Source organism: Pistacia vera, unplaced genomic scaffold (assembly GCF_008641045.1).
Source record: "Pistacia vera cultivar Batoury unplaced genomic scaffold, PisVer_v2 Contig913, whole genome shotgun sequence".
NCBI classification, from domain to species: domain Eukaryota; kingdom Viridiplantae; phylum Streptophyta; class Magnoliopsida; order Sapindales; family Anacardiaceae; genus Pistacia; species Pistacia vera.
This window is the reverse complement of record NW_022196794.1, coordinates 163,048-233,825: the sequence shown is the minus strand read 5'-3', so window position 1 is coordinate 233,825 and position 70,778 is coordinate 163,048. Positions and strand designations below refer to the sequence as shown.

The window sequence follows — 70,778 nt, the reverse complement described above, 5'->3', positions numbered from 1 at the left end:
GGTTCCTAATTTAAATGGTGATAACTACAATCCTGGAGAGAAGCTGCTCCTCCTCATTTAGGGTGCATAGATCTTGACTATGCTCTTCGTAAGGAAGAGCCACAACACCACAGATACTAGCTCTAAAGCTGAGATTGCTTTGTATGAATGGTGGGAGCGATCCAATCATTTAAGCATGATGTTTATCAAATCTCACATTAAACTAGTATCGTGGGTCGATACCGGAGTGTGAAAATGTCAAGGATCTGATGGATGCAATTCATGCACAGTTTGAAACATTAGATAAGGCATTAGGTAACATCTAATGAGTAGATTAACATCATGAAGTTGACGGTATTAAAGGAGGCCGTGAGCATATATGAAAATGAGGGACATAGCTGCTCAGTTGAAATCCCTTCAGATGGTGATTAATGATGACTCCTGGTGCATAGTTCCTGAACTCTCTCTATCTCATTATACTCCTTTCAAGATATCTTATAACACACAGAAGGATAAATGGTCAATCAATGAGCTTTTGACATGTGGTGTTCAGGAGGAGGAGAGACTGCTTCAGGAAGTGAATGACAATGCACATCTTGTGACAGGAATGTCAAGTACACTTCAACAAGAATAAGAAGTGGAAGGGAAAAGGCAAGCTGCATGAGGTTAGAGCAAAGGTAATAAGGACAATATCAAGTTTTTCTGTAAAAGACGGGACACATGAAGAAGGATGTCCTAAGGAAGGCCTAGCTTGACAAGAAAGGTAACCTCTCTCTCTTGTGTGTTATGAATCTAATTGATGTGTTCACATAATGATTGGTGGATTGATTTTGGTTCTACAATCCATGTTTCTAATACCATACAGGGTTTTTTAGATCAAAGGAAGCCATTAGAAGTGAATGCAGCATCTATTTAGGAAACAAGATGCCTTCACGTGTTGAAGCTGTTGGAACCTTTAGACTTATTTTAAGTACAACTATGTTTGGATTTGGAACGAACCTTTTATATTCCTAGTTTTTCTAGGAATTAATTCAGTTTCTAAACTTGTACCTTGTGGATACTCTTTCAACTTTTATGGTAGTTCTTTTAATTTAATTAAGAACTCATCTATGTTGGAAATGGTACTTTGGTTGATGGTTTTTTAAAATTCATTTAAGTGATACTGTTCCTTATGTCTTATGACTTCACATGCTAACACTGGTATGAAACGTACTATTATTATGAAAACTCTTCCTTTTTGTGGCATAGGAGATTAGGACACATCTCCATTGATAGGATTAAAAGGTTGGTAAATGCTGGAGTTCTTGAAACTTGACTTACTGACTTTGATACTTGTGTAGACTGCATTAAGGGAAAGCAGACTAACAAATCCAAGAAGGGTGCCAGGAAGAGTTCTGAACTTTAGAAATCTACACACAGATATTTGTTGCCCTGACATGAGCTCTAGTGGTCAGAAATATTTATCACCTTTATTGATGATTACTCACGATATTGTATCTCTATATGCTTTATCACAAGGATGAAGCGTTGGATGCTTTCAAATATATAAAGCAGAAGTAGAGAAACAATGTGGAAAACAAATTAAGATGTGAGATCTGAAGAGGTGGTGAATATTATGGTAGAACACTGGTATAGGACAAGCACTTGGTCTATTTGCTAAATTTTTCAAGAGCAAGGTATTGTGGCTCAGTACACCTGCCTAGCACACCATCTCAGAAGTGTGTAGCAGAAGGAGAAATAGAAAATTAATGGATATGGTACGGAGTATGCTAAGTAACTCCAAACTTCCTATTTCTTGTGGATTGAAGCTCTCAAAACTGCAGCGTATTATTAAACCGAGTTCCAACTAAGGCGGTTCCCAAAACGCATTCGAATTATGGAAAGTTGGAAACCAAGTTTAAGTCATTAGCACTCTGGGGTTGCCCAGTTGAGGTTAGAGTTTTATATCCACAAGAACGGAAGTTAGATCTAGGACTATTAGTGCATATTTATTGGATATGCAGAAAAATCCAAGGGATATAAGTTTTATGTCCAACCATCCAGTAGAATTGTTGAATCGAGAAATGCCAAATTTCTTGAAAATGATGTGGTCAGTGGGAGTGATCAATCAGAGACTCAGTCTCTGAGAAAATTGATGTTAGACAATGCTCCTACATCAAGTAAAAGATTGGTTGTTCATCAAACAGGGTGAATAATGAGGAACCATCAATCAAAAATCCACATTCTGATGCAATGTTTTAGAAGATCATTTGAACAACCTCCAATACAAGTGGAACAAAACAGTTATGCAAAAGTCTCAAGAGACTGCTGATACAACATTAAGGAGATCTACTAGAATAAAGAAATCAGCAATTCCTACTGATTATGAAGTGTATATGCAAGAGTCTGACTGTGACATAGGTATTGAGGATGATCCAGACACGTTTTGCAAGCTATGAACAGCAGTAATCTGAATTGTGGTATAATGCCATGATTGACGAGATGAATTCTATGGCGGATAATAAAGTTTGGGACCTTGTTGACTTGCCTACTGGAAAGAAACCTATTGGTTGTAAATGGGTATTTAAAACCAAAAAGGATTCATTAGGCAACATTGAGAGATACAAGGCTAGACTTGTTGCCAGAGGGTCACGCAAAAGGAAGGAATAGATTACAAAGAAACATTTTCTCCAGTTTCTAAAAAGGATTCCTTTCGATCATAATGGCATTAGTTGCCATTTCAATTTAGATTACATCAAATGGATGTTAAAACCGCTTTTCTCAATGGAGATTTGGAGGAAGAGGTTTATATGAAACAGCCTGATGGGTTCATTTCAAATGATGGTGAGCATTTGTTTTGCAAGCTTAAGTAGTCCATTATGGACTTAAAAAGCCTCCCGACAGTGGTATTTAAATTCCACACTGTTATCTCTTCATTTGGTTTTGTAGAGAATGTCAGGATCAGTATATACCACAAGGTCAGTGGGGTAAAATATCTTCTTGTGTTATATGTAGATGATATTCTCCTTGCAACCAATGATTGGGTTTGCTAATGAGGTGCAACAATTTCTCTCAACATTTTAGTATGAAGGATATGGGTGAGGCGTCTTATGTCATTGGCATTAAGATTCATAAGGATAGGTCTCGACAATGTTTTGGGACTATTCAGGAAGCCTAGATTAATAAAATTCTTGAGAGATTTAGGATGAAAGATTGTCACCAGTGTTGCACCATTGTAAGGGTGACAGGTTCAATCTGAACCAATGTCCTACACTTGAGATTGAAAAGGAACAATGAAAACTATTCCTTATGCTTCAGCTGTTGGAAGCCTAATGTAGCTCAAGTCTGTACTAGACCTGAATCGCTTTTGCAGTTGGCATGTTAGGAAGATATCAAAGTAATCCAGGTTGGATCATTGGGAGCTGCAAGAAGGTCATGAGGTATCTCAAGGAACTAAAGGTTTCATGCTTACTTATAGACGTTCCGACATTTTAGAAGCAGTGGATATCAGACTCAGACTTCGCTGGATGCGTTGATTCTAGAAAATCAACATCTGGATATGTTTTTATGCTCGCGGAGGTGCTATATCTTGGAGAAGTGCCAAACAATTTTTAGTTGCCACTTCTACCATGGAAGCTGAGTTTGTTTCTGTTTGAGGCAACTACACAGGGTATTTGGTTGAGAAGTTTCATTTCTGGCTTGGAGTTGTGAGTCTATCTCTAGGCCAAAAGTTATATTGTGACAATTCAGCTGCTGTTTCTTTGCTAAGAATAATAAGAGTGGAAGTCGAAGTAAAAACATCGACATTAAGTACTAGCAATAAGGGAGCACGTTAAAGCCAAGAAGTGCTCATTGAACACATACATACTGAGCAGATGATGCTGATCCTCTAACAAAGGCATGCCACCAAGATGTTCAAGGATCATGTTGTTCAAATGGGACTATGTCCCGCTTTGTCACTATGAGAGGTAATACTTTCATTGTCTAAAACTTTGTAATTAGTTGTTTTCTCTTTTAAGTTGTATACATTTGGTTGGAGCAAACAAAATTTAGAGGACTTGGCAAACATTTGAGGTTTGTTATAAAGTGATATTCCATATTTAAGCGTTTATTTGAAAGAGAAGAATTGCATTTAATACATGGAAGGTAATACTGTTTCAAAGGATACCGCTTGATTCATGTACTTTTTCTCTTTCTAATTGAACATACCGCATATACATCTCTTGCGTTTTGGATTATATTAGAGTTTGGACCAAGTGGGAGAATATTAGACTTTTACATTATGGTCCTACACTTTTAATATAATTTCATTAAGGGCCTACACTTTTATGCTGATGTGGACTGATGTGGATTTTAATGTAAAAGTGTAAAAGTGTGTCTCTTCTCTTGAGCAGTTGTCTTTGATGGAAAGACAACTACATATAAAGGAGACTTTACAGGTCCCCATTAGACGCAATTTTAATTTTTGATTCCCAAAAACCATCACCCAAAATTGCAGTCAGTGGAAGATCCTGTAATTTAAAAGGAGCAAGAAGATCAAAGAACAATTGCTAGGCTAGAGGTTTGTCATTACTTCTGCAATATTCCATGGAGATTTTTTATAGAAATTGATTGTATTATCAATAAATATTGGTATGAATGTGTTTTACAAGAACTACTTAGAATTCAACCAGTACCAGTAAATCTACAACCCAAACAGAGCTCCAAACTGATTCTCAAGACCACAAAGAAACACAACTTTATGGACAGATTAACTACAGATTTACACACACACACGGAAGCCCTATTCTTGAACCCTAAGAAGAAATTTGGGGAAGCTTCAATTGAGAGAAGAGACTACTTTTGAGAAAGAGAAAGACTGCATCTTTTATAGGTTTGACTAGTCTTCAGTTTTCAACCGTTAGATTACTTAAAAAACCAACGATCAAGATGTAGAATGAATTTAAGCCAATATGAGAGCGTATAAGGCTTCACATATAACAATCCCACCTTGAAGCCTTATCTTTCCTCGATAGCAACATCAGGTGCAGCAAGCTTTTCACATACTCCTTCTCAGCTCTATGAAATCAGTTGATGTGAAGGAGTTCAAGCAGTGCTTGAACTTTGCAGAAGTTACAACTTTTTTTCCCATATCAACTGGGTTCTCTTCAGTTGGTATTTCAATAGATTCAGATTTCCTTTTTGATTTGGTCTCGGACAAAGTGGTACTTCACATCCACATGTTTGTTCTTCATGATATACGGGGTTCTTGCTTAGATGAATGACACTTTGATGTCAGAATACAAGTCACAAAGTCATCCATCAAAATTGCCTCTTTCAAATCCCTTGTAGTCATACTGCCTCCTGAATGCATCATCACTGCCACATACTCAACTTCTGTTGTGGGCAGTGCAACCAATGGTGTGGAGTTGTGATTTCCAGTTGATGCAATTCCACCTAAGGTAAAGTAGTAGGTTGTGGGGATTCCTTGAATCTCGATCTCCTGCAAAATCAGAGTCCACATACCCAAGAGATCAAATGTAGAGTTTCTTTTGCAAAAATTAATCCAACATGCATTGTAGTGTTAGTATTGAGTAACCTTTTAATGCAAACTAGTGTTCTATTCCTAGATTTGACATAAACCACTCAATAATTATATTGCAAAAGAAAATCAGGCCTAGTGTGTTATCATGGAATACATGATAGATCCTATGGCACTAGAGTAGGGTATGTTTCCATTTTAATGCTATCAGCATCGGTTTTGGGGCACTTAACTTGCTCAAGTAAAGTTCTGCTAAGGGTAAGTTGTAGGTTTAGCATCAGTCATTCCAAACCTAGATGTAGTTTTTGCAGGTATGGTAATTGGTGAAGTTTCATCTATTTAATTTATTCCTATCAAATCATCACCCAAATCTTTTTTGCAGACCCTAGATCTTTCATATCAAATCAGCACTCAATTTGCTTTTAGTTACATATGTGACTTAGACTTGCTTATAACAACATGTCATCTACGTAAACAGTAAGTATATAGGCATGTTATTTATACAAGCAAAGTAAAAACAATCATATGCAATTCTATTAAACCCAACTCTACTATGAATGAGTCAAACCTTTTGTACCACTGCCTAGGGGATTGTTTAAGTCTATAAAGGGACTTATGCAGTAGGCAAGCATGTTCAGCAAGTTCCTATCTAAACCATGGTGTGACACATGTATATTTTTTCTTCTAATTCACCTGCAAAAGCAGTTTTAACATCCATTGTTCAATTCTAAGTCAAATGGGTCAAATAGCTAGCATTAGCCTAATTGTCTTAAACTAACTACAGGAGAGAAAATTTCTGTAAAGTCAATACCTGCCCTTGAGTAAACCTTTGCCACAGTTTGGCTTTGAATCTGGAGAACTGAGCTGTTATGCCTTCCTTTAATTTGTAGAGCCATTTGCAGTCTACAGTTCTAGTCAGCTAGTTTGTGGACGAGGGCCAGGTTCTGTACTATTTTAGGGACATCATTTCCTCCTTCATGGCTTCCGACCATTGTTTCTGTCTTTGGAGCTCATAGGTTCTTAGTAGGTTTTAGGTTCCGACCTTACTATCTCTACCCCAGTAACAAGGGCAGTCTAGATTAAGGCACATAGCTATACTTGTTAAGGGCCTTATCTCCTCCTAACTTTGTCTCTCAATTGGTATTCTGCTAGGTTATCATTTAGACTTCATTACTGTTTTTAGGTTGTCCTCTTTTCATCTTGGTCCCCATTGTTTGGCAGTGTGGGACTTGTGGTTCAGTGGCTTCAAGTTGTTCAAATGTTCTGTCAGGGTTGGTGGCTCCACCTCAAAATGAGATCTCTCTATTTGATCAAGCATTTTAGGATCTGTCCTTGGCTATTGCATTGTCATTAGAAACCTTGCAAGGAACATGGTCCATTAAAGACTACATCCCAACTGATTAAACCCTAATTCTGGTGCATCCCTCCCCACAACTTGTAGCCTTTACCTTCTTGATACCCTAAAAAGACAAATTAAGGGACTAGACTCTAACTTACCCTTTCTAGTGTGTGCATATGCTGCCACCCAAAGACCCTTAGGTGGTTAGGTTTGGTCTCCTTCTTGACATTCTCTTCAGACACTTAAAGCTTATTAACTTGATGAGCTCCTATTATCAGATGGCACAGTGGTTAGAGCTTCTCCCCAGAAAGTTTGGGCAAACCAACAGTAAAAGAAGGCACTAACCCTTTCTAGGAAAGCTCTGTTATCTCTCTACAACCCCATTTTGTTGTGGGTTACCCTGACAGTCATATGCCTTAGTACCCCTGATTGACACAGTAAGTATCAAATTCTAGGTTATAGAACTCCAACCATTATCTGTCCTAAGTGTTTGACTCTTCTATCTAATTGAGTTTCAACCAGATTTTTCCATCCTTTGAACTTAGTCAGGGCTTCGTCCTTAGTCTTGAAAAGGTATACCCATACCTTCTTACTGTAGTCGTCAACAATGGAGAGGAAGTACATGTTCCCCCATGTGACTTGACCTTTCTGTGCCCAAATATCAGCATGTAAAAGTCTAAGCAATTTTCAGCAAGGTGAGTTCTTGTGGAAACTCATCCTGTGTGTTTCCCAAGGATACATGTTTCACAGAAATTAAAGAGACACACAGATCATTACCAAAATAACCTGTTGTTTCCATGCATTCATGCCATTTTGGCCTATATGGCCCAATTCAAATGCCATTTCTCTGCAGCAGATACATTAGTAAAAGTAAAGTAGAATTAAGCACATCATGATAGTATTCCACATAGATAAAAGACCATTCTTTTAACACCCTAATCAGCACATTTCACATTTTTGTACACTTCAGGCAGCCATTTTGTGCTTTATAGGAACAACCAGATTCATCCAAGGTTCCAAGTGAAATTAGGTTACGTTTAAGTTTGGGTATATACCTAACCCTAGTGAGCAAAACTTACCATATTCAGCCTAATGGATATGTCACCTATTCCTTGAACCTCACAAGAGTGATTATTGCCATGAATAAGTGTTCTTGTTCCCTAGTTTTAAGTCTTTGAAAACAATTTCGTTTGGATCATGTGGAAGGTACAACCTGAGTCTAGCACTCACTCATTATTCTAGACACTATTGGAAATAGTAAGAGCTTCAGATATTTCTATGTTACTACTTGTGCTAGCTAGATTGGTTTCTTACTGGCCTGTTTGTTCTTTTTAATCATTCAAACAATTCTTCTAAGGACCCTGTTTTGTTACAAAAAAAACACTTCCTAGATTACCCTCAGGTTTCCCATTACCCTTACTAGTCTTTATGTTTTTTAGAGTACATGTCTCTGAGGGGTCTTTCAGTTCTTTACCAGATTGTCCAGTATAGATTTCCTTTTACAAACAGATTACTACCACTACATTTTTGAATCTTTAATTCTAATTCCCTGATTTTAGCCTAGAAACTATAAGGTCCACATGAGTACAGTTCACTATACTGAAGGGCATTCTTTACCACTAAGTATTCTCTGGTACGGAATTCAACAAGATCATGGACTAGGTGGAATCTCCTAGTTCTTGGTCAGTACCATTTAGGGGGGAGTCATTTTAGGAATTCATCCAAATTTTCATCTAAAGATTTTGCTTGGTCCTTATAAGAAAACAAAGCACCTTTTAGGAAAGCTAAATTAGGAGCAGATTTAAGAGATATAAAGATTCAAGTTTACCCAGAATGGAATCGGAGATTCCACGCCATCACCTTTCGAGAACACGGTGTCAGACAGGTTCATGATGATCAAGTATTACCTTCTTCGTCCACATTGCCTTCTTCTTCAGCTTTTCTTCCGCCATTAGTGACATTTTCTCTGTGCAATTCCCACCTTGTTGTGGATAAGAGGGTCTCATCTTCTTTTTCCAAGTGTTGAAACCAATCTTCCCATCATATTGGGAGATTTCAAGCGTGTGATGCTCAATTTGAATTCAAAGGAAAACCCTAAGAAATCAAGATTGTGTCCTATGGACTCGATTTACTGAGGTTTTAGGGGTTCTAGCTGTGTTGGAACTGGACTCTTGGACTAATTAATCAAAAAAGCCCCAAAAATATTCGAAACCCTAGAATTTTCAATTTGTTTTGAGGAACCCTAAAATCGGCTCTGACCATTTTGTAATTCCAGTCTCTAATCCTAATCAAATTCCAACCCAATCAATCAAAGAACGCAAAAGGAAACAGATAACACATAGTATTTACCGTGTTCACTTGTTCAAAGTTGAACAAGCTACGTCCACATTAGCTCCAGAATATGGATGCTCGCTGCACTAATATTAGTATACTAATTGATCTCCCCTTACAACATTCACTACAAGAACTACTCAGATTCAACCCAGTACCGTAAATTACAACCCAAAAGAGAACTCCAAACTGATCTCAAGAACAAAAAAAAACACAACTTAATGGACAGATAACTAAAGATTAACACACACATAGGACCTATTTTGAACCAACGAAGAAATTTGGGGAAGCTTTTGATTGAGAGAGAGATCTTCGAGAAAGAGAGAGACTGTAGCTTTTATAGGTTTGACCAGTCTTCAATTTTCACTTAGATACTTAAAAAACAACGGTCAAGATGCAGAGTGAATTTATGTCAATAAGACAGCGTATAAGGCTTCACATATAACATGGAGCAAGGTGAATGGTGTTATTCTCTTGCATGTTTCTTCATCAGTGTTGTCCATTTACTTTTCAATACTTTACCCTTCTACCCACGGTATCCAGCTCGAAGAGGAATTTGGATTTTGCAAGAACATAAACTGAGCTACCTAGTTAATCAATCTCGGAAAATTCTATTCATTTTTTATTGATTTTAAATGAATGTGGATGCAGTGAAGATAGGAATCTTAATGTACTGCGGTTAGGCGAGAGTATTTTATTGTTCATCAAGATCCTAAAAAAGACATTGTTTAATTGGTGCATCGTGCCCTTCGGATTCATGGGTTCGATGCTGTCTAAGTTCATCACAAATTGGACAAGCTACTTGATAAGGTGACAAATTTTTTAACCAAAACTTCTTAAACCTGTATTCATAAACTCATTCATACAAACAGATGTTTTTAATATTGTTATCAGTGTTTTCAATGATGATGCTACGGTAATCATTTGCCTGAATTTGTTACTCAGATTGATACCTAGAGTGGACATATGGCACATTTGGGGATTCATCAGTGGATTTTTTCTAGGATTTGTCTTCTAATCCGTTCGCAACATGGAATGTTGGCAGAAAATATGTTTACCAGGATATGAAACAACTCGCCAAATCCAAGTACCAGTCCATCAAAGCTCTGTGGATTACATCGTTTGTCATCTTAATGCTGGGTAATTCATAAAATTACTAATGAACATTTTCTCATTAACAACACAAGGAAAATTGCCCTATTTCAACTAAAAAGTGTGTGGAATAGGTTATAATGGCGGACAAAACACCTATTATGAGGTCAAAATGACAGTGTCAATCTATCTTTTGAGCCAGTCGTTGAGATATAGATATTTTGATACAAACCTTGCGTCGAAATAAGATTCATATACTTTTGTTGTCGGAAGTTTCTATCATGGCTATGGAAAAACAGAAAAGGCATATCTTAATGAGTTCTCTGTCGAAAAATACATTGTTATGAGGTTAAAATGACATTGTTATCTTCAAGCTATGTAGCTGTAAAACATCTATTATAGGTTAAAATGTTAATCTGTAGTTTTAAGCCTGTCATTGAATAAGTATTTTGATGCAAACCTGCGTCGAAATAAGATTCACATACTTCTGTTGTCAAAGTTTCATAATGCATATAATGATGAGTTTGCATCCAAAAAGCTTTCTTATGATTTTCTAAAGTTTTGTAATATTGTGTAACTAATTGGTAGGTACATGTTTTTCATATGCTATTTAGAGGCTTTCAAATAGACACGCTTATCCCATCCATACCTTGACAACCTAGAAAACACCATAGTGCCCAAAGCGTGAATACAATAGAACAAACTACGTAATTACAACCGGTATAAGCACTAAACTTGATATATATCCTAAATTGCTTGCATATTTTTTTAATGTATATGTATGTTCACTTTAAGAATGGATAAGAGATCTAAAATTGTCTTTGTTGATAACTAAAATCCGAACTCGAAAATTGACAAGAATCCTGCATAAAGGAGATAAGACACAAAAACCAAGAGTGAAATAAAAAATCTTTTATGGAGGCGAGGTTGGGCAATTTGTAGCAAATGGCGATTGATACCATGTGATTAAAGGAGAGTTTGATGATGATATATATAGTATTTGTTCATAAACATATTTATCCGTAAGCAAAGAAATCTCTCTGAGTTGATGACTTGAGATATAAATGTTGCTAGAAAAATGTGAGATATGATTATAATTTTAATCGTTGTTAGAGTGTAATTACCTTCTTGAAATTCAAGTAAAATTGATTCATATAGATGTATGCATTCTACTCTTTCATATCCAATACTTATAAGATTCTAGATATAATGTTTTGACAATATATATGTATTGTTATGCCTAAAAAGTTAGGGTGATGTGGACTCTCGCAGTAACAGCAATCAGGGCTTAGGAAGGTTTGTTTCACAGACGTTGCCATGTTGCACAATGAGGAAAGAGGTATGGTTCTGTCAGTGTAGAGGTGAACGCCAGGCTTGTGAGTGGCTAGGGATCATCCACCTACCAAGCCCTATGCAATTTGAGGATATTTCTCGTGCAAATAACCATGGGATGCGAGGAAGGAATTGCCCGATACCTACCACTTGTAGACTCGTAATTATTACCTTGAATTCTCCCACTATGTAAGAGTGCAGATGACGGCAAGGGAAAAGGAACTCCAATCTGCATCCCTGAGCAGGAATGGCGATCAGCAGGATCAAGCACAGCCTGGCCCAACTGAGGAAACAGGACCTCGCATCCAGGAATGCCCTTGTAGTGGGCCGGTTGAGGACCTATCTGAGGTATCGTTAATCAAAGCGAGCCAAGCGAGTATGAGAATCGAAACTAATCTCAACCCCCAGCTCGCCAAGGACCTGACTGCTTCCTTAGGGAAATGTCGATGTATTCGCAGGACTCATGTGACATGGTCGAGATCAGCCCGAACATTATTTGCCATGCCTTGAATATTGTAGGAGGTCGGGCTCGTTCACCAGAGAGAAAAGCAATGGATCCAAAGCAATATGTTGCCTTGAAAGTTGAGGTAGATAATCTCCTCCTAAAGGATCCATCTGAAGGCATTCTAACCCAAGCTGGGTTGCCAACCTGGTCTTGGTAAAGAAGCCTAACGACAATGGCGGACCTGCATTGACTTCACTGACCTTAACAAAGCCATTAGAAGGACAACTTTCCCTTGCAAGAATTGACAGCTCGTTGATGCCACCTCCGAGCACGAGCTGCTAAGTTTATGGACGCCTACTCGAGATACAATCAGACCCCATGTACCATCGGATGAGAGCATACCTCTTTGTCCAGATCGGGGGTTGTATTGCTATAAGGTTATGCCTTTGGCCAAAGAACGCTGGGACGATGTACTAGCGACCAGTTATCCAAATGTTTTCCGAGTAGATCAGAAAATCAATGGAAGTCTATGTTGATGACATGTTGGTAAAATCGCATGTGCTTCAAATCATATAGCACATCTCGTTGAGATGTTCAGCATACTCTGAAAGTAAGAATGAACTCAATCCTGAAGTGTTCGTGGGTATCCTTGGAAAAATTCTAGGGTACATGGTTAACCAGAGGAGAATAGAAATCACCTGAAAAGATCCAAGCTCTTTGATATGAGAAGCCCAAACCAACCGAAACGGTTCAGAGTCTCAAGGGCGAATAACGAATCTCAGTCGCTTCATATCAAGGGCTACAGATCACTATTTGCCTTTTTTAATATAATCAAGGCCAATAGGAAGTTCGAATGGACTCCCGAATGTGAACAGTTTTCTGAGCATTAAAGAGCACCTCAGAAAGCCACCTCTTTGTCCAAGCCTCTCTCCTCAGAAAGTCTTCTTCTGTATTGTCCATCTCCGCATGTAGTCAGTGCAGCTCTAATTCGGGAAGAAGGCAGGGTCTAATGGCTGGTATTTATGTGAGTAACGTTGTGGATGTTGAAATGCAATATCCAAAAAGGGAGCTATTAGCTATACCCTGCTGATCGCCTCCAAGAAGTTGCGACCTTATTTCCATGCCACACAATCATGTATTGAACAACAACCCTCAAGCAAGTCCTCTAGAAATCAGAGGCTTCGGCAAGCTGCTCAAGTGGGGGATGGAACTGAGTCAGTTCGATCTGCAGTATAGACCGAAAGCGGCCATTAAAGGGCAAGCTATTGCCGATTCATTTTGGAGTTCTATAACCAATGGTTAAGGATCCCAAGCAACGCCCAGCGAAGTCACCCAGGAAACCATTCAGAATCTATTGACCTGGAGCCTCTATGTCGACGGATACTTGAATAGGAAAATGGTCGGGGCAGGCCTTCTCCTCCTCAGTCCCAAGGGACTCGTATCATGGTATCCTTCGATTTGGGTTCAAGGCAACCAACAACGAAGTAGAGTATGAAAGCATTGCTCGCTAGTCTACGGTTGGCAAAAGAAAGTGGGTCAACCGCAATCAACATTCACAGCGACTCCATGCTAGTTGTTAAATAGATCTTGGGGGAAATCAAGAAGGAAGAAAAACATGATCAATTATCTGAAGAAGGCTAAGGCCGGCTCGAGCCATTAAGCACTTCGTGATCACGCAGATTCTAGAGACAGTAAGTTGTCGCAGATGCCTGGTAAAAATAGCTTGTCGCTGACTCAGACACACCAAAAAGTATCTGTCGGTCATAGAGATCCCTCTATCAGTTCGCCCAAATAGGCTGTGAATGCACACAAAATAGTTTCCTCAGATGACCCCAATTACTTAGTATCTCGAGATCAGACCTTGCCCAACGACAAGGTTGAGGCAAGAACCTTGCGGACTAGAGCTACTCGTTGTGGTGAGGCAAGAACCTTGCGACTAGAGCTGTCGTTACACACTCATAGGAGATCAGTTGTATAAGCAAGGGTTTAGCGCCCCTCTCCTCCGATGGTAACCATGAGAAAAAACATATCATGAGGGAGATACATTAAGGGATCTGCAGTAACCACACTACTGCGCGATCCTCACAAACAAAGTTGTTCGTCAAAGGTAACTGGCCCCTACTCCAAGAAGATACCTTCAACTTTGTAAAAAGTCTGACAAATGCCAGTGGTTCGCAAACATACAGCGAGCTCCTTCCACAACTGACAACCATAACACAGCCCCTGACCGTTTTATCAAGGGTAATTGAGATTATTAGACCCATGCCAGCTGGAAAGGGAGGGGTCAAGTATGCGGTGGTCTCAGTGGAGCTACTTCACGAGTGGGCCGAGGCCGAACCATTGGCCACATCACAACTAAAAAACTACAAGGACTTGTCTTCAAGAACATAGTGTGCAGCTACAAAATTCCCTACCCTCATCTGATAATGGGAAGCAGTGTCGATATACAGAATTCAAGCAGTTTTACGACGAGGTGGGGATCCATAAAAAGTTCGCCTTAGTCGCAGAACCGCAAGCAAATGGGTCGGTTGAACTGTCAACAAGACCATTAAGCATATTTTGAAAGCAAAGTTTGGCGTGCCAAGGGAATTGGGTCGTCAACGACCCTCCCAAAAACTCTATGGGCATACAGGATAACTCCGAGACCTTTATTTCAGAAACACCTTTCTTGCTAGAGTATGGCTGCGAGAGTAATGATCCCTATGAAATAGGGATTGCTCACTTCGGAGAGACATGTTCAATGAAACTAATAATGAAGGCTCATGCGCAAGTCTGGATTTAGTTGAAAAAATCGCGGCAAAGCTCAGCAACAATAGCAGCCTACCAGCAGCGCGAAAGATTCTTTGACTCTAAAGTCAGGAAAGAGACTTTCAAGTCAGTGACGGTTCTGAAGAAGTTCCCTCGGCATAAGGAATCAAGTGTGGAGAGTATTGGAACCAAAGTGGGAAGGCCCCTACCTCGTCGCTAAGGTGATACGCTTGGGGACTTTATCACCTCAAAAGGCTCAACGGTTAAGAGTACCCGCGAGCTTGGAATGCGAGAATCTTCGCCCTTATATCAATAATTCCGAACTCACTTTCCTGAAAAAGTTCTCTTGTAAAGCTTTGTAATTAAGATCCCTGTCAAATAAAATCATATTGTCAAATGTAATTTGTTACTCGCATCGGTCTTATATTTTTTGTTCGCATGTGTAATATTTGTGAAGTGTAGAAAATATAAGTACTCACAAATAATGTAATATCGCAAATAATTGGAGCGGGCCTCCTGTTCGCATGTGTATGTTTGTGGAGTACAAAAAATTACAAGTACTCACGAACAATTTTAAAAAGAGATCAAATCTTTCATAAATCATTAAGTACAGAGAACTATGAAAAACAGATAAGCAAAGTTATGGGAAATGTAGAGGCAGAAGCGATATTGGTCTTCACCCCTAGGCCCTTTCGGTACGACCTCGATATCCCATGGTGGTCGCCGACCTCCTGGTCAGCTGCTGGGTCCTCTAGGAGATGTCCTCCAAATGATCATTCTCTAGAGAAATTTCTGATCTGCCTCATCAATTTGCGCCATAGAGCAAGGATCCTCTGGTAATCTTTCGGGAGGTCGGTAAGGCCCATGGTTGGATTCTTTGGCCTCAGGGCATAAATTGAGGATCGAACAGTCAGTAGCCTTCCTCGATCTCTAACTTTGTCGCTTCATCCCTTTAGTTAAAGAAGCGACCCGCCCTGGGAATTTCAAGTCACTTCAAGGAGTTCTATGCTTCTCGGAGTCTCCCAACATCGAGCTCCTCTTCCTCCACCTGCAAGGCCGCTCAGAGCTTGCTCGCAGGCTCGTTCTCTTTTCACCAGCCTTAGTGAGCTGGCCACCTTCCTTGAAGCTGTTTGAGCTCTTTCCCTTCTCCGGTTTGATCTTTGGAATTCCACTGTATGAGGGTTAAAGTTCCTCTCCGACATGTATGATTTGTTTGGATGATGTTCAGGTTTAGACCTTCTTTGGCAGCTGCCAAATCTAACTTCAGCTGCGACATCTCTCCTTCAAATGGAGAGTCCCTCAGAGCTCCAGTAGATTCTTCTATTGGGGCAGGTGCAGGGCAAGCAAAGACTACACAAGTAATAAGCAAGTGTTAGGCAACTGCCTTGAAAAAGAGTAAGTATTGGAAAGTCCTCGACGAGGATAAACCGTTTTCTTGGCTTTGCAGTTGGACTGCCCTAATCATCAAGTTGCAGGATTGGAGGCCACGAGCTCATCAAAAAATTTGCAGCTAGCACTCCAAAAAGGTGAACAACCACAATTGAAGGTCTCGGAAGCTGACCAAGAGTGTAGTACCGGGGGTGTTAGCTCCTATAGCCAAAGGCACCTCGCTAGCCGAGCTCTTGCCTTCTCTCTCCCAAAGGTGTGGTCTGTCTTTACATGAATGTTGGGAGAATTGTAACCCTGGTGGCACCCCTCGAGTTCTTGGGCGCGAAGAGCTTCATAAGGTTGCAACCTTTCAGGGTGTCACCCAGGACCTCTGGCTTGGACTTGACTCTTCGGGGTAGGCACCCTTTTCTTGGCCTTCTGGCCCATGGTTTTCTCGCGTTGGGTGAGTAGCGCCTAGCTGAGCAGTTTTGAACGGTTGTTCGGGGGGTGGCTATGCCCCATACGTTCCCTTAGCGAGATGTCGTTGGGCCCGTCTTTGTTGGTCCTGAGGAGTTGACCCAAGGAAAGACGAACGCTCTCTCTCACAAGACTTCGACACTTGGGCGGACATGTCCGTTGCATACAAGTACTGGTTAGCTAAAGGTTTGCTACATGCAAAAAATAAATCTAAAGGGACCGCAGACACTTACGTAGTAGAGGTTCCAGGTCGCTTAGAGTTGAAGAAGTCGTACTTTCTCAAGTTCGCGGGGTATAAGAGTCACTTACGTCGTGACTGTAATGGCAGGTTATCGAATGAACTATTCGGGTGATGTCAGAAAGTTATGTCAGCCTGGTCGACTTGTTCCCTTCGAAGAGACAAGAGGGATATTAGAAACAACAAAGCCAAGAAGAAAGAAAAAATTCACCAAGTAATTAAGGGAAAACCTACTCGACTCCCTAAAACTGCAGATGTCGTCTAATGAAAAAGAAAAAACTTGGTCTCGTATGACCTCAACATTGCTGGGGTAATTATGAATGCCTCCTTCGCCACTGGGTCACCTCGAGAGGTAGTGGAATCCTTGTCCTTGCTCTTTTTAATGTATGCACAAGCGAGCTCCAACGCAGTTAGTTGGCTGAGGCCGTACTTGCCGCCACGATATACATCACACGGCTATGATATACGCGTTAGGTGTCAGTTGTAAAGGTGCGACCCCGAGTGATCAAGGATCGCGTGATATAAGGATGGAAGGGATCAGTGCTCCGTACTGATATAGCTTCGGAGATCGCAACCATTCCCTCTGGCGAATTCAAAGCTGTATGCTCGATAATGGTGACGTCCACACTAATTGTGTATTGGTACTGCCTCTGCACTTCGTCTCGGGTGGCTACCAATAAAATCTCTTACGCAGGACCCATGGGGCGTCTACCTCTGCAAGCTGTCCCCTCATCGATTTGGCCGGTGGGGTCTATATCATCTACGGTCTGAAAAAAGGGGGCAGTGGAGAGTACTCAGTCTTCGTACAATAATTTGTACGACGACGTGGAAGACCCAAAACCCTAAAACCCTTGGACCCCCAATGGCGGCTCATAAAAAACATTCCTCACAAAAACTCACCATATCGACTGGTTAACTATACTCGAAATAGAAAAAAGAAAAGCACTGGAAGGACCCCTTACCTTTCTCTTCGGCTATGGGGATCGAACTTCTCCCTGTAAGTAGAAGATGCGCACCAACTTATAAAATTGGAATTGTCTCGGTGAGAGCTCCTTGCTTTTCTCTGAAAATGTAATTGTTATGACATTACTTAAAGGGAGTCTGGGGTTTTTTAGTGGAGGGAATGGCGGATTAGAATTTCCTAAGCCAAGTGACATTTGGAACAAAATGCTTTCTAGCGTTGATCGCGACAACGTGTCATGAATCAACGAAAAGAGTAACCGCAGCTTCAGCAATCTCATCATGTCTTTCAATGAAATAATCAAGGACGGCTCGTCTCTCCTCCACATTAAGCACTCCTAATTTCATTTAATGCCCTGATAAGGAATGTGTTTAACATGACTTGATTATATGGCATGGCTGGCATTTATTATGTACAGGACACGATTGTGCAGAATAAAGGACACCTCATTAATGGATACTAGTCAAGTGCATGGATAACATCTGAAGAGGCGTTGAGACAGAACACTCTTCATCGCATGTCAGTTGCAGAGCGATATGATTCCTCAGATGGATATACAAGCATAAACTAGGTCGCAGACCTCGGTAAGATAAGAAACACATCCATACAGCGCTAAATAGGGTCTATCCAGGTGTAATCTTGTGGAAGAGACCATATCAGGCGCCGTAGGAAAGTGTTTGCGACTCATTGTAGCTAGGTCAGACGACTAGGCTCTTGAGACATATCAAATCAAGACATAATTGTGATGAAGTTCTCAAGGTTCGATTCTCAAACCTTAAAAACTAGGGGACTTCTGTTATGCCTGGAAAAGAGGGCTTCGCGTCTTGTAAGCAGGGATGGTAGAGCTTGGGAAGGTTCTGCGACTGTCAGGTGCACCCACACGCATAAGGTGTAAGCAGCATGCCCCGTCAGTGCAGTGGGTGAGCAACAGTTAGCGGATGGTTAGGGAGTCGTCCATATGTCCAATCCCTACATAAGCCGAGGAATAACTCGGGCAAATTGGCAATGGGATGCAGAGAAGGATTGCACAATATCCACCCACCTGTAGATTTAGTAATCATTACCTGGTCCATCCCACTATAAATAGGAAGACCTCTTTCATTTGTGGGATTGGCTAATTCACTCTAGAATAGCTTACTACTCTTTCTCTCTCTCTCTCTCCCCCCCCCCCCCCCCCCTTGTATTCTCTAAGTGTACTCAGCTCGTTTAATGTGACCCGATCTTATCATAATACAATATCAGTGGACGTAAGAAGATCGCTCTAAGCATCCGAACCACTAAACATTGCTTCTCACCTTTTATTAACTGAACATCATATCACGTGTGACTTATAGTCGCTTAGCATTTTCACGTGCGAAAGAGTTGGTGTCAAATCAAGCATCAACCGCAATCTTTTTGTATTATCATAGGGATTCAAATTGCTCTTGCCACAAGAGATCAAATTTCTCTGACATTTCATCAGTTTACTTTTATTTTTTTCACTTTGCCGATTTATTGGGAAGAATATATATTTGAGCCTGATCTCAGTAGTGTCAATATTTTTCATGAATGTGTTGGTGAGAATACATTTTACGTTTTAGATTATGGAGAAATGGTGATGGAAACTCAAATGATTCCTTGGTAATACATCTCATCTTTTTTTTTTTTAATCAAAGCTGAAAATGGTTTAACAGTTTTGAATTAAGGCATTGAGAAAGCTTGGGACGAAACCTGCAATGCAATGGAAGGCACACCAACCATGAATTCCAAAGGGAAAGACATTTCTGGTGTATCCATGACCTTCGTGGCCCTGCAAATCCAGTAACATCAACATCCGAGTAAGCAAGAACATAGATTTTTATTACTAATATAATTAAAAAAAAAAAACCCTCAAATTATGTATTGTCCTTAGCTGTCAGGAATAGTGAAGGCTCCAGATGATCTTCATTCATGGCAAGCATCTAGAGAGGGGAAAATGGCTGGTTTTTAATGGCGTTTCAGGGCTAAATATCAGTGGCTTTGGCCTCAGATGGAAGTGGAAGAGGTGGTGGATAATTCATGCAAACTTAAACCCATAGAGGTAATAATAAATTATAAATATATGGTTAATTCTCTAGTAAGGACGTCTTGATGATTATATATTTATATAGGACGTCTGGCAGTGGTTTACTTACCTTATAAATCAAATCATGCATCTTAATTTATATTTTGAGTATTATTTGTTAATTTGCAGGCTGTACAACACTGGACCACAGTAAGTCAATGAGTGATTATTTTGTATCAAATCTTTTTTGCAGAATAGATATACGAAGCTGATGCAAGTTTTCCATTCTTTTTACAGGCAGTGGGTTTAGACATTGTAGGATGTGATATGACCGGAATTTATGTGTGTGGAGTCCTTAAACCATATACTTGAACTGATAGTGAAAATGTTAGCTTCAAATCCTTGGTGATAGATCTCCTGTAACAAGCCCAACACTGATGGAATTCACATTTCAAACTTCCGGAATGTATCTGTCCAATCCTGATTATTGGCACTGTAAAATGTTCATTTCTTAAAATTACTTTGCAATCCTCAGCATAACTTTTTTTTTTTTTTTTTTTTTTTTTTTAATGTAAAACAAGGGGATGATTGCATCTCATTGTGATTATGTTTAAAGATTAAAGTAGCTATGTAAATGTGGACCTGGTCATGTAAAGGTAAGTGCCACAAGTATAATGATATATATCTAGAATTTTGAGCAAATTTGTTTAATGCTACCTGGAGGGTAGCATTGGAGCTTCGGTAGAGATGGAAATGAAGTACAAGTAGAAAACATCATGTGAGAAATGTTTCTTCTACAAGTACCAATGGAGCCCGGTCAAGACTTGGCAAGTATGATTCTTTCACTATATATAATATTCTTGATAGCCTATTTCTTTTCATTCATGTTTAAAGTGATTATCAATAAGATAAGCTTCTGAATAATCAAGGTTAATTATCAGGAGAGCTCAAAATTATGCCGTGTTTAAAACATAAGAAGGAAATTAAACACTATATTCAAGTGATAAAGTTCGGTAAGACACATCACTTTTTGTTTATCAAAAGCAACAAATGATTCATTTGAACATAAATATGTCAAACAAATAAGCAATTTAGTGTTTACCTCATTGAAAAGATTATTTAACTCTTGAAATTACATATCTAGAACGTTGTAAAAAGATGGGTACAACTTGTGGTCCCAATGAGAGTTTCATCTTCCTAATCCTATTCTATAATTTAACCTTAAATTTTCAAAATTAAAGAATACAAATATAGAATGTATTAGTATTACGTGACAAATTGAAAAAAAATGGGTTTGTCTGCTTGATAGGTAAGGGAAAACTGCATTTGTGTGGATAAAGAATTAAAAATTTGGAAAAAAATTTGAAACCTAAGTTGTTGAATCAGTTATAGACAATAAAGAAAGATCGGTTTGGGAAGTAGAGGAAGATGAGTTTAGTTTTGACAGCCTAAGAAGAAAAAATGACAATTTAACTTATTTGATGGGGTAGAGTTATTTGTAATTTATTTTTCATTTAGGAGCAAATTTGTAAAACTAGTAAAAAAAATTTAAAACTTAAGAAGGGTCAACTGACCCTCCTTAACCCCCCATTCCTCCGTCCATGAAGGTAACTATGAGTAGAGGGTGTTTGTCTAAGCTTATAAGCAGGTCAAACTAGTTGATGAGCTCTAAAATTAAGTTGACATGTTTGTTTATAACTTTTTTAAGCTTATAAATTGAGCTTATAAAGAAAAAAAAAAAAAAGTTGGGGTGAGAGGTACTTTTTATTTTTTGCTTATAAGCAGAGTTTGACTAAGTATATTACCACATTATTCTTGTTTAATTTTAAAATTTCATAATATACCCTTGTTTAATGTAATACCATTTTTAGTCATTTTATAATAAAATGTATTTATAAGCCACATTTTACCAAACGCATCAACTACTTATCAGTTACTTATAGGTACTTTAACCAAACACGTAATTGTTTAAAATTTCAAATGCTTATAAGCTAATTTTCATAAACTTAGGCAAACACCCCTATATTGGGAGATTGACTCCATTTGATTATGGCTCAAAATTCCAAAGGAATAAGGTCACCTCTAAGTAAATGAGCAACTTTGTTAGGTTAACTTTCATATCTTTTATGATTACAATTTGCGATCTTATTACTCATAAGAGTTTCTATCTATATATATACACAATTTTTTCTCTCGAATAAATCACTTTTGAGAATTTAAAATGAATGTATAAACGGTTCTGAAATGTAAATTATGGGAATATCTAGAAGATAAGATATATGATCCTAATACAAATTATAAATTCCTTTCTTAATGTATGACATGCCTTTTGAAACAAAAATCGTAAATTGAATAAAGCCCTTCATTGTTTATAAGGTAAAAGGTAAAAACAAAAATTGGTAAAAAAATTCCTTCCTAGGAAACTGGACAAAATTTGGAATATATATAATCAATCGATTTTCTATTAAAATTTTTCCTTACTATCTCTTTCCTAAAAGTCAACATACACTCATTTTTTTCTGTATGTTTTAAAATGTTGTACGAGAGCTAAAAGAAGTATATAATCGATTTATTTTGATCTTGAATTAATTATACATTCTATAATTAGAGGTATTTTCAGCTATAAATTCATCAGATCACTACCATGAAAACTTAACTTGCCAATCCATTCTTTCAGCACCAAACTTCACTTCATTCAACATCTTTTCCATCAATATTTCATTTATTCGCTACACGAAATATGTTGGTAAGCTTCTTATTGTTCTCAAAAGGCTTCAAAGTTGCATATATTCATTTACATCAAAACTGAATGTTTCTGTTTTCAAAAAACAAAACGTTTTTGTCAGCAATTTTTCTCGTAATGAAAAATGTTTCTAGGAACCATGAGAAGGTTCAGAGTTCCGAAATTTTCGTTTATAGCATAAAATTTGATGTTATGAAAAGTAGTATAGTAAATATATGATACTGCAAAGATTATGTAGAATCATGTCCAAGCCTGAGAGTTCTCCATTGCAGAAAATTTGCACTACATTATTGGTTTTGTCCATGGCATACTGCGGATCAGGCCTTCAAAACTATGGGACAGGACCTGGTTTTAATTATGTTGTTAACGTGATGAAAATGGGGGCCGTTGGCGATGGCAGAAAAGATGATTCACAAGTAATGTGTTATTGTCTTCATCTCCTTAATTTCCTTTCCTCTGATGATTTATTTAATTCCTTAAAATATACTCATTGAATTTCTTTATGATGTAAAGGCTTTTTTGAGAGCTTGGGCGGCTGTTTGTGGAGCAAACAAAACCGCCCCACTTCTGCTTATACCAGCCGGGAGAACATTCCTTTTGAAGCCAGTAAAGTTTCAAGGTCCATGCACATCCTCTGCCATTAATTTTAAGGTAATTGAACATTTGTGAGCAAAAGTTATCAAAGTTTTTTAACGATTTAAGAGTCCGTTTGGTATAACTACTTATTTTAGTAAAGCTTTTTCTTTTACCCATCCCCTCGTGGCCGGATAACAAACCCTTTGGTCATTAGGGTTAACTATACCCAGGAGGTATTGTGTTCAAATCGCATGAGAGGTACCTACCACATTTGTGTAACTACATTGGTACATTTGGCTTGTAGGGTATTCCGTGACCCTAAGGATTAGAAAGGTTCCAATGTGAGCATAAATACCTCAATTACCTTTAAAAAAAAAAGAGTTCATTAGAATAGATCTTATGAAATTGTAGTGTTTATGAATAATTTGTTAGTTTTTCAGTTAGAAAAACGTAAAAGAGTTTTTTAGTATTAATATATATACCAAAAAGAGTTTTAATATACAATAATAAATCAAGTCAAATTTACAAAAAAATTATATAATAGGGATATTTTTAAATTTCAATACTTTAAATAAACTTAAAAAGATTATAAAATAATTTATTTAAAATCCTATAAATACTTTTGAAATTTAACTAAGCAATCCAAAAAAAATTCAAAAGTGCTTATGACTTTAAATGAGCTCTTTTGGCCACAGTAGATAAACTCATCCAAACAAGCTCAAAATTTCTGAATATTAATGCTCTTATCATGGTATCACAGATTCTCGGAAATATTATGGCACCTGATATGACAGCTTGGAAAGGTGACGATAGGCAAAACTGGCTTGTTTTCGAAAACATAAACTGGCTTAAAATTGATGGAAACGGGCAAATTGATGGACGAGGTGCAAGCTGGTGGCAGCAAGAAAGTGAACCTGAGAAAAGACCTGCTGTAAGAATAATTATTTGATATATATTTTCAATCCAATGGAGAATAGTATTATTGAATGCAATCAGTACTAAATTATTTGGTGATTTGGCTAGGCTTTGACGTTTAACAAATGCACTAACCTCCGTCTGAATCAATTGAAACACATCAACAGCCCAAGGAACCATATTACTGTTACTGGTTGCAGGAATGTAGTCATTTCTCATCTAAATATTACTGCTCCTGGTTCAAGTCCCAACACCGATGGCATCGATATCGGCCAGACCAGGAATGTTTATATCCACGATTGTAACATTGAAACTGGTATTCTCTGGTTCTATATATAGACAGTTAATTAGAATTTATTGCACTTATTTTACTTAATGTTTGTTCACTATACTGTAGGTGATGACTGTATTGCCATTGGTACTGAGTCCTTCAACTTCAAAATTAGTCATGTGACATGTGGACCAGGTCACGGCATAAGGTTCTCAATAACCTAAATGCAATATTTGCAGAAAAATCAAGTGCCTATTTAATTGTCTGTTCGCTTAATTGATAAAAGGATTTTACTATTTTTTAGTATTGGAAGTTTGGGAGCAAATGGAGCTATGGCTAGAGTTAAAAATATAAACGTCAGCGACTGTAGCTTCAAAGGGAGTACAAATGGAGCAAGGATTAAAACATGGCAGGTAATGAAGACAAATGAATAATAATTGATTGATTTATCTGGGTACGTAATTAATATTTCCCTTCTGTTCTTGGCATACTTTTCCAGGGAGGATCTGGATTTGCCAAGGAGATTTACTTTCAGAGAATTCATCTTGATGCAGTTGCCAACCCTATTATCATAGACCAATATTATTGTCCAGTTCCTGGAAACTGCCCAAATCAGGTATATGATCAGTAAAAAACAATGTCAAAGTCGGAATAGTTGATTCTTATATTTTGTTTCGTATAATTGGCAGACATCAGCTGTTAAAGTGAGCGATGTTTTCTACAATAATTTCGAAGGGACTTCAAGCTCGGAGAAAGCAATTATATTGAATTGCAGCCAGAGTATTGGTTGTGACAATCTTAGACTTACAGACATTTTCATAAAAAGTTCTGTTCAGGGGGCAGGCTGCCAATCCTCATGCCTCAATGCTCAAGCAACAGTTAGTAATTCAGTTCCTGCCGTAAAGTGTTTAAAACGTAAATAGATTGAATGCTATATATATTATCAGATCAGTTTTTGTCCTCAAAGACTTAGCAATAATGATGTAAATCTTTAAACCTCTCCAATGTTTTGGATTTTATGAATAAATTGTTGACTTCATGTGTGACATGAATATATTGACTGGTTGTATGGATGACAGCGGAAACCATATCTGTTGAACGCTAAACTTTTCCTAGATTATCTGATAAAATATCCAGATTGATTTGGCTGCAGGCCAGCTAATTATAGGCAACTTTGTAAAGACCAAATTTGACGCAAAATTTATACAGGTGCCTAAAATAAGAATCAACACATTGTAAGACCCGGTCTTTGCCACAATAACTCCTTTCCTCTTCCTCTCTTTTGTTTGAGAATACCATTTCTGCATTGTCAATTGTGGATTCTCCTCCGCGCACGGGGCCAGCTGTAGTCATGGGGTATAGGACAGGTCCCGAGCCGTGGTGCACGTGGCTCATGCCGATGGTTTTTTTGTCTTGCATTGCTATGTTTATTTACACCATGTACGTCAACAATTGCCCTGATAATATTTGGGTGGACAAATGTGTTCTGGAGAAACAGTTAGGGAGGTTTTCATTTGAACCCACAAATGAAAATCCACTCTTTGGCCCTTCTGTCGCAACGTAAGAATTAATGTGCCTGTCTTTCTCACCGAAAATTTTCAGTTTCATTAATTTATGTTGAAATTCGAGACCAAAAATAGCTTTCTCTTCTCTTCTGCTAATCGTCTCCAGGCTCAGAAAGGTCGGTGGACTAGACCGAAAACTAGTGGAGTGTTGTAATTCCAGTATCGCTAATCCTAATCAACTTCCAACACAATCAATCAAAGAACGTGAAAAGAAACAGATCAACACACTGTATTTACCGTGGTTCACTTGTTCAAAGTTGAACAAGCTATGTCTACGTTGAGCTCCAGAATATGAATGCTCATTGCACTAATATTAGTATCATCAACAATTACAATACACCAACCGATCTCCCCTTACAACATTCACTATCAAGAACTGTTAGACTTTTTACATTATGGTCCTACACTTTTAATATAATTTCATTAAGGTCCTACACTTTTACTTTTATACTGATGTGGACTGATGTGGATTTTAATGTAAAAGTGTAAAAGTCGTGTCTCTTCTCTTGAGCAATTGTCTTTGATGGAAAGACAACTGCATATAAAGGAGACTTTACAGGTCCCCATTAGACGCAATTTTAATTTTTGATTCCCAAAAACCATCACCCAAAATTGCAGTCAGTGGAAGATCCTGTAATTATAAAGGAGCAAGAAGATCAAAGAACAATTGCTATGGCTGAGGTTGTCATTACTTCCGCATATATTCCATGGAGATTTTTTATAGAATTGATTGTATTATCATATATTAGAATATGATGTGTTTTACATTTGGTATCAGAGCTTTATTTGAATCTCTGCCTAGCGAAGTTGTTTGTTGCAAATGTGAAAAAATATGGCATAAAATTAGGATTTTTCCATTAAAACACGTACTGTAAATCAAGCATAACTTTATTATAAATAGAATTTCGATTTTGATGTCATTGGAATCCTTGTTGAAAAAAGCTTTCCAACGGTATATTATTTGTCAAAAACGGAGTTCTGGATGCAAAGTTATGCTAGTTAAGTTTTGGTTAGTAATTTTGTTTGGGTGTTTTCGGAAGCCATTTATGGCATCGATTTAGGACGAAATTGTCATTTGGATGTCACTGATTATGTATATATCCACATTCAAGTTTCCCATCGAAAAGCCGAAAAATGGCTGAACGGGCTGTTGAAATCTGGAAAAATAGGGTAAAATTTGCGAAAACGGATCAAGAAGAACCGACCCATAGGATAACGGGTCAATCTGACCCGGTCAAAAGTCAAAACGGTCAAACGACCCGGTCAACCAACCCAAAACCCTTAGACACCCGCCCGGTCAACAGTCCAGACCGGTCAATGACTGGTCAACGGTTCAAACCAACCGGTCCCGGTCCAGATCGGTCACCGAACCGTCCAATAGGACAAACCGGGTCAACCGACCGGTCAAACGGGTCAAACCGACATGTCACGACCCCGCGTGCGACATGCAAGCGCGTAAAGCGTTTGTGCTTGCGTCAGGCGCGTGTGGTGTGTGTTTGGCACGTGTAAGCGCGTGTAGCGCGTGAAGGACCGTGGAGGCGCGTGGAGCGTGTGAGAGTGTGTGCTGCCTTCTGGTGGCACGTGAGATGTGCGTCCTTGTTCACGGTGGCGCGTGGAAGTCGTTGAGCTTGTATGATGTGTTTTATGTTATATATTCTTTGTTATGCATAAAAAGTATTATTCTTGTATTGATTTGTGTTACATTATACAATTCTTGATAATTATTTGATGTTTATGATCGTATATTTTTGATTAATTTAGAGTAGCCGCACATCTAAATTATGATAATATATGCATTAAGAATATTATTTGTGTCTCATATTAAGGTTAAAAACATCGTTTGTAGTTAATCATATTAGTATATCTTTTACCCACAGGGAATGTTGTATTTTTATGATTAATTAGGAATGAAATAGAAATTATTCTTATTTCTTAATTAGCCCACGGTATTATGAATATTAATAATTTCTAGTTTCATCATTAAAGGATAATGAATCATAATATGTAATGTCTTTACCCACAGGGAGATTTTATGATATTCGATTCATTTATATTTATTATTGTTTTACATTGTTAAACTTATAATTGTTATTGATGGTTTGTGCCTCTAATTTATTTAGTAGACATTGTCATTATTACCTACAGTTGTACAAACTTTGATGATGGTTGAGGATAAGGTTCCTAATTTAAATGGTGATAACTACAAATCCTGGAGAGAAGCTTGTCCTCCTTCATTTAGGTGCTAGATCTTGACTATGCTCTTCGTAGGAAGAGCCACTAACACCTACAGATACTAGCTCTAAAGCTGAGATTGCTTTGTATGAATGGTGGGAGCGATCCAATCATTTAAGCATGATGTTTATCAAATCTCACATTACAACTAGTATCCGTGGGTCGATACCGGAGTGTGAAAATGTCAAGGATCTGATGGATGCAATTCATGCACAGTTTGAAACATAGATAGGCTTTAGGTAACATCCTAATGAGTAGATTACATCCATGAAGTTGACTGTTATTAAGGAGTCCGTGAGCATATTATGAAAATGAGGGACATAGCTGCTCAGTTGAAATCCCTCAGATGGTGATTAATGATGACTTCCTGGTGCATTATGTCCTGAACTCTTCTCTCTCATTATACTCCTTTCAAGATATCTTATAACCCACCAGAAGTAAATGGTCAATCAATGAGCTTTGACCATGTGTGTTCAGGAGGAGAGAGACTGCTTCAGGAGTGAATGAAACTGCACATCTGGTGACAGAAATGTCAAGTACACTTCAACAGAATAAGAAGTGGAAGGGAAAAGGCAAGCGCATGAGGTTATGGCACAAGGTAATAAGGACAATATCAGTGTTTCTTCTGTAAAAAGACGGGACACATGAAGAAGGATTGTCCTAAGAGGAAGGCCTAGCTTGACAAGAAAGGTAACCTCTCATCTCTTGTGTGTTATGAATCTAATATGATTTGTGTTTCACATAATGATTGGTGGATTGATTTTGGTTCTACAATCCATGTTTCTAATACCATACAGGGTTTTTTAGATCAAGAAGCCATTAGGAAGTGAATGCAGCTCTATTTAGGAACAAGATGCCTTCACGTGTTGAAGCTGTTGGAACCTTTAGACTTATTTTAAGTACTAACTATGTTTTGGATTTGGAACGAACCTTTTATATCCTATGTTTTTCTAGGAATTTAATTTCAGTTTCTAAACTTGTACCTTGTGGATACTCTTTCAACTTTTATGGTAGTTCTTTTAATTTAATTAAGAACTCATCTATTGTTGGAAATGGTACTTTGGTTGATGGTTTTTTAAAATTCATTTAAGTGATACTGTTCCTTATAGTCTTATGACTTCACATGCTACACGGTATGAACGTACTATTATGTATGAAACTCTTCCTTTTTGTGGCATAGAGATTAGGACACATCTCCATTGATAGGATTAAAAGGTTGGTAAATGCTGGGTTCTTGAAACTCTTGACTTTACTGACTTTGATACTTGTGTAGACTGCATTAAGGGAAAGCAGACTAACAAATCCAAGAAGGGTGCCAGGAAGAGTTCTGAACTTTTAGAAATCATACACACAGATATTGTTGCCCTGACATGAGCTCTATGGTCAGAATATTTTATCACCTTTATTGATGATTACTCAGATATATGTATCTCTATATGCTTTATCACAAGGATGAAGCGTTGGATGCTTTCAAAATATATAAGCAGAAGTAGAGAAACAATGTGGAAAACAAATTAAGATCGTGAGTCTGATAGAGGTGTGAATATTATGGTAGATCACTGGTATAGGACACACTTGGTCTATTTGCTAAATTTCTTCAAGACAGGTATTGTGGCTCAGTACACCTTGCCTAGCACACCATCTCAGAATGGTTGTAGCAAACGGAGAAATAGAACTTAATGATATGGTACGGAGTATGCTAAGTAACTCCAAACTTCCTCATTCTTTGTGGATTGAAGCTCTCAAAACTGCAAGCGTATATATTAAACCGTTTCCAACTAAGGCGGTTCCCAAAACCCATTCGAATTATGGAAATTTGGAAACCAAGTTTAAGTCATTTCAGCATCTGGGGTTGCCCAGTTGAGGTTAGAGTTTATAATCCACAAGAACGGAAGTTAATCCTAGGACTATTATTGCATATTTTATTGGATATGCAGAAAAATCCAAGGGATATAAGTTTTATTGTCCTAACCATTCCGTAAATTGTTGAATCGAGAAATGCAAATTTCTTGAAAATGATGTGGTCATTGGGAGATCAAATCAGAGACTCAGTCTCTGAGAAATTGATGTTTCAGACAATGCTCCTCATCAAGTAAAAGATTGGTTGTTCATCCAAACAGGGTGAATAATGAGGAACCATCAATCAAAATCACATTCTGATGCAATTGTTTTAGAAGATCATTTTGAACAACCTCCAATACAAGTGGAACAACCAGTTATGCAACAGTCTCAAGAGACTGCTGATACAACATTAAGAGATCTACTAGAATAAAGAATCAGCAATTCCTACTGATTATGAAGTGTATATGCAAGAGTCTGACTGTGACATAGGTATTGAGGATGATCCAGACACTTTTTGCAAGCTATGAACAGCAGTAATCTAATTGTGGTATAATGCCATGATTGACGAGATAATTCTATGGCGTAATAAAGTTTGGGACCTTGTTGACTTGCCTACTGGAAAGAACCTATTGTTGTAAATGGGTATTTAAAACCAAAAAGGATTCTTAGGCAACATTGAGAATACAGGCTAGACTTGTTGCCAGAGGTCACGCAAAAGGAAGGAATAGATTACAAAGAAACATTTTCTCCAGTTTCTAAAAAGGATTCCTTTCGTATCATAATGGCATTAGTTGCCCATTTCATTTAGATTACATCAAATGGATGTTAAAACAGCTTTTCTCAATGGAGATTTGAGGAAGAGTTTATATGAAACACCTGATGTGTTCATTTCAAATGATGGTGAGCATTTGTTTTGCAAGCTTAAGTAGTCCATTTATGGACTTAAACAAGCCTCCCGACAGTGTTATTTAAATTTCACACTGTTATCTCTTCATTTGGTTTTGTAGAGAATGTCATGGATCAGTGAATATACCACAAGTCAGTGGGAGTAAATCATCTTTCTTGTGTTATATGTAGATGATATTCTCCTTGCAACCAATGATTGGGTTTGCTAAATGAGTGCACAATTTCCTCTCAACATTTTAGTATGAAGGATATGGGTGAGGCGTCTTATGTCATGGCATTAAGATTCATAAGGATAGGTCTCGACATGTTTTGGGACTATCTCAGGAAGCCTAGATTATAAAATTCTTGAGAGATTTAGGATGAAAGATGTTTCACCCAGTGTTGCACCCATTGTTAGGGTGACAGTTCAATCTGAACCAATGTCCTACACTTGAGATTGAAAGGAACAAATGAAAACTATTCCTTATGCTTCAGCTGTTGGAAGCCTAATGTATGCTCAAGTCTGTACTAGACGAGCATCGCTTTTGCAGTTGGCATGTTAGGAAGATATCAAAGTAATCCGGTTTGGATCATTGAAGCTGCAAAGAGGTCATGAGTGTATCTTCAAGGAACTAAAGGTTTCAGCTTACTTATAGACGTTCCGACATTTTAGAATCGTTGGATATTCGACTCAGACTTCGCTGGATGCGTTGATTCTAGAAAATCAACATCTGGATATGTTTTTACTCGCCGGAGGTGCTATATCTTGGGATATGCCAAACAATTTTTAGTTGCCACTCCTACCATGAAGCTGAGTTTGTTTCCTGTTTTGAGGCAACTACACAGGGTATTTGGTTGAGAAGTTTCATTTCTGGGCTTGGAGTTGTTGAGTCTATCTCTAGGCCAATAAAGTTATATTGTGACAATTCAGCTGCTGTATTCTTGCTAAAATAATAGAGTGAAGTCGAAGTAAACACAATCGACATTAGTACTTAGCAATAAGGGAGCACGTTAAAGCCAAAGAAGTGCTCATTGAACACATACATACTGAGCAGATGATTGCTGATCCTCTAACGAAAGGCATGCCCACCAAAGATGTTCAAGGTTCATGTTGTTCAAATGGACTATGTCCCGCTTTGTCACTATGAGAGGTAATACTTTCATTGTCTAAAACTTTGTTTTAGTTTGTTTTCTCTTTTAAGTTGTATACATTTTGGTTGGAGCAAACAAACTTTAGAGGACTTGGAACAAACATTTAGGTTTGTTCATAAAGTGATATTCCATATTTAACGTTTATTTAGAAAGAGAAGAATTGCATTGTAATACATGGAAGGTAATACTTGTTTCAAAGGGACTTACCGCTATGATTCATGTACTTTTCCTCTTTCTAATTGACATACCGCATATACATCTTTGCGTTTTGGATTATATTAGAGTTTTGGACCAAGTGGGAGAATATTAGACTTTTTACATTATGGTCCTACACTTTTAATATAATTCATTAAGGTCCTACACTTTTATGCTGATGTGGACTGATGTGATTTTAATGTAAAATGTAAAGTCGTGTCTCTTCTCTTGAGCAGTTGTCTTTGATGGAAAGACAACTACATATAAGGAGACTTTACAGGTCCCCATTAGACGCAATTTAATTTTTGATTCCCAAAACCATCACCCAAATTGCAGTCAGTGGAAGATCCTGTAATTATAAAGGAGCAAGAAGATCAAAGAACAATTGCTATGGCTAGAGGTTTGTCATTTACTTCTGCATATATTCCATGGAGATTTTTTATAGAAATTGATTGTATTATCATAAATATTGGAATATGAATGTGTTTTACAGAACTACTTAGACTTCAACCCAGTACCAGTAAATCTACAACCCAAACAGAGGACTCCAAACTTGATTCTCAAGACCACAAAGAACACAACTTTAATGGACAGATAACTACAGATTTACACCACACACGAAGCCCTATTCTTGAACCCTAACGAAGAATTTGGGGAAGCTTCAATTGAGAAAGAGACTATCTTTTGAGAAAGAGAAGACTGCATCTTTTTAGGTTTGACTATGTTTCAGTTTTCAACCGTTAGATTACTTAAAAAACCCAGATCAAGATGTAGAATGAATTTAAGCCAATATGAGAGCGTATAAGGCTTCACATATAACAATCTCCACCTTGAAGCCTTATTCTTTCCTCTGATAGCAACATCCAGGTGCAGCTCTTTCACATACTCCTTCTCAGCTCTATGAAATCATTGATTGTGAAGGAAGTTCAAGTAGTGCTTGAACTTTGCAGAAGTTACAACTTTTTTTCCCATATCAACTGGGTTCTCTTCAGTTGGTATTTTCATAGATTCAGATTTCCTTTTTGATTTGGTCTCGACAAAGTGGTACTTCACATCCACATGTTTTGTCCTCTCATGATATACGGGTTCTTGCTTAGATGAATGACACTTTGATTGTCAGAATACATAGTCACAAGTCTATCCATCAAAATTGCCTCTTTCAAGATCCTTTGTAGTCATACTGCCTCCTGAATGCATCAGTCACTGCCACATACTCAACTTCTGTTGTGGACAGTGCAACCAATGGTTGGAGTTGTGATTTCCAGTTGATGCAATTTCCACCTAAGGTAAAGTAGTAGTTGTGGTGGATTTCCTTGAATCTCGATCTCCTGCAAAATCAGAGTCCACATACCCAGAAGATCAATGTAGAGTTTCTTTTTGCAAAAATCTAATCCAACATGCATTGTAGTGTTAATGTATTTGAGTAACCATTTTAATGCAACCTAGTGTTCTATTCCTAGATTTGACATAAACCTACTCAATAATTATATTGCAAAGAAAGATCAGGCCTGTGCTTATCATGGAATACATGATAGATCCTATGGCACTAGAGTAGGGTGGTTTCCATTTTAATCCTATCAGCATCAGTTTTGGGGCACTATAACTTGCTCAATGTAAAGTATCCTGCTAAGGGTAAGTTGACAGGTTTAGCATCAGTCATTCCAAACCTAGATGTCAGTTTTTGCAGGTATGGTAATTGGTGAAGTTTCACTCTATTTAATTTTCTATTCCTATCATCATCCCCCAAAATCTTTTTTGCAGACCCTAGTCTTTCATATCAAACTCAGCCACTCAATTTTGATTTTAGTTCATCATATGTGACTTAGACTTGCTTATTAACACAATGTCATCTACTTACAACAGTAAGTATATAGGCATGTTATTTATACAAGCAAAGTAAAAACAATTATCATATGCAATTCTATTAAACCCAACTCCTACTATGAATGACAACCTTTTGTACCACTGCCTAGGGATTGTTTAAGTCTATAAAGGGACTTATGCAGTAGGCAAGCATGTTCAGGCAAGTTCCTATCTTTAAACCCATTGGTTGACACATGTATTATTTTTTCTTCTAATTCCCCATGCAAAGGCAGTTTTAACATCCATTTGTTCCAATTCTAAGTCATAATGGTCACAATAGCTAGCATTACCTTTGTCAGTTAAACTTAACTACAGGAGAGAAATTTCTGTAAAGTCAATACCTGCCCTTTGAGTAAAGCCCTTTGCCACCAGTTTGGCTTTGAATCTTGGAAAAGCTGAGCTTGTTATGCCTTCCTTTATTTGTAGAGCCATTTGCAGTCTACCAGTTTCTAGTTAGCTAGTTTTGGGACGAGGGACCATTTCTGTTCTATTTTAGGGACATCATTTCCTCCTTCCATGGCTTCCGACCATTTGTTTCTGTCTTTGGAGCTCATAGGTTCTTAGTAGGTTTAGGTTCGACCTTACTATCTCTACCCCAGTATCAAGGGCAGTCTAGATTAAGTCAGCATAGCTATACTTGTTAAAGGGCCTTATCTCCCTCCTAACTTTGTCTCTCCTAATTGGTATCCTGCTAGGTTATCATTCTAGACTTCATTACTGTTTTTAGTTGCTCCTCTTCTTCATCTTGGTCCCCATTGTTTGGCAGTGTGGACTTTGTGGTTCAGTGGCTTCAAGTTGTTCAGAATGTTCTGTCAGGCTTGGTGGCTCACACCTCAAATTGAGATCTCTCTATTTGATCAAGCATTTTAGGATCTGTCCTTGGCTTACTTGCATTGTCCTTAGAACCTTGCAAGGAACATGGTCTCATTAAAGCACATCCCAACTGATTATAACCCTAATTCCTGGTGCATCCCTCCCTCACAACTTGTAGCCTTTAGTCCCTTCTTGATACCCTAAAAGACAATTTTAAGGGACATAGACTCTAACTTACCCTTTCTAGTGGTGCATATGCTGCCACCCAAAGACCCTTAGGTGGTTTAGGTTTGGTCTCCTTCTTGACCATCTCTCTTCTGGACACTTAAAGCTTATTGACTTGATGAGCTCCTATTAATCAGATAGGCTACAGTGGTTAGAGCTTCTCCCCAGAAAGTTTTGGGCAAACCAACAGTAAAAGAAGGCACCTAACCCTTTTCTAGGAGAGTTCTGTTCATCCTCTCTACAACCCCATTTTGTTGTGGGGTTACCCTGACAGTCATATGCCTTAGTACCCCCTGATTGACACATTAAGTATCAAATTCTAGGTTACAGAACTCCAACCCATTATCTGTCCTAAGTGTTTGACTCTTCTATTTAATTGAGTTTTCAACCAGATTTTTCCATCCTTTGAACTTAGTCAGGGCTTCGTCCTTAGTCTTGAAAAGGTATACCCATACCTCTTACTGTAGTCGTCAACAATGGAGAGGAAGTACATGTTCCCTCCATGTGACTTGACCTTTTCTGTGCCTCAAATATCAGCATGTAAATAGTCAAGCAATTTTCAGCAAGGTGAGTATCTTGTGGAAACTCATCCTGTGCTATTTCCCAAGGATACATGTTTCACAGAAATTTAAAGTAGACACCAGATCATTACCAAAATAACCCTGCTGTTTCCCATGCTTCGTGCCTATTTTGGCCTATATGGCCCAATCTCAAATGCCATTTCTCTGCAGCAGTACATTAGTATAAGTAAAGTAGAATTAAGCACATCATGATAGTATTACCAAATAAGATATAAGACCATTCTTCTTAACACCCTTAATCAGCACATTTCCATTTTTGTACACTTCTAGCAGCCATTTTGTGCTTTATAGGAACAACCAGATTCATCCAAGGTTTCCAAGTGAAATTAGGTTACGTTTAAGTTCGGGTATATACCTAACCCTAGTGAGCAAACTAACTTACCATTATTCAGCCTAATGGTTATGTCACCTATTCCTTGAACCTCACAAGAGTGATTATTGCCTATGAATAATGTTTCTTGTTCCCTTTTTAAGTCTTTGAAACCAATTTCCGTTTGGACTCATGTGGAAGTGTACAAACCTGAGTCTAGCACTCACTCATTTTCTGACGTTATTGGAAATAGTAAGAGCTTCAGATATTTCTTTGTTACTACTTTGGCTTAGCTAGTTGGTTTCTGTACTGGCCTGTTTGTTCTTTTTAATCACTTCATAACAATTCTTCTAAGGGACCCTGTTTTGTTACAAAAAAAACAACTTCCTAGATTCACCCTCAGTTTCCCATTACCCTTACTAGTCTTTATGTTTTTTAGAGCCTACATGTCTCTGAGGGTTCTTTCTAGTTTCTTTACCAGATTGTCCAGTATCGAATTTCCCTTTTACAAACAGATTACTACCACTACATTTTTGAATCTTTAATTCTAATTCCCTTGATTTTAGCCTAGAAACTATAAGGTCCACACTGAGTACAGTTCCACTATACTGAAGGGCATTCTTTACCACTAAGTATTTCTCTTGTACGGAATTCAACAGGATCATGACAGGCTGGAATCTCCTAGTTCTTGGTCAGTACTTTTAGGGTTAGGTTCATTTTTAGGAATTCATCCAAATTTTCATCTAAAGATTTTGCTTGGTCCGTTTTATAAGAAAACAAGCACCTTTTAGGAAAGCTAAATTGGAGCAGATTTAAGAGCATATAAATTCAAGTTTACCCTCGAATGGAATCGGAGATTCCACGCCATCCACCTTTCGAAGCACGGTGTCAGACAGGTTCATGATGATCAAGTTATACCCTTCTTCGTCCACATCTGCCTTCTTCTTCAGCTTTTCTTCCGGCCATTTAGTGACATCTTTCTCTAGTGCAATTCCCACCTTGTTGTGGATAAGAGGGTCTTCATCTTCTTTTTCCAAGTGTTGAACCAATCTTCCCATCATATTGGGAGATTTCAATGCGTGTGTGCTCATAATTTGAATTCAAAGGAAAACCCTAAGAAATCAAGATTGTGTCCTATGGACTCGATTTACTGACAGTTTTAGGGATCTAGCTGTGTTTGGACTCTAGGACTCTTGGAACTAATTAATCAAAAAAGCCCAAAAATATTTCGAAACCCTAGAATTTTCAATTTGTTTTTGAGGAACCCTAAACTCGGCTCTGATGCCATTGTTGTAATTCCAGTCTCATTAATCCTAATCAACTTCCAACACAATCAATCAAAGAACGCAAAAGGAAACAGATCAACACATAGTATTTACCGTGGTCACTTTGTTCAAAGTTGAACAAGCACGTCCACTTAAGCTCCAGAATATGGATGCTCGCTGCACTAATATTAGTCACCAATTGATCTCCCCTTACAACATTCATTATCAGAACTACTCAGATTTCAACCCAGTACCGTAATCTACAACCCAAATAGAGAACTCCAAACCTGATTCTCAAGACCACAAAGAAACACAACTTTAATGGACAGATTAACTAAAGATTTACACCACACACATAGAGAACCCTATTCTTGAACCTAACGAGAAATTTGGGAAGCTTTTGATTGAGAGAGAACTATCTTCCGAGAAAGAGAGAGACTGTAGCTTTTATAGGTTTGACCAGTCTTCAATTTTCAGCTGTTAGATTACTTAAAAACCAACGGTCAGATGCAAGTGAATTTATGTCATAAGACAGCGTATAAGGCTTCACATATACATGGAGCAAGGTGAAGATGGGTTTATTCTCTTGCATGTTTCTTCATTCCGGTTGTCCATTACTTTTCAATACCTTTCCTTCTACCCGTATCCAGCTGAAGAGGAATTGGATTTTGAAGAACATTAAAACTGAGCTACCTAGTTAATCAATCTCGGATAAATTTCTATTCATTTTATTGATTTTTAAAAATGTGGATGCAGTGAAGTAGGATCTTTTGTACTTGCCGGCTTAGGCGGAAGTATTTTATCTTGTCTCTCAAGATCCAACAAAAGACATTGTTTCAATTGGTGCATCAGGTGCCCTTTTCGGACACATGGTTCGATGCTGTCAAGTTCATCACAAATTGGCAAGCTACTCGATAAGTGACAATTTTTTTAACCAAAGCTTCTTAAACCTGTATTATAACTCATTCATACAAACAATGTTTTTAATATTGATTATCAGTGTTTTCAATTGATGATGCTACTGGTAACATTTGCCTGAATTTGTTGCTCGATTGATACCTGAGTGGACAATGGCACATTTGGGGGGATTCATCAGTGGATTTTTCTAGGATTTGTTCTTCTAATCCGTCCGCAACATGGATATGTTGCAGAAAATATTTTTTACCAGGATATGAACAACTCGCCACAAATCCAAGTACCAGCCATCAACAGCTCTGTTGGATTACATCGTTTGTCATCTTAATCGCTGGGTAATTCATAAAATTACTAATGAACATTTTCTCATTAACAACACGGAAAATTGCCCTATTTCAACTTAAAGATGTGTTGGAATAGGTTATAATGGCACTAAAACACCTATTATGAGGTAAAATGACATGTCAATCTCATTTAGCCGTCGTTGAAATACTTTGATACAAACCTTGCGTCGGAATAAGACCCATACTTTTGTTGCGGAAGTTTCTATCAGTGCTATGAAAAAACAGAAAATGAATATCTTATGCAGTTTGTCGAAAAATTAATTGTTATGAGGTTAAAATGACATTGTTATCTTCAAGTCTCAGTAGCTGTAAACATCTATTATAAAGGTTAAAATGTTATCTGTAGTTTTAAGCCTGTCATTGAATAAGTATTTGATGCAAACCTTGCGTCGAAATAAGATTCACATACTTCTGTTGTCAAAAGTTTCATAAATGCATATCTGATGCAGATTTGCATCCAAAAAGGCTTTCTTATGATCATTTTTCTAAAGTTGTAATATTGTGCTTATATTTGAGTACATGTTTTTCATATCATTGCTATTAAGGCTTCAAATAGACACGCTTATCCCATCCATACCTCTTGACAACCTATCAACACCATAAGTGCCCAAAGCCGAAATACAACAGAACAAACTACGTAATTACAACCGGTATAGAGCACTAAACTTGATATATATCCTAAATTTGTATGCATACTGTTTATATAATGTATATGTACGTTCATTCTTTAAAATGGATAAGAGTTCATGAAATTGTCTTTGTTGATAACTAAAATTCGAAGGCTCGAAAATATTGACAGAGATCCTACAGTTGAAGGGAGATAGGACACAAAAACCAAGAATGAAATCAAAAATATTTTATGGAGGCGAGGCTGGGCAATTTGTAGCAAATTGGCAATTGATACAATGTGAATTAAAGGAGAGTGTGATGAGATATATATAGTATTTGTTTCATAAACATTATGTATCAGTAGCAAAAGAAATCTCTCTTGAGTTGAATTGCTAGAAAAATGTGAGATTATGATTATGATTATAATTTTAATTATAATCGTTGTTTAGGTATGAATATGTGACAACATTCAACAACCATTTTGGATTATAGATGTATGCATTCTACTCTGTTCATGTATCCAATACTTTTATAAGATTCCTTAGATATATTGTTTTGAATATTATTTTTTTGTTATATTAGTCTAACTTTTGATGAAAAATAAATATAAGTGTATTCTAAAATAAATTTATAAACACTAAACATATCTTAAAAAATTATTGCTAAATCAAAAAATAACTCAAAAATGTTTGTACCCTTTTAAGTTTTGAATTGCAAAAACAAATTTATTGATACAATTTAGGTTGCCATTAAAACCAGTGTTTTAATAATTAACCTGGGGTAAAACCTAACAAAATGGTCGAGTTTCAGGTTGACCGATTTGACCTGTGTCCAAAAGTTTGAAAAAAAACAAAAACACTCCTAAAAATTACATATAAGTTTAAAATCTTGTAAAAATACCCCAAACACCACCACCGACGTCAACAAACCAAGGCAAATAGGGCCTGTTTCCGAAAATGAAAACACTCTCCATCACCACGAAAACACTCCCTTCAGCCTCCTGACCAACACCCATATCACTCTCCCTCAATTGCCTCACCAATTGACAACAACAACAATTTTTGGTCGATTCACTCACCAAAAATCACATTTGTTGCAACCATTGCATTCATCGATCCCTCCTCTTCAAAATCCCTAACATCTCAACCTTCAATTGTTCACCGATCACATTCCAATTTCTACGATTTTCGGTGAATAGGAAAATTGCTAACCCGACCCGGTGAAGGCCCTGAGTCCCAACTAAACTGGTCAATCGGCTGAGCCAAGCTAGGTTTTAAAACATTGATTAAACCTCAAATGCGACACAGTTATTCCAAGTTAGAAAAATAACAATTCGTCCCTAACATTTGGCATAAGTAACACTTTACTCTTGTAAAATTTTTAAGTAATGTTTTGATCTTTGTCAGTCAGGATTTGGTACATGTCATTAATAAACCGAAACAACCGAAACCTTAACCATAGGGATCAAAAGATCACTAAAAAAGCCTATGAATAAAATGTAATTGTACCAAACTTAGGGACGAAATTGTTATTATTCCTTTAGTCCGAATTAGTCATCTCAGCTTGATTTTTCAGGTTCCAGTGGCATTTAATTTTCCACGTGGCAACCATTTCCTGAAGCCACGTCACACAAATTGCAAAGCAGCTCCCTAGCTTATTATCGACAGATTTTTCAATGCAATTACAGGAGTACCCCCAGGATACATCCAGCAATTATAGACAACGATGGGATATAATAGTAATTCTATTAGACCGATTTATTTCGAGTTTTAAATTCGGACAAGGAAGTTGATTAACCAACCCAGTGTGTTTCATATTCATGGCGCTTCTTTCTCCCGGCGGGTGCGCACGTTTAAGCGTGTCACGGCCGGCTCATAGTAGCCGTAGAAGAACCGCCATAGTTGCTACTCTGCCCCCTCCTAGACGTGACACAGTCGACTGGGTGGAGGCTACTTCGAGCTTCTTTGAAGGTGACTCCAGACCCATCATGTTATATGACGGTAAAAGCCTCATTAATTTTGGCTTCAAATCAATTCCCTTTAAGTGTTTGATAATTTGCCAACATGAATTATTTTTTCTTTGTTATTTATTGTTGTGCAGATATGCAGTGATTCAAAATATTGTTTTAGAATTTGATTAGTAAAATGAACAAGCTTAATCCGTTTTTGAAAATGGGCTGGCGATAAATTAATTGATTTTCTTTTTGATTTTATTCAACAGGTGTTTGCAATTTGTGTAATGGAGGTGTGAGGTTTGTGCGTGACATTGATCGAAATAGGTCATCTCTAGTTCTTTTCTTTTCTTTTTTACCATAATTAAGCAATCTTTACTCTTGAAGTGTTTGGTGGTTTCAAATACATTACTTGTTGTTATCTTGTGGATGGTTTAAATAATTATGGATTTTTCCATCTTGTGTTGAAGTAAATGTGTATCCTCGATCTAAATGTTTTACAGTGATCACATGTAGTATAAGAAGTTGAAAATATTGAATTTATGAGTAATACTACGCGAACAACCCATTCTCACAAACCTTTTTTACAAACCTAACGTGTCAACAGATTAGAGCTGTCACGTTGGCTCTCGCCACGGACCCCACCACACCCAAGCATTCAAGCACTACGAGAAACAAACAGTCATTCTTGGAGAAGTAATGGCCGTCCCCTATGAAGGAACAGCTGTTCCTTTTTCTTATTCTTCTGTTCTCTTCTCTTCTCTTCTCTTCTCTTCTCTTCTTCTTCTCCTTCTTCTCTCTTCTCTTTTCTTCTTCTTCTTCTTCTTCTTCTTCTTCTCTCTTCTCTTCTCTTCTCTTCTCTTCTACTCATTAGATGTATATATCAATTATGAACTATTATGAGGAAGATGGTCCATCCTAAGTCCAAATGAGAAACAAGAAGATGATTGTTGTTAGAGAAAATCTAATGAGTCCTGATGTTTTATATATCTTAATGTTTCTTGAGCATAAATTTCTGTCACCATGTTTTTGCTAGGGTTCTCCTTTTAAAGTCGTTCTTTTTCCTCTTTTTACTCAAAATTGACAGGAAAATCAGGTATGAAGCACTCCAAAGCGAAGCAGGCAAGAATTTACTGAGGAGGTCGGGAAGAGCTCCTGATGATATTTCAAGTGTTGTACTTGTTGAAAAGGATAGGTACATTTTTATAAGTTCAGTCTGTTCTAAAGATTGTCATTAAAATTGGTCTGAATTCTGTAGCCTAGCAGCTGAATTTACTTGTTGAGCTTTATTTCGTTTTTGCTATAAATAGTCTCTTGAGCTTGTGACTTCTTTTGGTGTAAGGGGGGTAGAGAAAGAACAAAGGATTGATACTCTGTCTTCTTGACAATTAATGAAATTCTAAAAGTCTTTTATGGGATATACTAAAAATAGGATTGCACAGGGGCATATTAGTAACTAATCTTTGATTTCAGATCATATATCAAGTCAGATGCTGTTCTCAAGATAATGGAATATGTAGATATACCTTACCCTCAGCTTGCTTTTTTTCTTCATTTTGTACCTCAGTAAGTGATCACTCTTTTTGTTACTTCATTTTATCTTGCTGTTTATTTAGTTTTCAGTTATTTAACCAATGAAAGCACCCAGAGAAAATTTATTATTCTATTGCTCCTTGTATGGATGTTTGCAGGTTTGTGAGAGATTTTGTGTATGACAACATTGCAAACAACCGTTACACGATTTTTGGTCGTTCAGACTCTTGTGAGTTATATGACAATTAACTTATTAGATTGTTATAGTTAAAAATAAATGTATATTGGAAACTCCAGAAATGAGACAACTAATTCTTGTTCTGGTGGAAATAAAATAATCATGAACATATAAATCAATAGAAATATCTTTGGTGTAAATTATTCATTGTAGCACTACATTAGCTTGTCATTGACTCATTGATTTTGTTACCAATTTTTCTCTTTATTTCCTTCCTATTAATTGATAATTAGGTATAGAAATGGAGAAATTCAATTCTTTGCTTTTGCGGTGATTTCATAATTTAGCTTGGTAATAATTCATTTGCAGAACCAACTTGTTAAGGGTGGGTACTTATCTTGAATTATGAAGTAGTTAAGCAAATGAATCGTCCTTTTTTTTTACAACATTGTCTGTGGTATCTTAGTACTTAAATAAATTGATACAGCATTTCATTCATTTTCTCATTCTTATAAAAAAAAAAAAAAAAAAAAAAATCCCCTGCTAAGAAACGCATTGCTCAGAGTTTGCATGACTGTATCATATAGAAGCCCGACTCATCAAAATTGCAACTCCTCTGTTATCATAGATCAGAATACTATTAGACCAGCATCAAGTGTTTTCGTTGATATAATACATAAATTTCTTTCATATTGCATAGGAAATTAATAAAACATCAGACAAGCCAGATGAATGTCACGAGTATATTTATATCGCCCTTTCACTACATTGAGCAAAATATCTATGTTAGAAGATTGAAAATTTGGAAATGACAGGAAACAAATGGTTTAAGTAAACGTAAATACCTAATTATCTCAAGTGCATGTCTGTACTTATAGTTATGTGCTCTATTACATTTGCATACATGGCAAATGCATGAAGGGTAGAATTTGGTGTCCTACTTGTGTTTGATTGAAGAGTTTGCAATGCAATTGATGTAGGAATAATCTTCTGATTGGAGTCCTGCAGTGGCATTCTTTCTGTTCCCTTGCTTTTTGTATATCTTTGTCAAGCAAATCAGCCTTCTATTGTCTTGACGCTGTATAATTTTGTCAAGCCACTCAAGGATCTGCCAAATTGGTAGAAGTTAGCTAGAGTTGGGCTCTCCCAGTCGTGAAAATTTCAGTTAATTCTGAAAGAAGAAAATTTTAGTTCTATTTTACCCGATGACAAAAGTTACTAAAGCTGCAACCCACAACAGTTTTTGATAGAACTTGTACTTGGGTTTCCTTTGCTTGATATCATATCCTGCTGCTATATATTTGCTGCTTACATATCCATATTGAGGGCGGAGAAGAAAAATAAAGCCAAGAAGAAACCCAGAGATGAATCCTCCCATATGTGCGGAATTGTCCACTCCAGGTATGAATCCAGCAGCCAAATTCAGGGCAATAACTATCCCTAGGAGTGCAAATGCTACACACTGAACAAACAAGAAAACAAATTCATCTCATTAGTTTAAAGACATGCAGTTTTCCGTTATAAGTTCGGCAAATGCTTTGCTGAAGAATAGACATGTCAAATAGGTCATACTGATTGAACACAACTCATTTGACACTTCCCACACACAAGAAGTTTCTCTTCCAGTGTGCCATTAGTAAAGCATTTACCTTCCTTGTGTAAATTGTCCAGTTTGTGATGAGGTCTGAAAGCATGGCTCCCAGCAATCCAAAGAGGGCACCTGAAGCACCCACTGAAATAGTTTCTTTTCCTGTTTCTTGACAAAGACAAGACAGGAGACTTCCGCCGAACCCAGAAAGCACATACAGAGGTCCAATTCTTACTGCCATGAATATTCAACAACAATTTTAAGGTTAGTAAAAAATTTTACCATACAATACCTCATTTTTATTAACATTTAGAAACCAATAATCTCTTACAAAATCCAAATTCCCCTTCGAGTCTGATACCGGTCAATAGAAGACTCAACATATTAACAAGTAAATGAACAACTCCAGCATGAAGCCAAATGCAAGAAAAAAGTCTCAATGAATCACCATCATCCACCACTAGTTTCCGATCAAGGCCACCCATAAGTTTAAGCCTGGAAAAAAATATGCATTGAAAAATCTCTCAGAGTTTACCATTTAACAGAAATGAATCCGAAAATTTTCAGAGATGAATAGTGTTCTCACGTGTGGATGGAAGGGCCAAAGAGATGATTTTCAGTCAATGGTTGAAACGAAAACCTCCCCAAGGGATGATATAATATACAGTTTTCAGGTCCAGTAGCCTCAGGACAATCGTTGACATACATGGTGTAACCAAACATGAATATACAAACCAAAAAGATGAGTGGAACAAGCCATGTGCACCATGTCTCAGGAGCATATGGCTGACTGCCCATAGCGGCTGGCCAGCGTCTCCGACAACGATGACAAACAGTTTGAGACAGAGAGAAGAGAGGGGGATGGGAATTGGATGGCAAAGAGCAAATCTTGCCTGGTTGGTAGACTGGTAGCTATTTTAAGTGTTTCATAACTTTGATTGTATTTGCTTTTAGAGAGTTTTTTTTGTTAAAATTGGTCCTTAAGAGGTGGCTATATTTGGTAAACAAATTCTAAATCCTTTTAGGTAGATCGTTTTTGGGTTATGTTGATAGTTTTCAGTATATTGAGTTGAGAGTGGAGACAGATTATATAGAATCATTTCATTATTTTGGCTGTCCAAATTCTTAGACTGAAGGAAGCAAAACCCCTGGCCCCGGGTTTTTGTGTAAGAACAGTGACACCTGGATTTGGGATCATGTGCCGTCTCTAAGTTAAATACTATCGATTTATTCTTACGATTTAATTATGAATGATGCTATTGGTCCCCATAATTTATCTTAATAAACTTTATTTCTAAGTTTATTCTATTAAATTTTTTAAATATATCTAAATGTCTAAATAAACTCTTATCAATTTACAAAATAACGCTTACATTTGTATTTTTACTTTCTCAATCCTTGTTAAGTGTTTATATTTACTCTTTTTTTTTAATCTATATTTAACATATCAATCAAGCATATAAGCAATTCTACACATTGGCATCACATGTGTTTTCTTAAAAAAATAATAATAATAATAATAATAAACTTATAAATATAATAACTATTGTATAGTACATTGTTAGAACGTCAAAATGGACGAGAAACAATTTCACTTTAGTAATGGAATCAGAATATTTTCCAAGGAAGGGAAGTTATGTTCACTGAAATTGAAACTGATTGGTGTATCCCTAATGTAATGGATGTCCCATGAACACTAAACACATTGTAATACAATATTTGATCAAATTCTTATATTATATTCAGCAATGTTTTAGTAACCAACCAGGGTGAAATCCGGCAAAGGGTCCTGGGTTGACCGACCGGTCAAACCGAGTGTCAAAAAGTTTAAAATTCAACAAATACACCCTTAAAAACTACAGTTAGTCCTTATAGGTTTGAAATTTAGCAAACACACCTCAAATACAAATCAACGGTCCATTGGTTGGTGGCGACGACACACAAAATGCAATTCCAATCATCCCTTGAGCCCATTCCCCAAAAAATTTACCCAAGATATAACTGAAATCGGTTCAATTTCAACTAGATCTCATCGACGCCGGCATTAACATTATAGGCTAGCATTCACCACCGCTGACGTTGACAACCTCCCCATCACCACGAAAATACTCCCCTCAGCCTGACCAAAACCTATAACACCCCACCCCCGTTCACCTCAACAACAACTGACAAAAGCCAACTATTACCTCTGCCAGTTTTTTCGATTTCCAGTCAATTCATTCACCGGAAATCACCTCCGTCTCCACCTTTACACTCACCAACACTTTCTCTTCAAAAGCCCCTATATCCAGACCTTCAATTGTTCACCAATCATCATTCTAATTTCTAAGGTTTTCGGTGAATACAGAAATGGGTAACCCAGTTCGGTGAAAGCCCCGGGTCTCGATTGAACCAATTCAACCGGCCAGGTTGGGCCAGGTTTTAAAACACTAATATTTAGATGTGTTTTTCATTCATCAAATCTATGGATATATAAATATAATGCTTATGAAATGAAGAGGCAAGAATTTGGTAACAAGAGAAAGTATTAAATTAGTTATGTTTTATTTTCCATTGTGACTAGGGGGTATTCAAGCCCGTTTGTGTGTACTTCAAGTAATCTCATAGGGCCCTGAAATTAAATCTCCAATAGTCATCCCTATTAGCAACTGAGAAAAATGGAACTCAAAACCTCTTAAATAATACGTCTAGGATTTCTTATTCGACCACTCGGCCACCAAGATGTGATTTAGAATAATGATTTTTAGCCTTACATATTTTATCTTTAAACCCTACCACCAATTTAAACTAGGATATAAATGTTATTTTATGTAAATATTTAAAACGCTTTTGAAAAGAAAAATATCCTGATAAACTTAAATGCTTTGTGAATAAGAGCGATTCTGAGAGATGTTGCTGAAGCAAACTGGTTTTGATTCCACTGGACAAGAGTAGATATTTTCAATGCTTAGGTATATTTAATCCTTCAATCTCATTCTGAGGATCAAAAACCCAAAAATTGAAGACGTAATTATCTTGCTTTTGTTCCATTAATTATAAATTATCTACATGCCTTGATTAAGTTCGAGAAAAATATTCTCAGTAGATTTTTATCTTTGTGAAAGTGATATGATATTAAAGAAGAATATTTATTATGTTTTTATGTGAAAATAATAGTTTATATTAGAATTGATATTTGATCAACAAGTTAACAGAATTCAAGAGAAAAATCCAAAGTTTTAGAATTAATAGTTGATTGAACAATATAATTTGAAAAAGAAATCCCAAGTTTGATGGAAGAATTCCTTTCATATTCTTCAATTTCAGGCATATAACAAGATGGACTCTGTGAAAAAAAGTTGGTGAAGGTTAACGATAAAGAAAAAAATTTAAACAAATAATTTAAAAACTATTTTAATTACAATTATGTCCCTTAAATGGGGGCTAAAGTGCAAATCAGTGGGGTCTAAATCCATTCTCTAGGGTCTAGATTAGCTAATTTCGACTGGCCCAAATAAACACAAAAGAGAACAAAAATTAAACTCCCTTTTCAGTACTTATACATATAAAACCCTTATTTTTAGTCTTTAAATTTCTAAAATTATTTATATTAGTATACAAGTAATTGTAAAAATAAGAAAACCAATGAACATAATATTAAATCTTCAATTACATAGACAACACGGTACGACATAAAGATATGAACCTTCAATTACATAATGTAAGTACGTCACGAAATTACACATATTTCATCAATTAGAGATACTCTAAATAATTTTTTTTTCTTTTTTATCACCGGGGTTGTCAAGACCAATTTATACGCATCTCAACTCATGAAATCTCTTTTTATTTTTTTACCATCAAGTCATCCAGTGACTTATTACATTTTGTTGGCCAAAGATGGAATTAAAATTGATGCTTGTTTTTGTATGTATGTAGAGTAAACGACTTTTTTCCCAACCAAATAATAGTTTAATGCCACTTTCCCACCCTCGGACATTTTAAAATACTACTTTATTACCTAAATTTGTATTACGTTTTCGATTTTGACATCATTGCAACCTCACACCACCACCATTCTCTTTTCCGATCATCACTCACCAAAACTTACCTAAGACAAAAGAAGAAATCACTTCTTTAGGTAGTGGTTGACCAAGCACAACTGAGTATGTGTCCATGTAGTAGCAGTCCTCCCTTGAGATGTAAGGGTACATATAAATCCTAGCAGAGGCAGTGATTGCAGCAACCAGTTGGACAGCAGAGTTCTTCGGTGGGTTCCAATAATCTAAGCCCTTCTCGGTATTGCTATGGTAGGCAACCATGTAGTTGTTCTCGCTAAGCATATCACCGAATATCAACTCACTATGCTTGATCAAAAATTTGTATCCATCTTCATCGCAGGCCTCGGTTGTCCGACCCCGCTAATCGCCAACAATCGAGTTATTAGAGTTTACACAACCGCCCATCTCAAGTCAAATTCTGATCAATCCCAACCACTAAAATCTAACTTTCTACCACCAAAAGACTTATTTGTCTCCCCTCTTCAAAAACCCCAACAGTTTGGAACAATTTTGCTCTCTATTCGTCATTGGAATATAAATTTAAGCAATAAAGTGGTATTTTAAATGTCTATGAATGGAAATGTATCATTAGGTCATTATTTGAGTAAGAAAAAGTCAGTAACTCATGTATGTAAGTAATTAGTTCTCCAATTGAAACTAAAAGTTTCGTGCTTCAAACCCTAATTAAATATGGGAATATTCCACAATGAAACAAAACAAAAGACAGACTGTAAAAGTAATGAGAGTGGCGTCTTCTTCTAAAATGCCAATAATTGACAAATTTTAACATGCATGTGATAAAACTTGTTTATTCTTCTAAAGAATTATAAATCTAAAAAATAAAACTTAGCAGGAAATAAAATCCAAAGTCTCATATATTAATTTCAGGCCATGAAACATTAATCAAAGAACAACAATGAACCAAAACAAGGCACAAACTCTCAAGTCTTTTACATTATTCAGGAGGATGCAGAGGCGCCATGGCATTCATCAAATCCATACCAGATGCCATTTGGAATCCAAGTGTTGTAGTAGAAAGTAACAGACTTGGTATAATAGCCATAGACGGTCACAGTTTCCGGCTTCCAGCCATCGTATCCGCTCCTGTAGAGATACAGATAACAAATCTGGTATGTACATGGACCGTATAAAGTATATGTGTCTGTCGAACACCTTTCAAACGTTCCCGAATATGGATCATCCAACCTCGCTGCATACACCTGATCATCCAACAACAGCAAACTCTTCAATGCAATTCTAAAAATGGACGCAACATACCGGGATTGAACCACCAAATGTCCAGTGGGGGCTCATGCCCCCTCTGACACTGGAAATATTTTTATTGATCCCCTTTTATTTGTATTCTTAACAATAAACACCCTTTATTTTATTTGATCAAAGTAGTCTCAACTCAATGCATATCACAACCACTTTCTATATGTTTTCTTGTTATTGAATATAGAGTATAATTGCAAAAAAATCTAATATAATTTAATCTATATGATCAATTTCTCTATTTTTATTTTAATCTTGCCCCCACTTAAATATTTGTATTAATATGTGTATCATGTTTTTAATCTATATGGTCAAATGTATTTTTAATCTACGAACTTTTTAAAATTGTAATCTTTTTCTTGCCCCCACTGAAACAAAATTCTGTTTGGAGTATTTAGATGGAAACCTGATTGCCATAAGCATCGCCAAAAGCAAGACTGACATGATCCCGAGTATATTTGGTAGAAGAACAGCTTGTTTTTATTGATACTGAGTAAGAACATTTCCCTGCATCCTGTTAAAAGATCACACCAAAATGGGTCATTTAATTTACCCCATTTTCAGATTCAACAAAGAATTGATATTTTTGATAAAAGAGAAGAAATTGGTACCTGGGTTGCATTGATCTTGAAGGATCTCTGAGCATGAGGCTGACGAACAATAGATTTGGCTTCTGATAAGCTCAACATGTAAACCAAAAGTAGCAGAAAAGCCACCGCTTTGGTCATTTTCTGCACAAACCCTTGAGTGAATGTGAGAGAGAGAGAGAGAGAGATGGGTTCTGATTCTGGGTGGCACTAAATTTCTGAGAGACAGAAATTGTTGTTTTAAGAGGTTTCTCACTGTTTCTGGTGAAACAGGGTAAAGCAGTCTTTTCACTGAAAGGACTTTAGACAATGTTATTACACCTTTTTGTTTTTGTTCTGTTCTTCATAAATGTGCTATTACCAAATATTCGAAGATCATTTGGTGTTACTACTAAAGTTATTTTCCAATGTTCAATATAATTTAGAATTTGTCAAAAACCATCCTTAAAACTGGGGTTTTGACAAATTCTAATGAGATCTATCGTATTACAAACTTTTAAGGAAGATCTTTTATGAACTCCGAAACATTAGGAAATATTTGTTTGATGTATCCTAAATTTTATAGAGTTAACGATTTTTTCCCACCTAAACAATGGCTTAATGACACTTTCATATCTAGACTTTTGAAATACTACTTTATTATCTAAATTTATATTCCAACGGTGAATAAAGAGCAAATTCAGTCTAGGCTATTAGAGTTTTTAAAGAAGATGGACCGATGAGTCTTTTGGTGGTGGAAGATTGAATTTTGACGGTTAGGATTGACCGAAATTTGATTTGGGAAGGGTGGCTGTACAAACCCTAATCCCTCGATTGCCGACGGTTGATAGCGTCAGTGGAAGTAAGGTTTGAGAGGTTTTGGTAAGTGATAATCAGGAAAGAGAATGATGGTAGTGTGGGGTCGCAACAATGTCAGAATCAGAAACATAATATAAATTTGGACAGTAAAAAGGTATTTTAAAAGTTTATAGGTAGGAAAGTGTCATTAAGACATTATTTGAGTGGGAAGTTGTTTGCTCAATTTTATGTGATACAGATACTGACATATGTGCAATATGATATATTTCTCATTTAAAACTTTCTTATAAGATGTTTTATATATATAATTCTTTTTAATCAAGTTCAAATATGTTTTTCTATCAGTTGGTTCAAATACTTTAATTTTCTCTATATATAGTATGGATTCACTAGAATGAGCAATCTTTCTTGACCCTTGTAATCCCAAATCTCAAAGTTGGATTTTTTTTTTTTTTTTAATTTTAATAACCAAGGTGTTCAAACTAGTTTGTATCCACCTTAACTAATTCCCGAGATCCATTGAAGACCCTACAAGCTCAATGTTTGAGGTAAACCACAAATGTGATAAGTGACCTCAAAGTGATTTGAACCCAAAAAATTAATAAAGAGAATAAATCTTCTTGACCATTTGACTAACCCCTTAGGGTTCAATCTTAAAGTTCATCAACAGAAAAATTTACAGATCAATCATGTAATTTAAGCAACGTATAACACTAAATAAATTCATTGATCATGTAATGTAGTAGAACAATTATTTTATATAACATTCATCTTTACCATATAATATATTGCTACAACAAAATGAGAGGTACAACAACAAAGACACCAAATCATTCCCAAAGAAAAACTTTTTACTTTCTCTTTGGTGAATGATATACAGTATACATTCTACTTTTTGAAACTGAAATCTGCTAGCTTCAAGTGATCTTATGGTTCGTCGTCTAGGAAAAGGCGATACAGCATTGCTTCACACTCCTTCAGGAGTTTGTAGAGCAAGCCAGTGGAGAAGATAGGCTGTTCTAGCACTCTTGGCATGAAGGAAACATGAATCGAAGAACCTGATCGCTTTTTATGCTTCTTCACTATCTTCACAAATCCTGTTTAAAGTTTCCAAAAATTTCATTCAAATCCCTTTGAGCCTTAAACGAGACCTTGCATAGAGTAGCAAATTTATTTTATCTACAACTGAAGTCTGATTAATATTCTTAGCCATTCTCAGAAACTATAGAGAAGGTACCTGTGGAGTTAAGGACACTGTACTGCAAAAGCTGAACCATCTCACCATGAAATTCCAGAATATCCTTCTGCAAATTTAGCATCTCTCTATGGCAGGACAAGTTTGCTTCCATGTCCTGCAGCTCCTGCAATGCCAAAATATGCCAACTTCTTCAGGCTTCAGCCACCAGAGATTCTTTTGATTAACAAAGCAACATAAGCAGTGTGACAATCTAATGACATTGATGCAGTAATTAGTACAGTTTTTCATTCTCTTATGCAATAAAATGAACCTAAATGGATCCTTCAATTGTAATGATGAATAAAGAGAAAATGGAAGTGGGAAACTATACCTTTAATCTGATGATGTAATCTTCCTCCTTGTCAATGTAAAATGTATTAACCTTCTGCAGTTCTTCACCTAACAATGTGGTGAAACCAACGTTGACCCTCATCGAATTCACATCGTCTCTTCCATTTCCGGCATCAAAAATATCTCCAATGGAAATTCTTGACCTCTTCCTTGGCCTTGACAGAGGATCAATCAGGTTCAATTGCTTCTTCAACTGCTTATAAGATATAAAATCACCTCCCCATCCAGGGAAGCTCTTCTCTACCTCGTTTCGAAGCCTTTTCCCGTACTTCATTGCAAAGTATAAGCTCCTCTACCCTCTCAAATCAGAACTATTTATAGACTAAAACATTGTTCTTCTGCAAATAATATATCATATTCTGAAGGTTCAAGTAATTTCTCAAACTTTTATTCCTTGAACCAATCGGTAAATTAAACAAGAACTAGATACTATAGGTTCCTAAGTATATACTGAACTTGAGGACAGGTAAGTCAACACGCATCTTCGCTTAAATTAATTGAGAAAATCGGATGTTCATAAGATTAACAGTAATCAGAAGCGTTACAACTAAGGAGATAACAGTATATTCTGGGAATGTTACTTCAGATATTCTTATTGTAGAAAAAGGTTTTATCTCATTAAGCTTGTCAATCAAGTCCAGTCTTGTGGCAGTTTGTCGTTGTTTTATTACTAGTTTAGATGGGAACAAGGCTGGCTTACCACTAGCCTGGAAGTTGTACAAGCATAATCTGATAAGATGTGTTGACTGTACATAGTTACGGAGGAAATGATAGTGGGATCCTGTGGCGAATATACACAAAATGTCAAATCAAACACTCAAAAATACCATTATCAAATTTATATTAATAAAGATGGATAACAAATATTTCTCATTGATTTTCTCTTACAAATATGACGTCACAACTCACAATTAGTCGAGACTTATTATTAGACAAACAATATTTATTACGAACTAATTAATTGCAAGTGATCATGTCATGTTTGTATGAAAAAGTTAATGATCAAAAAGATTTATGAGCGTAGTATTATTCAATTTATGTAGAATGGCGCTTCGCCTAACCAACCCTACAATCAGACTCCAATATTTATTTTTGCTCCCTCTCCATTTCTTTTCCAGGGAACAAAGAAAATTCTATGCCGAAACAAAAACAAAATGACAAAGAGGTGGATATACTGTCCAAAAAACCAAAAACAAGCCGTCCTACCAATGACAAGTTGTCTAATTAGCTATCGTAAAGAACTCTTAAAACCTATTCCAAAGATACAAGTTACCAAATAAAAACCACAACCAGAAATTAAAAAATAGGAAAAAGATAAAACACAACCATTCAAAGCTTCATGATTGTGATTAAAATTGAAGAAAATACTAAAGGAAATGACAAAACTTCAGTTTGGCCCACGATCAAGAAATTTTCCTTACTGAAATAATTTTATTCTAAATCTTTCCAAACACAAATGCAATTCCCCATTAAAATATTTAGGTTTTGCCAGAGTTTTACTGTATCCTGCAAACTGCATATAAATACTGCATTTAAGCGTGCCCAGGAAAGGAAGAAATGAAAAACTCTAACTAAAAATCAAGTTCCATGGAGTTGCAATGTATTTTAAAAAATTTAATAAGATACAATCAATTTGAAAATATTGATCCAACAAATTTCAAACCCTCCTACCAGAAAATACAACATAAGCGAATAACTGAGGTTTGAAAAAATTATATAACTCTCACTCCAAAGCCCAACAACAGGAGATTTACAAAGCCTAGCTGTCAGAATAATATTGCTAACTGAGCAATACCGTCACTGTCTTCAAATAAATTGATGATGGGATAGAGCTTTGAATTTAGAACTCCGTTGGAGGTTTTAGCCTTATGAGTCGCCTGATTCTGTCCCTCTCAGTATTCTCCAGCAGTCCCTATAAAATTAAAATGATAAAATGATGAAAAAATCCATATGAAATAATTCCACATGATATGCAAACCAACAGGAAGCAAAAATCGGATCTGCCCAGTGCCCAGTAGCTGAAGTTCACAACAAATGCGAGATATAAATGACCACAAATGCGAGATATAAATAAGGAAGCTCCTGAATTTCTGGTTTCCTGATTAAATATTCAGTGCTACCTAAAAGAACTTCAAAACTAAGCCCCATAAACCTGGAACACCAAGCTTATCAAATAAAACTAAAAAAATGCATGAGTCTTGCCAGATTAAAAAAATAAATAAATAAATAAATCACAAACTTCTGTTCACATATACAGCTCTAGAAATTTTCTATGACGAGCATGACAATAAATCGATAACAGATGTACATTAAATGTTGCCAGTCACCCACAGGATGAATGGATCCCCAAAATAATACTCTGAAAATTTCAGAAAGTTTGCATCAAATTTTATTGTATATGAGAATATTCAACTCAACTCACCTTCCAAACTATTTCATCCAAGCACAAGCATATTTTTCCATACTTATCCAGGAAAAGGCGTTCAGTTGGAATCTTTCCACATACATCCTTCACAGCTGAGGTTATAGAAAATATGACTTCTGCCACTACACAAAAGTAAGCAGGGAAAAGATCATCAAGTTGAATATCTAAATACAGTTACTGCATTGCCACCCTCTAGCCAATTAAAGCATGTACTATATCACAATCAAAATCAACACAAATGCAACAATTATTCTCAAGAAAAAGAGACAACCATGATGAATTTTTATGCCTTAGTAAAGAACTACCATCAACAGTCCATTCATACGTAGATTATCACAGACCGTGATAGGCAACTCGCAAGATATCTTAACAATAATCATAAAGTTGAACCAGCTAAAACAAGCATGTAAAAGACATGCTGAACTTGATTCTTTTGACCATAAATTATCAATATAGACAAACTAATGGAAACCTATAAGATGCAGGTCCATCTGCCCAAACTAAAGATGAAGATGCATTACACATTTGGAATCAACAAGTTTGATGGCCTTTTTTCCTAACCTTACAATGAACCACATCACAAGCTTAAGAAAGTAATATGTACTTACAAGCAAGTTCATCATACTCGTCCTTGCCCACAACAAAGATGCTTACATCACCAAGCACTGTATAAACAATATAGACTGACCTGAAAATAAGAAGAAAAAAAATCATTTGACTCAAGCCAATTTCAGTTATATCTAAAAACAAACATATTAATTTCTCAGTAATGTTAAATATTTCAAGCATAAGGGAAAACCATGCAGTAAATAAGTTACCAACCATTAATTCACAACGAACCCAGTAAAGGCACAAATGTGGACTAAAGGTTTCTTTACTGAAAAACAGAACCACTTAGCTGATTAACTTGTTCTGCTTTATAACAAAGAAGGAAAGCAAAGGGAGATAACTAGACAACAACATTTGGAATTTTGGAGAAGCTAAATTCAAAATTTGGCACATTCTTAATGACAACAGAAGACACAAATTACAGTAAGCTCATAGCTTTGCTACTTGTAGTCAGGAACTTAGGATGATTGGAATCACATCTCCAAGGGTTTCAAAGTTACATTCTATGCTTATCCTAGTAGGTTGAGTGGACTTGAATTGACTAGCTAAGGCCTGCTGATCAGCTCTCATAGATGTAAAACTTGATAAGGTTTTCCCTTACCCAATCCTTAAAGGTTCCACTACACAAACCAAACTGGTTGACCAGAAGGATCCTAGCTCAATGAACCCCCAGTCTGGTTTAATTTGAAACTGTTTACAGTATGTTGGCTCGCCAAAGTAAAACCTAACTCCACCCAGAAAGAATAATGCAATCTATAAACAAAAATACACATAACGTCTAAATGACAGGTTAAATAAGTAAAGGGTACACATACTTGTGGCTAGCAACAAGGAGCTCTTCATTTTTGACACCTTTAAGATTATCTGCTCCCAATTTAACTAAGAAAGACCGCCAATGCAGTCGTTCCTCAGCTGGAACTCCATTAAACCTGTAACAAACCATCAAATCAGTGCATCTATTAAGTTATCAAGCAGTGAGATATCAAACTCAGTGGCACAATAAGCCAGTGAACTTCATTAAGCGTGTTTCATGTTCAGCTGAATAAAAAGGAAGCAGCTGTAACAACTACAACAAAAACAATTGATTTCCTTTGAATGGATATGTAATTCTCAAACACAAAGCTCCAAGTTCCAATATATCAACATCAAAAGGTCCAATCACAGGAAGGCACTGCATCTTGCCTCCAAAAACGAGGGACAAGCAAATTCTACTCCAATTTATTCAAAAAGGAAAAGGCAAGCGTCAATCCATGTCATCATATTGTGCCCAATGATTGTTGACATGAAAAGAGAGGGGGCACACATCTGATAGGAGAATGGCTCTGTGATCAACTATGAATCTATGATACATATTGAAGGACCTTTCTCCATTAAACTTTGTACGTTCAGAAAATTGCAACACTAGTCCTACTTCATGTTGAATTTGATACCATGATTATACACAGAAATACAGATATTTGGGCATTACATGCATAAACATGTCGAATGAACAAACTTATGAAAGAAGCCCCAAAAGAACACAGACAACCCTAGAACCTCAACATATCTTTGAGTATATCAAACTCTGCACAGGAACTGTCAATAATTATCTACCCTAACCTATAAAAGCTTTCCTGACGTCAACTCCAAACCACAGCCCAGTTTCACATATTAACTCGTCCAGACCATTTTTAAAACTCTTCATCGACAGAACCTAGCACACTTGTAAAGATTCTTAGAGTAGCTAAACCAGAATTTTATTTCACACGCACATAATTATAAGCCTACATCCTCACCTTAAAATCCATTTCAAGCTTCTTTAACCTCTCAATACAATTAAACATTGCAATGCTAAGAAATTATGGCAAAAAGTCATAAAACTTAGGATGATGATTACCTCTTTCCATAACTTAGTTGACAACATTTCAATCATTTTGATTCATCTGTACTTTCCATAGTAATCTTTAGAAGTCATTCAAATGTGTATTATACTCTAATTATTTTACTCTCAAAAGGTGCCAAGACAAAGAAACATTAATATTCCATAAAAATAAAAAACAAATTGAGCCTATTGTAACAAAATTAAATAATGAATGATTCAAATTCAACAGAAATCCAAAAACCCATTTGAGATCTAACCCATATAAACAATTGAAAGCATAAACCAAGAAAAACAATCAAACAATAGCCCATCAACAATACCCCAAAAGGGTGCTCATTAATAAAATTTCTACCGGAAATATTACAATTTAAAACATTTATGATCTGATAAAAAATAACTGGAATGGAAGAGATCTAATCTCACCGTTCAACTAAGATGTTGCCTTCAGAATTTGCGAACAACATCGCAAGAATCATTTTCAGAAAACAATTCCTTTCCTTTCTCTTCTCCCTTTTATTTTTTCTTTTCTTTTCTTTCCCAAGAAACTTTAACGAGAGAAATTTAGCTTTGTTTTACCGGATCTTAATTAGAAGTTTCGGAGCTTTCGGTTAACTCTTTTTTTTTTTTTTTTTTTTAAATTGACTTTTTTGAATAGTAGCCATTTCAAAATTTCTTGTAAATATATCCCAAGTTAAGTAAATTGACGAAAATACCCCTACAATTGATTCTGGAGACCATCTGATTTAATTAAGCGGAAACAGTAATAATATTTTCTTTATTTTCACATTTATATAGTGGTGTATTGTCATTCGTTATATCAATCATCGGTCTTAATGTTAACCTATCTATAATGTGTTATGTTGTCATTTGTTATATCAATCAACGTCTAAATGTTAATTTATCTATAATGTGTTGTATTGTCATTCGTTATATCAATCATCGTTTTAAAGCACTACGGCTTCGTTTGGTTCACAATTGGGTGTTTTTGGGAAAAGTTTTCTGAAAAAAGTTAAAAAAAAGTTGAATTGGGCGGGTATTACGATGTAGGATTTATAAATTAATAAAATACTCCCTATATTTATTTATTTACAAAATACCCCCTATAATAAAATCTTAAAAGTTAACAAAAACACCCCCAACCCAATGTCAAATACGGACAGCCGGCCACCACCGCCGGAGGGTGGCCGGATTCACCATATTGGCGCATGACTGGCTGGATCTTGCCGGTCGTGCGCCGATATGGCCTTTGCCGGCCAGATCCATGGTGGATCTGGCCGACAAAGGCCAGATCTACGGCCAGATCTGGCCGTATTTTCTCGTCAACAACGACCAACAAACGTTGTCGTTGATTGTCAACGACGACCGTTTGTTGGCCGTCGTTATAACTGTTACGGCCAAAGATCTGGCCTTTTCCGGCCAGATCCACCGTGGATCTGACCGAAAAAGGCTAGATCGACGCACTACCGGCCAGATTCAGCTGATAGTGCACCATCATAACAGATTCCGCCATTTTCCAGCTGTGGTGGTCGGAATCTGGTAATATGAATTACTAGGGTTTTTGTTAATTTTTAAAAATATTTAGGGGATATTATAATTATCAAATTTAAGGGGTTTAAAAAAAGTTGAATAATATTGGGATGTATTTCCCAAAAATCAAAGTTTTTGGGTATTTTACTGTTTAACTTTTTTGGGAATACTAAAAGTAGTATTCTGAAAATTGAAACAAACGAGCCTACGTAACAATATTTAACACATGCTCATATGATTTTTTTTTTTTTTTAATGACTGGGGTGTCCAAGTCAACTTACGCACACCCAGCTAATCTCTTAAACCCTGAAACTACTATTTTTCATTCATTATATCAATCATTGGTCTAATGGTAACCTATCTATAATGTGTTGTGTTGTCATTCGTTATATCAATCATCGATCTTAATGTTAACCTATCTATAATGTGTTGGTTGTCATTCGTTATATCAATCAACGTCTAATTTAACTATTATAATATGTTTATTGTCATTGTTATATCAATCACGTCTTAAAGACTAAGTAACATTATTAACACATGCTCAAATGTTTTTTTTTAAATGCAGGTGTTCTAAGCCAACTTACACTACTTCAACTATCCCTAACACCTGAACATGGTCGGTAAAACTCAATTCACTCCATTTAACCTAGGACTCTAACTCAGAAGACATGTTAGATCATCTCTTGTTTTTTTACCTAGAGGACTCAAACTTGGAGAGACTATATTAAATTTCCTTTGCTTTTTTACCATCATGGACAATGGTGGTTACATGGTCAAATATGTATAACGTTCTTTAGAGATCCTATGTTGAAGTATAGTTACTTTGACAGTAAACTCTCTTTTAGTTTGACAACATGTTAGATAATGTTCAATGAAGAGCTAGATTAGCTTTTGATAGCATATTGAATGAGTTATGAGTTTTAAGTCAATCCCCCCTTTGTCATTGCATTCGAGGCCTAATTTCCTTCCATCCTACTTCGGGGAAACCCTTGCAGGCCTCCACTTCCTTTTGGGAAAGCATAAAAGGGTAATTTTGTCCATTTAAGCTATATTGGCTAGATGCAATAATTTAAAGATGAAGCTTAACCAAACAAAAAAAAAAACCTTTAAATAATGTGAATATTTATTATAACTAATATTTTGTTAGGGGTTGCCCAGATCAAAACGTTTGTAGTATAATATTTTTGAAAAAGTTAAGTTTTTATTACGAGAATATGATTTGAATATGAAAATGTGTTTGATAAAATTTTTAAATATTATATTAGAGTTGAATAAATTGCTAAATAATTGTTTGATATATTTTTTAATAAAAGATTTATTGATAGAATATTTTGGTACACTTTATTAAAATAATTTATTATTATAGCCTAAAACTTTTCAATTTAAATTTTAATAATATTAAATATTTGTTTGGCAACATTTTAATCACTAAATTAAAAACAATGTTGGGACAGTTTTTTGATTCAAGGGAAAGAGAGAGTGACAATGTTAAGAGAAGATTAATTTGGGAAAGAGTAATGCTATACTTACAAAGAAATTTTATAAAAATTTCCATACAAAGTGATGTTGTAAAAAATGAAATCAAGAGTGAATTTAATAAGTTTAACTTTTTGTTTCACTCTTTTATTCATTTTTTGCCACCTCACTTTGTATGCAAATCTTTGTAAGATTTCTTTATAAATATAGTATTATTGTTTAAGTAAAAAGAGAAAGATAGTTTGACAAGATAGATAAGATAAGAATAGGGTTATAAAATTCTAGCATCATTTGATTAAAGAATGTCACAATTATATATACACGATAAGATTGATTATAACAATACATTATTGTAATGTGGAAAATTCACCGGGTATAAAATCTTGACACGTGTTTTGTGACCATATAAGTGTTTGGGCCACATGTTGTATCAAGAACAGGTGGTTTCCCCTGTAAGAAATCATGGTTTGCTTCAACAATAAGACTCACGGCTAAATCATCATCCAAGTTGTCTATCACATATTACATTCGAATCACTTTAAAAACTTCTCTTACCTATTCGGTTATTCATTTGTTTACTATCACATATTATTTTCTTCACCTACGGTTTCACGGTCAAACTCCCAAAGAAAGCTCGTGTACTTTTCGTTGGTGCGAAATATTGCAACAACAATTATAAAAAGTGTTATTTTATCTTTTTGAAAATAAATTTAATAAGGACATTACTTTAATAATTTTACTCTCTCAATAAATTGATTTGATAATTCATTACTATTCACAGACATCGTCGTTAAGACAACCATGTTGTCTCGCCATCTCCTGGGAGGTCCATTTTGATGGGATTCATGAGAACACCTGTCTGCAGCCTACATATTATTGTTCTTGTAAAAGGAGGAGCCCACAACTATAAAATCCCTCCCTTATCTTCTTGGACAATAAAACTACAAGTCTTACACAAAAACCCCATAAATCTTTTTTTTTTTTTTTTTTTTTTTGGTGTCAAGGCAATTTATTGTAGAGGCTTCATTAATTGTACGGCCGAACTACTTATGCATACCCAAGGTTTGTTGAAATGACAAGTTGATACCCAAAAGGTTTTGAAACGACAAATGGATACCTTCCGTCATGTTCTGTTAGTGATTTTGGTTAGATAATAGTGAAAAGACTAAAATACCCTTGAAAGTTTAATTTTTAGTTTTTTATAAATTTAAAAATTTCTAAAAAACCCCCTAGGTTTGCTAATTTGACTAAACACCCCAATATATAAAAATTTTATAAAATAACAAAAACACCCCCGCCACCCTCACAGTGCCAGATTCCGGCCACCACCACCAGAATCTGGCCGGAAAATTGCGTTACGACACAGATCCATCGGATCTGTGTCGTAACGCTTAGATCTTTCATTTTCCGGCAAGATCCGTGGCTGATCTGGCCGTAAAAGACCAGATCTACGGCCAGATCTGGCCGTCGAGACCGGAAACTTGCCGAAAAATTGTGTTACGACACAGACTCATCGGATCTGTGTCGTAACACGTCGATCTGGCGTTTTCCGGCCAGATCTGTGGATGATCTGGCCGGAAAAGGCCAGATCCGTGGATGATCTGGCCGGAAAAGGCCAGATCTGGCCGTCGAGGCCGAAAAAGGCCAGACATAGATCTGGCCTTTTCCGGCCAGATCCGAGGCGGNGGCTATCATTATTAACAATCGATGTTAGAGTTGGACCTAACTCCTTACCCAAAAGGTCTTATTGAGTGGGAGGATTGCCCACTCTTATAAACTCATTGGCTTGAGCGTGCCTAGTCGATATGAGATCTCCAACACTCCCTCTCACGGTCAAGCCCATATGGTCCACTTGCCTATAAATGGAGATAGTGTGGCAGCCCACTGCTAGTCAATCACTCAACTCAAATGGGGCTGGCTCTGATACCACTAATTGAAGTTGGGCCTAACTCCTCACCCAAAAAGTCTTATTGAGTGGGAGGATTGCCCACTCTTACAAACTCATTAGCTTGAGCGTGTCTAGTCAATATGGGATCTCCAACAACCGAGAAGGAACTCGAACTCAAGACTTCTTAAGTAATACACCCAAGAGTTTCTATCAAACCACTCGATCACCCTTAATTATATGTTAACTTAAATTTTTCGGATAACCCAAATAATTAATTTGGCTCTCGGAAATACATCACTGAATGTACATTATAAAAATGAATTAATTGCTGAATTGCATACATAAAATACAGTAGCCCACACGAAAGAGGAAAAACGAAAGAAAAAGATGCCAAACTCCAGAGTCCAGGGTGTTGATCGATGATCAATAACATGTCATATCTGATATATAAATTATAAAAAGACTTTGACAAAATGGAAATGAAAAATTAATGATCAAACAACAGCTTGGGTTGTTCGTTCGTTCTCATCTCTATAGTCAACTTTTTTGTTTATGTTCTTCGAAATTAATACAATGTACAAAAACTCTTAGCTAGCTTCACCCTAATGAATAAATCTCAACTGCATATATTCAATGGATCTCCTGTTTCTTTAAGAGATTTGGTGGCCTGTTACAATCACATGCCACCACTTATTTCTAGTGAAAATCGCAAATCAAGTTCACATCAAAAGAGAGAAGATGTTTCTTTCACGATCAAACCAGAAAGGATTTATTGTTATTATTGATCTCCCTTGTGAAATAACTAAGCAAAGATCAATTAATGGTTGAATTTCAACCTGTTATTCGCTAAAATAAGGAACGGCAGTGATATTTTTAACCAAAGTTTTTATTATACATATTACATGGATCGATAGCTACTTTTGAAGTATTTCAATAATTCCTTTTCCTTTCTTCATCTTCATGTTACAATTATGCATATGTTTTCGGTGTCATAAATTTCAGTGCCTTCTAATATAGCAACTGCGTTAATGTTGACAATTGACTCTTTCATTTATATTTTAAGATCCTAAGTAATAATTTTAATCTTGTTGACGCTTGATTTTGACACCAACTAATCGCACGTGGGAAATGCTGAGCTGACTCAAAAGACACACGTGTCTATGGGGATATTGGGTTGAGTAAGAGATGAAGAACAATGTTTAAAGTGGTTCGGATGCTTAAACAAGCGAATCCTACGTCCATTGATATTGTATTAATATGTAAGATCAGGTAGCGTCTAGCGAGCTGATTTATAGTTTTAAGAGTACAAGAGAGGGAGAGAGAGAGTATGCTATTCCAAAGTGAAATTAGCTAATCCCACAAACAGGAGAGGAGCCCTCTATTTATAGTGGGATGAATTGAGGTAATGATTACTGAATTTGTGATGGGTCGGATTGCCGTGCAAATCTTTCTTTGTGTCCCGTTGCTCACCTACTCGAGTGATTTCCTTGCCTTATGCAGGGATTGGACACGTGGAACATCTCCAGCCTTTCGCCAATCTGGTGCACACCCACTGCACTGGCAAGAGCATATCGCTCACATCAGCATGTGACGTCGCTGCGTCTAAATGGCTGCAGGACCTACCTAAACTCTGACCGTCCATGTTGACGAGGCTCGACGTCAGTCCTACTTTTTCAGGCATAACAAATCACTTACCTAAAAAATATAGTAAATTACTAACTCTAACATTGCATTAATACTAAGATTTTATGTTAGTATCACTGACATCCATGGTTTTAAAACCCGGACCAGACAAACCGGTTCAACTGATCCGACCAAGAACCGGCCTCTCCTCCAGTCTAGGGGCACTCTAAACTAGTTTCAGCCATTCGCCTAAATTGACCTAGGTTGAACCAGTGGAATAGTACTGAACCGTCGGGTCACCAAACCTGTGGCTAAACCAGGTTACTAAAATCTTTATTCCAGTTCTAATTCTTCAATCTTCATTCTTCACTCCTTCTGTCCTTTGATCAACCTACTCAAGCCGCTCTGCTCCATGACTCTGTCGTTCGCCTGTTCGCTGCCAGTCACACTTCACTCGACCTCCGCCCGTCCGATATTATTATTAAGGTAGTCTGTTAACTCTGTTTATTATTATTGTTTGAGACTTTGACTTAGGTCACCTTCACTGCTCCACGACAGGGCGACTTTACCAGTTCGCCTACGCCTATTCAGCGTTTGCAGTTGTTTACTTTACTTTAATCTCCTATTCTCCTATAAGTCTATGTCACAACTCACAGTCAAAACTTTACTTTCATTGGTTTGGTTTGGTTTGGTTTTGACTGTGATGGGAATTTGTATGATTTTATCAGTTTGGACTCCAAAATGGAGCATTTAAAGATTGGAAGCGGAATGCCTGTTCCAAGAGAACGAACGGCCGTTCCAAGCATGCCGTTCCATGTAGAATGCCCCGTTCCAATATGATATCACTGATCCGACCCGTCAGAGCCGGCTGACCCTAAGATCAGCCCCTTGACCGGGTCAAGGTCTGATCCAGGTATAAAAACATTGCTGACATCAAGATTAAAATCATACATATTTAAAAATCGTATCCATCTTAGACCTAAAATCGGATTAATTCTTATACACCCTTTACGTGAGAGGTCTATAAGTCTTAAGTTATATGTAACACATGTAAGCAAACCTAACTTTGGTTGAATTTCTGTAATCACTTTGAATTAGTTTCTATATACTGAATCACGTTTGATTGAATATGGGAAATTAAGGCGTCTTTATCAATGTAATAAGTTATGATATTTTAAAAGCATGTTAGATACTGAGATCAATCAGTATCAATGAAATAAATTTCGACCTCATGATTACTAAATTTTAGATTGAATATTATAATTGAGCATGCAAGCATCATTACCTATGTTAGCTACATATATCTTCCCAAAAAAATAACTTGCATTTTGATAAAAATGCACTTGTTCATATAAATTAATATAGCAAAATAAGATTGTTCATCAAAATTATGACGAAGTTGTTGCTTTATATCTAATTCAATCATTTATACATATGTTTCGCTAAATGACTTTATTTGCCATATCTAATATATCAATCATAATAGTTTTTGTATTTTGTAAACATTCATATATTTTTTTTTTTTAACCAGATTTCAACTTAAAAGAATTGATTAAAATATACACAGAAACTTGTTGAATTCTGTTTTTAAATACTGGTTATTCATGTTTATCGAAGTGATATGCACACATAAATGACAAATATTGAATATTACAAAGAATTTTTTATTGTTTGATTTTTTTTTTTTCTATGACTGAGGGTGTTCAGACTAGTTTACGCGTACCTCAACAAATGCTACCACTATTAACAACTGAGAAAGGATTCGATCTGAAAATATCTTAAATAATATACCCAAGAATCTCTATCGAACCACTCGATCACCTAAGCGTAGTTTATTACAAGAATTTACTACAGCAGAACAAAGTAACAAATTGACCAAAACTGATAATAAATTAAAGAACGTGAGAAAGAGAGAATAATTAAACCAATTCCTTATATATAAATTTCATATCTTCTCCAACAGATCCTGAATTGAATACGAGTACTATACTAGGTAGATTTCCTTATTAATACATATAGCAACAAACTCCTGCATTGAGCAAACAAACACAAACCTAATTACTAGAACTCCATGTGAAAGTTCCTTTATAGTTGAAGTTGATTGTTCACCGCGATGGGATAATTTAATTTCTGTTTAAGAATTCCTCTATCATCTGCAATGCGATTCTCTCTTCTTCATCTAGTCCACCACCGACTTCCTTTCCTTTTATTTCTTGTGCCTGATGATGATTTTGATCAATATTAGGCTGATCATCATCAGCCTGTTTCGGCTCCGATGAAGATTGATTTTCTTCTCCACTGTTGTTGTTGTTCTTTATCCCCAGTTCAACTGTCATAACCCAGTTCGAGTCCGAACGAGCCCCGGCTTTCTTTTGCCACACTCCAATGTGAGAGTTCTCCGTGTCAAGCCTCAGACAAGTGACAGAAGGATATGGAGATTTGCAACTTTTGCGAAGTTTTGCACTGAGTGTAGAAGAAAGCGACGTAGATGATGACAACGATAATGACGAGGACGATGACGATGACAACAACGAAGAAGACGATTTCTCATTGCTTGCTTGGTCAGTGACGACTGGAAAATTTGTTTTCGCATTACGTCCACTCATCAGAATGGCTGCTTCATCATAGGCTCTTGCTGCCTCTTCGGCCGTCCTAAATGTTCCCAGCCACACCCTTCTTTTCCTGCAAAATTCGCCAAGAAAACAATGTCAAAACTTGTATATAGAGACTTAACGGAAGAGATAATCAGAATCAGAATGATGAAGCTAAAAGAAACAAGCTAACAAATTATATATACATATAAATACAAAGAAAACAAAGAATCAAAGAGTTGTAATTGTGAGAAGTGTATAGTTATAGTAGTTTCTGTGGAGAGTAGTACAGTAAAGGATGGCGAATCTCGGAGACCCAAGAGCCCCAATGGCGCTGCCTGACACCTCTGAACTTCTTTGATTGTACCATATTTTTTGTCAAGAACTAAATTGCATGAGAGAGAAATGAATGAAAGAAACAAAAGAGGGAAATTGTGGTTCAAATGTGGAAGCTTTGTGGGACAAAATATAAAGAGAGAGGCCTGCAGGGGTTGGTTGGTAGATCGATCGATCATGGTACAGTCAAAATTGTAACATAAAATTTAATTTTACTTTTGGATGATGAAACCCTTTATTGCACTTCACATTTACAGTTTGTGTTTAGTCAAGAACGAATTGTTTTTGTATGGTCCTCCTGTGTGGCTTATGGGGTCGACCATTTTTTTTTTTTTTTTCATTTTACTGCATTTGTTATATCATCATTTACACTACTGTCTATTGTAGCTACGCTTGTTTACCTTCAATTCTGGCACTTAATGTCACATTTATATCGCTATTAATTAAAAGATCACCTATTCATCTAGTTTCTTTTTAACCTTTTAAGCCTCGATGTGTTTCAGAAGATGGAAATGGATAATATGATCTGTATAAATAATAATTAAACCCTAAATGACCTGTCACTTTTCACGACATGGTTAATAAAGACGAAGATGTTTATTGAAGCCAGTAAGATGGATATTTATATGAAAAATGAACTCTTCCAACGCAAAAAAAAATGTGTTGTATCAAGCCATTTTTTTATCCCGGATGCCATGGTCGCGTTGCTGTGAATGGCGCCTAAAGCTTTGATTATGAGCATTCTTGCATCGTAACCTGTGGATCCACCCACGCATATTGCACTTTGCAGAGATTCTACAAAGTGCGAGACAATTCAAATTGTTTGTATGTGTTGAATATTTCAACAATATTTAGTTTCATAGAAGAATTCTCTATGTTGTAGTTGTCGACCACTTCAACAATAATGGATCACGTAGATGCATTCAGGGTCCCGTTGAAAGATTTCTCTAAGTAGGCTGTTTAGGCCTATTCCATAAAGTGCCGTTGAAGGATTTCTCTATTTATTTAATTCCTAATTGGATTTGGTCTTAGTAAAAAAAAAAAAAAAATATCTTTATAATATTATGTTTTACTCTTTAAACCTAGTATATAAACTTTTTTTTCTCTTGTACGTAAATGATAGCAAATCATAAGACAAATACTTACATTGTAACAAGAATAGTGAGACAACATTTCAATAATATTGACCATATTGAACATAATTTGTTAATTGGGACGTAATATGTTAATTGGGTGAGCCAGAGTAAATCGGCTTATGTTTCTTACTCTTTACTCTATCGATATTTATGTGTGTTTTTTGTCTTCATTTTATATTACTCTACATTGTTTCACTTTATAGGTATAGACAGATTTCCCTGTGGCGTATGTACTTGTTGAGAATCAGGAAAGACATGATTCATTTTTCTTTAGATGGTAATTGAATTCAAGCAACTAGTTTCTGTAGAAAATAATCAGACTATCTTTTCAATGGACCCCCCAATTATACAGTACTTGAGCTACCCTGGAAATTAAGTGATCATATCAATGCATCAAACCATTCACCAATCACAAAAAACAGTTGATAGAAATTAAGTTAAGTACTGTGTACAAGAAGTCAAGCTGCATGTGTCCATCATAAATTGCTAACCTACAAGAAGGTTTAATTTTGCAGTGAATGTTAAATTCCTGAAGGTGGTAGACATAGTTTTATCTTCGAAAGAACGCTTCTACTGTTAGCCAAAAGTAGTGGAAATTTCTTAACGCCATATCCAAATTTGTAAAGCAAATGTGTTGAATTTGCAACCTCTCACATGTTAAAAATGTATCAAATATCGCATCTTTATTGAATTTTTTTTTTTTTTTTCCTCTATATAAAAAAATGAGTAAACACTTTTTCTCACCCAAGATTTGCCTTAATGACACTTTTCCATCTAAAAAGTTTTAAAATATCACTTTCCCACCTAACGTTTATATTTCATCAATACCCATAATACACTTTATTTTCTTAATTGGCGTTCGACGAGTTACTAAGAGCCACAGTAAAAGGGTTTTTATAGATTGGTCAGTGGATTGAATAGTGGTGACCAATTGAATATTTACTACCGGAATCAGCTAAGAATTGAAAACCTTAGCTTTGTGATGGCCAACAATCAGTTAGAAATCAGGTGTCAGAGTCAAAGGAATTTTGTAGAGAGAAGATCAGAGATTCAAATGGTGATGATGGAGAGAATTTTCGTCACCAAAATTAGTCGGAATCAACATTGGGTAGTAACGAAATATTAACTTTAGGTGAGAAAGTGGTATTTTGAAACTTTTTAGGTGGGAAAGTATCATTAAGGCAAACCTTGGGTAGGAAAAAGTCGTTTTCTCAAAAATAAATCACCAGAATTCAGTAGGTGAAAATTAATGTTGTTTTCAGTTAGTTCGGAAAGTCTTTGAAAAGAAAGAACTTGAGCAAAAATAAATAAATATTTTGGTAGTTAGGGAGTTTTTAATATTGGGTTTGGCTTGATTTGTATAATAAATTAATGCCAGGAGAGATTAATAGATTTGTGACCTAGAATGCTAACACTAATTCAATTATTGTCATCAGCTTTTAATCGCAATTGTTGACTAAGTCAGTGGTCCAATTGATTCAAAAGCCTAGCTAATTACTCTCCTAATCTAATTTAACTTTACTTTACTTTATCATAATAGTGTCCTCCAATTATGGACAAAGAAACAATAGTCAAACAGGTGATATGCTCCTACATTACCACCAGTGATGGCATTGGTAAAGACAAATCTTTATATATATAAAGACATGGCAAATATAAAGATATATAAGGTATTATAGCACACATTTTTATACGATTTGTGATCAAGATTCTTGACCATTGGTTTATGGTAATCAATGGCTTAAAATTTGCTTAATTTGTCATTAAAAATAACTAATTCTAACTTTTCTTTTAAATCCACTGAATTATATAAATAAATATTATGTCAAAATTTGTGGTACAATAACCTAACTCTAAAATATATTGATATATTTTAAGATATCCCCCAAAAAATTAATCTATTTTGCATATTTCTTTAATTATCCAACATATAAGGTTTTGTAACTTAAAAATCAATATTTCGAATGAGACAACCAATGATTTGAAACCTAGATCAGACCGGTCGGTTCAACTGTTGATCAGCCCCTTCTTCGGTCCGAAGACACCCTAAACCCAGTTTCAGCCATTAGCCCAGGTTGACCTGCGGTTGAACCGATGGAACAGTTCCGAACCATCGATTCAACCGACCCGGTGACTAAATTGGGTTACTGAAATTCCTAAAATTGAAATGGTTTTGGCATCACCACTGGCCAGTTCGCTGATTTCGACGCCATTGCACCCACCTGACACCACCATTGACATCACCTTCACCTCCACGACAAAACCCCTTCCATCTTAGGCCAAGTGCACCCGTCGATCGTCAACCACCGTCCACCGACTGGTTCGCACGACTACCTATCTCTAGGCCGATTTTTAGCTTCCAACAACAATCACTCCATCTGACACCACCATCAGCACCACCTGCTTCCCCACACTAAAACCCCCTTCATCACAACATGAGTTTGCTTGTCGATCGTTGCCTGTCGATTACTGCACCGATCGATTGTGCGACACTTTGTGCCTCCTCAACTACAACTACGTGTGAACAGGCATTCTCACCTTCCTCGAGCCACCATCTCGCCGCACTACTGTTCCCAAGTTGATGTTGATTGTGTTTGGTTGTGTTTTGGATTGATTGGCTAATTGATCGATCGT

The 70,778-nt window shown here is 36.5% G+C and overlaps 7 protein-coding genes across 7 annotated transcripts; 2 read left to right on the top strand and 5 right to left on the bottom strand.

Moving 5' to 3' along the window:
• The first annotated feature begins 22,818 nt into the window (after positions 1-22,818).
• On the top strand, positions 22,819-25,261 carry LOC116119946 (probable polygalacturonase At3g15720). Its single transcript, XM_031405884.1, has 8 exons — positions 22,819-22,992; positions 23,090-23,227; positions 23,913-24,083; positions 24,176-24,383; positions 24,465-24,546; positions 24,643-24,751; positions 24,838-24,954; positions 25,028-25,261. The coding sequence occupies exons 1-8, from the start codon at positions 22,819-22,821 to the stop codon at positions 25,259-25,261; spliced, it is 1,233 nt and encodes a 410-aa protein (XP_031261744.1).
• Positions 25,262-40,922: 15,661 nt separating this feature from the next.
• On the top strand, positions 40,923-43,070 carry LOC116119975 (DCC family protein At1g52590, chloroplastic). Its single transcript, XM_031405912.1, has 5 exons — positions 40,923-41,134; positions 41,355-41,412; positions 42,173-42,280; positions 42,559-42,651; positions 42,777-43,070. The coding sequence occupies exons 1-5, from the start codon at positions 40,954-40,956 to the stop codon at positions 42,865-42,867; spliced, it is 531 nt and encodes a 176-aa protein (XP_031261772.1). The 5' UTR covers positions 40,923-40,953; the 3' UTR covers positions 42,868-43,070.
• Positions 43,071-43,804: 734 nt separating this feature from the next.
• On the bottom strand, positions 43,805-45,182 carry LOC116119944 (RHOMBOID-like protein 5). The gene is made up of 5 exons (XM_031405883.1): positions 44,971-45,182; positions 44,716-44,879; positions 44,446-44,618; positions 43,999-44,258; positions 43,805-43,904 (listed from the first exon to the last, which is right to left on the bottom strand). Exons 1-5 carry the CDS (start codon positions 45,180-45,182, stop codon positions 43,853-43,855), a joined length of 861 nt encoding a protein of 286 aa, XP_031261743.1. The 3' UTR covers positions 43,805-43,852.
• Positions 45,183-49,279: 4,097 nt separating this feature from the next.
• On the bottom strand, positions 49,280-50,523 carry LOC116119980 (embryo-specific protein ATS3B-like). The gene is made up of 3 exons (XM_031405919.1): positions 50,311-50,523; positions 50,106-50,213; positions 49,280-49,644 (listed from the first exon to the last, which is right to left on the bottom strand). The coding sequence occupies exons 1-3, from the start codon at positions 50,425-50,427 to the stop codon at positions 49,384-49,386; spliced, it is 486 nt and encodes a 161-aa protein (XP_031261779.1). The 5' UTR covers positions 50,428-50,523; the 3' UTR covers positions 49,280-49,383.
• Positions 50,524-51,792: 1,269 nt separating this feature from the next.
• Positions 51,793-53,360, bottom strand: LOC116119976 (SPX domain-containing protein 2-like). The gene is made up of 3 exons (XM_031405913.1): positions 52,653-53,360; positions 52,322-52,445; positions 51,793-52,181 (listed from the first exon to the last, which is right to left on the bottom strand). Exons 1-3 carry the CDS (start codon positions 52,944-52,946, stop codon positions 52,012-52,014), a joined length of 588 nt encoding a protein of 195 aa, XP_031261773.1. The 5' UTR covers positions 52,947-53,360; the 3' UTR covers positions 51,793-52,011.
• A 920-nt stretch (positions 53,361-54,280) lies between these two features.
• On the bottom strand, positions 54,281-58,163 carry LOC116119966 (TSET complex member tstD). The gene is made up of 5 exons (XM_031405905.1): positions 57,991-58,163; positions 56,522-56,635; positions 55,706-55,785; positions 55,095-55,219; positions 54,281-54,584 (listed from the first exon to the last, which is right to left on the bottom strand). The coding sequence occupies exons 1-5, from the start codon at positions 58,041-58,043 to the stop codon at positions 54,513-54,515; spliced, it is 444 nt and encodes a 147-aa protein (XP_031261765.1). The 5' UTR covers positions 58,044-58,163; the 3' UTR covers positions 54,281-54,512.
• Positions 58,164-66,204: 8,041 nt separating this feature from the next.
• Positions 66,205-67,042, bottom strand: LOC116119981 (ethylene-responsive transcription factor WIN1-like). The gene is made up of 2 exons (XM_031405920.1): positions 66,963-67,042; positions 66,205-66,763 (listed from the first exon to the last, which is right to left on the bottom strand). The coding sequence occupies exons 1-2, from the start codon at positions 67,040-67,042 to the stop codon at positions 66,205-66,207; spliced, it is 639 nt and encodes a 212-aa protein (XP_031261780.1).
• Between the last annotated feature and the right edge of the window lie 3,736 nt (positions 67,043-70,778).

What these genes read in the sequence shown, in the direction of transcription:
- LOC116119946 (XM_031405884.1), top strand. Translation starts at nt 22,819, where the DNA reads ATGTCCAAGCCTGAGAGTTCTCCATTGCAGAAAATTTGCACTACATTA. An exon ending in GGACCAGGTCACGGCATAAG is followed by an intron (nt 24,547 to 24,642) that starts GTTCTCAATAAC and finishes ACTATTTTTTAG; the next exon opens with TATTGGAAGTTTGGGAGCAA. An exon ending in CAAGGATTAAAACATGGCAG is followed by an intron (nt 24,752 to 24,837) that starts GTAATGAAGACA and finishes ATACTTTTCCAG; the next exon opens with GGAGGATCTGGATTTGCCAA.
- LOC116119975 (XM_031405912.1), top strand. Translation starts at nt 40,954, where the DNA reads ATGGCGCTTCTTTCTCCCGGCGGGTGCGCACGTTTAAGCGTGTCACGG. An exon ending in CGTGACATTGATCGAAATAG is followed by an intron (nt 41,413 to 42,172) that starts GTCATCTCTAGT and finishes CAAAATTGACAG; the next exon opens with GAAAATCAGGTATGAAGCAC. An exon ending in GTACTTGTTGAAAAGGATAG is followed by an intron (nt 42,281 to 42,558) that starts GTACATTTTTAT and finishes CTTTGATTTCAG; the next exon opens with ATCATATATCAAGTCAGATG.
- LOC116119944 (XM_031405883.1), bottom strand. Translation starts at nt 45,182, where the DNA reads ATGGGCAGTCAGCCATATGCTCCTGAGACATGGTGCACATGGCTTGTT. An exon ending in GGACAATTTACACAAGGAAG is followed by an intron (nt 44,259 to 44,445) that starts GTAAATGCTTTA and finishes TTGTTTGTTCAG; the next exon opens with TGTGTAGCATTTGCACTCCT. An exon ending in TTAGTAACTTTTGTCATCGG is followed by an intron (nt 43,905 to 43,998) that starts GTAAAATAGAAC and finishes CCAATTTGGCAG; the next exon opens with ATCCTTGAGTGGCTTGACAA.
- LOC116119980 (XM_031405919.1), bottom strand. Translation starts at nt 50,427, where the DNA reads ATGACCAAAGCGGTGGCTTTTCTGCTACTTTTGGTTTACATGTTGAGC. An exon ending in TCAAGATCAATGCAACCCAG is followed by an intron (nt 50,214 to 50,310) that starts GTACCAATTTCT and finishes ATCTTTTAACAG; the next exon opens with GATGCAGGGAAATGTTCTTA. An exon ending in GCGATGCTTATGGCAATCAG is followed by an intron (nt 49,645 to 50,105) that starts GTTTCCATCTAA and finishes TTGGATGATCAG; the next exon opens with GTGTATGCAGCGAGGTTGGA.
- LOC116119976 (XM_031405913.1), bottom strand. Translation starts at nt 52,946, where the DNA reads ATGAAGTACGGGAAAAGGCTTCGAAACGAGGTAGAGAAGAGCTTCCCT. An exon ending in ATTACATCATCAGATTAAAG is followed by an intron (nt 52,446 to 52,652) that starts GTATAGTTTCCC and finishes TTGGCATTGCAG; the next exon opens with GAGCTGCAGGACATGGAAGC. An exon ending in CAGTGTCCTTAACTCCACAG is followed by an intron (nt 52,182 to 52,321) that starts GTACCTTCTCTA and finishes AACTTTAAACAG; the next exon opens with GATTTGTGAAGATAGTGAAG.
- LOC116119966 (XM_031405905.1), bottom strand. Translation starts at nt 58,043, where the DNA reads ATGATTCTTGCGATGTTGTTCGCAAATTCTGAAGGCAACATCTTAGTT. An exon ending in GGCAACATCTTAGTTGAACG is followed by an intron (nt 56,636 to 57,990) that starts GTGAGATTAGAT and finishes GGTTTGTTACAG; the next exon opens with GTTTAATGGAGTTCCAGCTG. An exon ending in CGAGTATGATGAACTTGCTT is followed by an intron (nt 55,220 to 55,705) that starts GTAAGTACATAT and finishes ACTTTTGTGTAG; the next exon opens with TGGCAGAAGTCATATTTTCT.
- LOC116119981 (XM_031405920.1), bottom strand. Translation starts at nt 67,042, where the DNA reads ATGGTACAATCAAAGAAGTTCAGAGGTGTCAGGCAGCGCCATTGGGGC. An exon ending in GAGATTCGCCATCCTTTACT is followed by an intron (nt 66,764 to 66,962) that starts GTACTACTCTCC and finishes CGAATTTTGCAG; the next exon opens with GAAAAGAAGGGTGTGGCTGG.